Source organism: Bombyx mori, chromosome 22 (genome assembly GCF_030269925.1).
Source record: "Bombyx mori chromosome 22, ASM3026992v2".
In the NCBI taxonomy this organism is placed as follows: Eukaryota; Metazoa; Arthropoda; class Insecta; order Lepidoptera; family Bombycidae; genus Bombyx; species Bombyx mori.
Genome location: NC_085128.1, coordinates 11,283,366 through 11,355,454, shown reverse-complemented (window position 1 = coordinate 11,355,454; position 72,089 = coordinate 11,283,366). Strand labels below are relative to the sequence as shown.

The 72,089-nt window shown below is 38.4% G+C and overlaps 1 protein-coding gene across 1 annotated transcript; it reads left to right on the top strand.

Moving 5' to 3' along the window:
• Nucleotides 1–13,536: 13,536 nt before the first annotated feature.
• On the top strand, nucleotides 13,537–51,351 carry LOC101740367 (uncharacterized). Its single transcript, XM_004927355.5, has 6 exons — nucleotides 13,537–13,770; nucleotides 29,773–29,978; nucleotides 35,103–35,238; nucleotides 36,583–36,716; nucleotides 44,501–44,705; nucleotides 49,767–51,351. Exons 1-6 carry the CDS (start codon nucleotides 13,725–13,727, stop codon nucleotides 49,859–49,861), a joined length of 822 nt encoding a protein of 273 aa, XP_004927412.1. The 5' UTR covers nucleotides 13,537–13,724; the 3' UTR covers nucleotides 49,862–51,351.
• Nucleotides 51,352–72,089: the final 20,738 nt, after the last annotated feature.

The following is a 72,089-nucleotide window of genomic DNA, read 5'->3' as shown; positions in this document are numbered from 1 at the left end:
ATAGAAATTGGCTCGGTTTGAATTTCTGTCTACTCTAGGTTTCTTGCCTTAAAAATTATAGGCAGCATAGTTTGTGAGCCCCACATTTTTTGACTGCTTAGATGGATGTACGAGCTCACAGCCCACCTGGTGTTAAGTGGTAACTGGAACCCATAGACACCTACAACGCAAATGCGCCAACCACCTTGATATATAAGTTCTAAGGTCTCAGTATAGTTACACATTACATTACATACAGTTACATAGGTATTGCTACAAATTAATTAGGTCATAGCCATTCGAAGCTATGTTCAATTCATGTAATCTTGTTTGGCTTTGTTGCCGGGTACTGAGGAGCAAAATGTCGGCGACTGCACTACAGTTGCTATTCTATCTATAGTGCTGGTCTATAGCATCAATTATGTTATTACGATGCACAATAGAATTTCTAATTACACGTCCAAGTAGAGCCTATAAATATATAAAATATGTATGCTTGTATGTATGTTATGGAATTCAAGAAGATACTAGTAAAATATTAGCAAGTGACTAACTAGTGCTTAATACACCCTAAGCACCGGTCATCGTTCTCGTCGAACCCGTCGGTTGCGACGAAGGGCTCAGCGAGTAAATTAACCCACAGACACAACTGAGTTTCTTGCCGGATCTTCTCAGTGGGTCGCGTTTCCGATCCGGTGGTAGATTCTGCGAAGCACGACTCTTGCTAGGGTTCGTGTTAGCAACGTCGTCAGGTTTGAGCCGCGTGAGCTCACCTAATAGTTAAGGTTACGCTGAAATAGCCTCTCCAGGCTCCCAGCTTAGGTAGGAAAAAAAAGCTTAATACAAGAACTCAAGGGCGGATCCAGGGGGGGGGTCATGGGGGTCATGACCCCCCCCTGAGCTGGTCCCTAGGTGGACCACATATTGAACATAATGATTTTAGGACACAATATATTGTTGCTCCTTATATTGCTCCTTAATTAATTTAATATAATATAATAACTTTGTATGATGGCAAATGTTTGGGAACGAACGCATCGAAAATTGGAATTTTACCGCGCCACACTCGCACGCGCTTGTCGACTGCGTAACGTCTAGGTCTTTCTCTACGTTGCGCAGACTTAAATCGTGGCTAAGATCTTCAATGGTTGAAGATCGCCTAACCGGACTGGCACTTCTCCACGTTCATAAAAACGTACCCATTGACGTAAATGACGTAATAACGCGTTTTGGGAGAAGACGTAAAAGAAAAATTGATTTTGTTATTTAAATATATGTATTTTGTCTGTTTCTGTTTTGTTTGTTGGAAACCCTTGTCGTACCACTTTTGCGGAGTTTTGCGTCATACCCCTCGACATACCTCTAGCTGTTATGACAAACCGTTCACCACGGTTATGGAATATAAATAAGCTGCTTCATTCCGGGCGTGATCATTTACTATAGGAGGGCCCTGCACTGCGTCCCTCTCGATACTCCCTAGCTCTTACATATCGAGGCGTCAGTGTGCCGCATCGCGCTGACGGGACACCAGTCGATCGTCATCGCATCCGTCTATCTCCCCCCTGACAAACCCCTCCTGAGCAGTGACCTCGAGACGCTGCTCGGTATGGGGGACGCGGTCATTCTGGCAGGCGATTTAAATTGCCACCACACTAGGTGGAACTGCCATCGTACGAATGTGAACGGTAGGCGTCTCGACGTGTTCATAGACGACCTCACATTCGAAATATTCAGCCCCCCGACCCCCACGTGCTATCCCTACAACGCCGCGCGTCGTCCGAGCACAATAGATCTGGCACTGCTGAGGAACGTAACTCTGCGCTTGCGCTCCATCGAGGCAATGTAAGAACTCGACTCAGACCACCGACCTGTCGTCATGCAGCTCGGTCGCCCACTTAACCGCGAACCAGATACGAGGACCATGGTGGATTGGAAGAAGCTGGGCACGTGCTTAGCTGACACCGCTCCACCAATCCTCCCCTGCGGCCCGGATTCAACTCCATCCCCCGAGGACACAGTCGAATCCATAAACATCTTCACTGATCACGTCTCGACCGCGATCATAAGATCTTCTAAACAAGTCGATGTGGAGGACTGCTTCCACCGCATCAGACTTTCCCCCGAGCTTAGGGATCTCTTAAGAGTCAGGAACGCGGCAATCCGGGCCCACGATCGATATCCCACGGATTCAAACCGGGCTCGGATGCGTCGCCTACAGCGGGAGGTCAAATCCCGCCTAAGCGACGCCTGAAATGAAAATTGGGATAGTTACTTAGAAGAACTCGCGCCCACTCACCAAGCATACCTGCGACTAGCTAGGACCCTCAAGTCCGAAACTATCGTCACTATGCCGCCTCTTGTACGCCCCTCAGGCCAACCAACGGCTTACGATGACGATGACAAGGCAGAGTTGCTGGCCGATGCACTGCAAGAGCAGTGCACCACCAGCGCTCAACACGCGGACCCCGATCACACCGAGTTAGTCGACAGGGAGGTCGAGCTTCCCTGCCGCCCTCGGACGTGTTACCCCCCATTACCACTTCCGAGGTTAAGGAGGCGATCGATAACCTGCAACCACGGAAAGCTCCCGGATCCGACGGCATCCGCAACCGCGCGCTTAAATTGTTACCAGCCCAACTAATAACGATGTTGGCCACCATTTTAAATGCTGCTATGACGAACTGCATCTTTCCCGCGGCGTGGAAAGAAGCTGACGTTATCGGCATACACAAGCCGGGCAAACCGAAGAACGAAACCGCGAGTTACCGCCCCATCAGTCTCCTCCCGGCCATAGGCAAACTATACGAACGGCTCCTTCGTAAACGCCTCTGGGACTTCGTCGCGTCCAACAAAATATTGATCGACGAGCAGTTTGGGTTCCGCGCCAGACACTCGTGCGTCCATCAAGTGCACCGCCTCACGGAGCACATCTTACTAGGGCTGAATAGGCGGAAACCCATCCCGACAGGAGCCCTCTTCTTCGATATAGCGAAGACGTTCGACAAAGTCTGGCACAACGGTTTGATATACAAACTGTATAACATGGGAGTGCCAGACAGACTCGTGCTCATCATACGAGACTACTTGTCGAACCGTTCGTTCCGATATCGAGTCGAGGGAACGCGTTCCCGCCCCCGTCACATCACAGCCGGAGTCCCGCAAGGCTCCGCCCTCTCCCCGTTACTATTCAGTTTACATATCAATGATATACCCCGGTCTCCGGAGACCCATCTGGCGCTCTTCGCCGATGACACCGCCATCTACTACTCGTGTAGGAAGAAGGCGTTGCTTCATCGACGACTTCAGACCGCAGCTACCACCATGGGACAGTGGTTCCGGAAGTGGCGCATCGACATCAACCCCACGAAAAGCACAGCTGTGCTCTTCAAAAGGGGGCGCCCTCCGAACACCACGTTGAGCATCCCTCTTCCGTCTAGGCGCGTCGACACCTCCGCCTCCGCCATTCGCCCAATCACGATGTTCGACCAGCCCATACCGTGGGCCCCGAAGGTCAAATATTTAGGCGTCACCCTCGACAGAAGGATGACATTCCGCCCCCATATTAAGACGGTACGCGATCGTGCCGCCTTCATTCTAGGCCGTTTCTACCCGAGGATATGCAGGCGAAGTAAAATATCCCTTAGAAATAAGGTGACACTCTACAAAACTTGCACACGCCCAGTCATGACCTATGCAAGTGTAGTGTTCGCTCACGCGGCCCGCACTCACTTAAAATCCTTCCAAATTATTCAATCCCGTTTTTGCAGGATAGCCGTCGGAGCCCCGTGGTTCGTCAGGAACGTCGACCTCCATGACGATCTGAACTTAGAGTCCATCAGTAAGTATCTACAGTCGGCGTCGATGCGCCACTTCGATAAAGCGGCACGACACGAGAACCCTCTCTTCGTGGCCGCCGGTAACTACATTCCCGATCCTGCGGACAGAATGGAAAGCAGTCGAAGTCGCCCAAAACACGTCATCTCGGATCCTCCCGATCCACTAACGGTGCTTCTAGGTACTTCAAGCACCGGTCACCGTCCTCGTCGAACCCGTCGCTTGCGGGGCTCGACGAGTAAATTAACTCTCAGACACAGCCCACTGAGTTTCTCGCCGGATCTTCTCAGTGGGTCGCGATTCCGATCCGGTGGTAGATTCTGCGAAGCACGACTCTTGCTAGGGTTCGTGTTAGCATCGTCGTCAGGTTTGAGCCCCGTGAGCTCACCTACTAGTTACGGTTACGCTGGAATAGCCGCTCCAGGCTACAAGCTGAGGTAGGAAAAAAAAAAACCCTGATAGTTTAGTTTTGTGAGACTCGTTGGATTTTATTTAGAAGGTAATTCATAGTTAATTTGTAAGCTAACTGAAGTTATAACCTCTATTTTTAATTGCTCGTTCCATCTATAAAAAACATATCTTTCGTTTAATTTTTCCATTAATTCCCGTCCTGAAATGCCCCACATTTTGAAGAACGAGTGACTTCGTAAACTATCCGTCGCGAAACTGTAAGCCGAACCAAATACCGTAACAACATGCATACGACATATTCCTGTGGAACCAAGCAAAAATCTTGAAATTAATATTGAAGATCCATATAGTAATCAAGCATAAAATTTTAATAAAACCAAACCTAGGAAACCCGTTCACATAAAAAAAAAATTGTTAATACGAAACTCTTGCATGTTTTGTGTCTTTTATTTTTATTATTTCGCTTCGTGTACATTGTCTTTTACTTGAAAGTAGCCTGAAAGTTCCACTATTGTTATTGTGATATAACTTTTACTGCGTTTCATCTGCAAATTTATCATTTTAGAACACCTTTCAACAAAAACTACCCATAATTTTTTCTAGTCTACACACGAATGATTTTAGCTAGCCACGCAGTCCGTATCTCTGCTCACTACATAAATCATATATAAATAAAGGTCCTCATAAGCTGTCAACGTAATGCCATTCAAGACGGGACTCGGTGCGTAATATCGTCATATAATAAATCACATTAAACTGAAATATGCTTCAATACCCACTGTTGAATGTAAAATCATTCCAGATAGTTCAATACGAAAAGGCCACGTTTTGAGATAAATGGATCATATGGATTTTTGGCACGATTTTGAATTAACCTATTTTCGATGAGATGAAACAAGTCGATTTGATCAGTATTAAAAGCGTAAAAATGGGCGTGTACTGAACGATGAAAAGTTAAATTGAATAAAAGCCGAAAATTTACACTCTATTCGTGATACATTTAAAACTATTATACCCATTTACCGTCATTTTTTTTTTGTGTTTCTAAAAGTTTACTGAAAACGATAAAGTAATAAAATTTAATTATGATAATAATTGCCAATAAAGTCAATAGAAAGTCCGAAATATCCAATGCATACATCGAAATCCGCTCTGATATTCTTAAGAGCGCTTCGTAGACTTCGTGCTATTTACCTAGCGATATTCTCCCTCATGGAAATCTCTTAGATGCGATCATAAATCGCTTGGGTTGACATAATAGCGTAAAGGGAGAGGCCTGGATTTATGCATGTTTGATTTACAGGGAGGTGAGGGTTGTCATTTCACCAATCTTCACACTAAAAATATGGAGCGCACACTTTCTAGAATATTATTTGAAACGAGAAACTTGCGCGCGACCATTTTTGCATAGGCGCTTCGAATATTTCATTCCCCACTCGTACATTTAAATAGGTGCAGGAATTTTCATGAACGTTCTCGAAATATGACACACATGTATGTGTACATATGCATATCATAAAGTGCTTTATGAGAGCAGTGCGTAGACCAAACTGGTCTAAAATTTTTCGATTTCGTAACCCACCCACTACGAACATTCAATAAAAATGTTATGTTCACAAGAATGATTTGAGTTTATTAAAATCGTTCCTCAGAGCGATGATATACTAGGCTCGAGGCTCTCACTGATGATGCATTGTAGGTATGTGATTTGCTGTGACCCTGCACCTGTGGTATGCTGTGACTGGTAGGTAACACCAATCTACCCGATCCTGCCGTGAATGCATACACACGTTTATAGAGCAGGACAACAGGTATATAATGTCAGACTCCGACGTCATGTAACAAGGCAGGTGGCACATTGCCATGTTTACAGCCTCTTGTAATTAGTGAATACAACGGGGCCTATCTAGAGCAACGAAAAAAAAAAATGAAACGAACACACAGAAAACATAAATACATCTTCAACTTGAAACGACTTTCTTTTCAAATTAAGAGTATACTTATGAAGAGTGGAGATGAGAATTATTCAGATCCTATATAATGTTTAAGCTATTGCATAGATTTTATCGCGGGCCTTGAGCGCGGTGACTGAATCAAGAAATTCCGTAACGAAAATAACCTGACACCCCCACTACGCCTACTATGTAGCTCGCGTTCAACACATTCACACGTTGCGCTGGTGTAGTGTCTGTGAATAAGCGCGAGGCGTGACGTCGCACTGCATGAGCATCATGAAAAGTCTGCCCATCTCTCTCTCACGCGGTCTAGCTTATGAGTGTGAAGGGGTCAGTTAATGTTTTGCTTTTGTTAATGTTTATAAATATGGCGTGGTCTTATTTTTATTATTGTTTTAATATTAAATTATTATTGTCTAATTGTAATTGTATAAGTTGATAAAAAATGCTTTGCAATAGCTTTACCGCGGCAGTCCTCGAGTGCCACACGTCTTTTTTTATACGCGTTTAATTTATATGCTATACATATTTTATACACTTACTGGTGAATATAATAATTTTCTCATTGTAAATTAAACTAATGAAAAGTAACATTACTGAGAGATCTTTACTTTGACTTTAAATGATAACAGTTTTTTTTTTTTTGAATCGATTTAACCTGACAGCAGAAAAGAGGGACCGAGTATTGAAATTATTTGAGTGCGGGCATCCGTTTATTGCGACTAAGATTGGGATTGGAATATCCTGACAGAACAGATTAACAATTTTCAAATTCTAAGGGCAGGCTGCGTTCTATATTCGAGACACGATTCAAATTAAGTGATAAAGCGTTCTGAGTGCGCCGCCTGCGCCCGGTTGTCACCGGGTAATACCCGAGGAGGAGACGTGCTCCTTGGTCCATTAACGGCAGTTGCATCCCGGCCAATTTGTCGAAAGAACATTTAGACCCCAAGTAATCTAATTTATAAGTAGACAGCATTGTGACTTAGTTTATTTGTTCCTCAGCGCGTCGTTCTTGCGATTGAGTTAAACAACGTTGTTGGCATTTTAGGAAAATTTTGTGGCATAGCCTCGCTATCTCTTGATAGGTTTTATTTTTTATTTTTTTTATTGCTTAGATTGGTTGACGAGCTCACAGCCCACCCGATGTTAAGTAGTTACTAGAGCACATAGACATCTACAACGTAAATGCACTACCCACCTTGAGATATAAGTTTTAAGGTCTCAGTATAGTTACAACGGCCCGCCCTTCAAACCGAAACGCATTACTGCTTCACGGCAGAGATAGGCGGGGTGGTGGTACCTACGCGTGCGGACTCACAAGAGGTCCTACAACCAGTAAGGGTGACGCGCAGGTGATGTCAGTAATAGTATGTTTTCTATTAAATACTTTTTAATGGTGACAGAGAACATGGCTGTGTTTGACCATAAGACATGTATTAAATAACTTTCTTATTGCTATCGCATATCGCTATAAAATCGAAAATTTGAGGCCGATCTTCTCCCTGACTAAAGATTAGGTTTTCTAAAATTGTATTATAAAGACTGATATGCAGTGCTAGGCAGTCTGCTTGCCATTCATTCAATTTTTTTCTGATTAATACAATCTTTAAACCTCTATAAAAGAAGTATACAATTAAGTCGCTGTCCACCTCTGCCTATTTCTATGCGCACTTTTCCTAAAATACAAAAACTATTATGATACAGTTTTAACAAATAGAAAGAACGATTAGCGAGTAAGGTTTGTGTTTAAGTACCTAAGTTATAAATATTTTACACCAAAGAACTGAACTAGGGCGGTATTATATCAAAAGAATTATTTTCGTACGCTTACAGGATTGACGTTGGGCAAATTCTAAGAAAAAGTGTAGTCCACGTGAGCAGCCCACGCCAGAAGGAAAGCTTATTATCGCTACTAAAAATACAAACAAACAGTACACGAAATTTCAAATATTCCATTAAATATCTTCTTCTTTCGATCATTAATCAAACCTTGACCCGACGAAACAGTTGACAAAGTCACTAATCGCTACATTAATGAGGTAGTCAATTATTAAACCAAGAGAATACCCATGAAAAACAGAACAATAACGAAAAACTTTATTCGAAATCAATTCATTTAGCATCGATCCGTAGCAAATTCATAATGGACAATCACCGCTCAGAAATTCGTGAGGGATAAGAAAACCGGAGGTGTTTATGATTTTACGATGCCTCTTCATTCTCGTATACGACATCGTACAATTACGATAAAGTGTTACGATCCATCCGACGTCTACAAAAAGTGTGTCTTGCTCACGTCTCTTATGAGATACATAAGGCTAATGATATTTCACCTTAATAACGGAGATGCGTAATGTCGTGCCTTAATATGGGAGCAACGAGGCGATTCTCTCGGTAAATTAAAAGACGCTTTTATCCTATGAAGACGTCAATATTTAACGGTACTTGAAAGGGAGTATCGTGAATTTTTTCGTTCATGCAAAATGAATGCCAAACAAGGGAATTCTGATAGAAAAATTTCCGATTTCCGGTCCGTCTCAGCGCTTGGTATTTTTATAGAAATTGGCTCGGTTTGAATTTCTGTCTACTCTAGGTTTCTTGCCTTAAAAATTATAGGCAGCATAGTTTGTGAGCCCCACATTTTTTGACTGCTTAGATGGATGTACGAGCTCACAGCCCACCTGGTGTTAAGTGGTAACTGGAACCCATAGACACCTACAACGCAAATGCGCCAACCACCTTGATATATAAGTTCTAAGGTCTCAGTATAGTTACACATTACATTACATACAGTTACATAGGTATTGCTACAAATTAATTAGGTCATAGCCATTCGAAGCTATGTTCAATTCATGTAATCTTGTTTGGCTTTGTTGCCGGGTACTGAGGAGCAAAATGTCGGCGACTGCACTACAGTTGCTATTCTATCTATAGTGCTGGTCTATAGCATCAATTATGTTATTACGATGCACAATAGAATTTCTAATTACACGTCCAAGTAGAGCCTATAAATATATAAAATATGTATGCTTGTATGTATGTTATGGAATTCAAGAAGATACTAGTAAAATATTAGCAAGTGACTAACTAGTGCTTAATACACCCTAAGCACCGGTCATCGTTCTCGTCGAACCCGTCGGTTGCGACGAAGGGCTCAGCGAGTAAATTAACCCACAGACACAACTGAGTTTCTTGCCGGATCTTCTCAGTGGGTCGCGTTTCCGATCCGGTGGTAGATTCTGCGAAGCACGACTCTTGCTAGGGTTCGTGTTAGCAACGTCGTCAGGTTTGAGCCGCGTGAGCTCACCTAATAGTTAAGGTTACGCTGAAATAGCCTCTCCAGGCTCCCAGCTTAGGTAGGAAAAAAAAGCTTAATACAAGAACTCAAGGGCGGATCCAGGGGGGGGGTCATGGGGGTCATGACCCCCCCCTGAGCTGGTCCCTAGGTGGACCACATATTGAACATAATGATTTTAGGACACAATATATTGTTGCTCCTTATATTGCTCCTTAATTAATTTAATATAATATAATAACTTTGTATGATGGCAAATGTTTGGGAACGAACGCATCGAAAATTGGAATTTTACCGCGCCACACTCGCACGCGCTTGTCGACTGCGTAACGTCTAGGTCTTTCTCTACGTTGCGCAGACTTAAATCGTGGCTAAGATCTTCAATGGTTGAAGATCGCCTAACCGGACTGGCACTTCTCCACGTTCATAAAAACGTACCCATTGACGTAAATGACGTAATAACGCGTTTTGGGAGAAGACGTAAAAGAAAAATTGATTTTGTTATTTAAATATATGTATTTTGTCTGTTTCTGTTTTGTTTGTTGGAAACCCTTGTCGTACCACTTTTGCGGAGTTTTGCGTCATACCCCTCGACATACCTCTAGCTGTTATGACAAACCGTTCACCACGGTTATGGAATATAAATAAGCTGCTTCATTCCGGGCGTGATCATTTACTATAGGAGGGCCCTGCACTGCGTCCCTCTCGATACTCCCTAGCTCTTACATATCGAGGCGTCAGTGTGCCGCATCGCGCTGACGGGACACCAGTCGATCGTCATCGCATCCGTCTATCTCCCCCCTGACAAACCCCTCCTGAGCAGTGACCTCGAGACGCTGCTCGGTATGGGGGACGCGGTCATTCTGGCAGGCGATTTAAATTGCCACCACACTAGGTGGAACTGCCATCGTACGAATGTGAACGGTAGGCGTCTCGACGTGTTCATAGACGACCTCACATTCGAAATATTCAGCCCCCCGACCCCCACGTGCTATCCCTACAACGCCGCGCGTCGTCCGAGCACAATAGATCTGGCACTGCTGAGGAACGTAACTCTGCGCTTGCGCTCCATCGAGGCAATGTAAGAACTCGACTCAGACCACCGACCTGTCGTCATGCAGCTCGGTCGCCCACTTAACCGCGAACCAGATACGAGGACCATGGTGGATTGGAAGAAGCTGGGCACGTGCTTAGCTGACACCGCTCCACCAATCCTCCCCTGCGGCCCGGATTCAACTCCATCCCCCGAGGACACAGTCGAATCCATAAACATCTTCACTGATCACGTCTCGACCGCGATCATAAGATCTTCTAAACAAGTCGATGTGGAGGACTGCTTCCACCGCATCAGACTTTCCCCCGAGCTTAGGGATCTCTTAAGAGTCAGGAACGCGGCAATCCGGGCCCACGATCGATATCCCACGGATTCAAACCGGGCTCGGATGCGTCGCCTACAGCGGGAGGTCAAATCCCGCCTAAGCGACGCCTGAAATGAAAATTGGGATAGTTACTTAGAAGAACTCGCGCCCACTCACCAAGCATACCTGCGACTAGCTAGGACCCTCAAGTCCGAAACTATCGTCACTATGCCGCCTCTTGTACGCCCCTCAGGCCAACCAACGGCTTACGATGACGATGACAAGGCAGAGTTGCTGGCCGATGCACTGCAAGAGCAGTGCACCACCAGCGCTCAACACGCGGACCCCGATCACACCGAGTTAGTCGACAGGGAGGTCGAGCTTCCCTGCCGCCCTCGGACGTGTTACCCCCCATTACCACTTCCGAGGTTAAGGAGGCGATCGATAACCTGCAACCACGGAAAGCTCCCGGATCCGACGGCATCCGCAACCGCGCGCTTAAATTGTTACCAGCCCAACTAATAACGATGTTGGCCACCATTTTAAATGCTGCTATGACGAACTGCATCTTTCCCGCGGCGTGGAAAGAAGCTGACGTTATCGGCATACACAAGCCGGGCAAACCGAAGAACGAAACCGCGAGTTACCGCCCCATCAGTCTCCTCCCGGCCATAGGCAAACTATACGAACGGCTCCTTCGTAAACGCCTCTGGGACTTCGTCGCGTCCAACAAAATATTGATCGACGAGCAGTTTGGGTTCCGCGCCAGACACTCGTGCGTCCATCAAGTGCACCGCCTCACGGAGCACATCTTACTAGGGCTGAATAGGCGGAAACCCATCCCGACAGGAGCCCTCTTCTTCGATATAGCGAAGACGTTCGACAAAGTCTGGCACAACGGTTTGATATACAAACTGTATAACATGGGAGTGCCAGACAGACTCGTGCTCATCATACGAGACTACTTGTCGAACCGTTCGTTCCGATATCGAGTCGAGGGAACGCGTTCCCGCCCCCGTCACATCACAGCCGGAGTCCCGCAAGGCTCCGCCCTCTCCCCGTTACTATTCAGTTTACATATCAATGATATACCCCGGTCTCCGGAGACCCATCTGGCGCTCTTCGCCGATGACACCGCCATCTACTACTCGTGTAGGAAGAAGGCGTTGCTTCATCGACGACTTCAGACCGCAGCTACCACCATGGGACAGTGGTTCCGGAAGTGGCGCATCGACATCAACCCCACGAAAAGCACAGCTGTGCTCTTCAAAAGGGGGCGCCCTCCGAACACCACGTTGAGCATCCCTCTTCCGTCTAGGCGCGTCGACACCTCCGCCTCCGCCATTCGCCCAATCACGATGTTCGACCAGCCCATACCGTGGGCCCCGAAGGTCAAATATTTAGGCGTCACCCTCGACAGAAGGATGACATTCCGCCCCCATATTAAGACGGTACGCGATCGTGCCGCCTTCATTCTAGGCCGTTTCTACCCGAGGATATGCAGGCGAAGTAAAATATCCCTTAGAAATAAGGTGACACTCTACAAAACTTGCACACGCCCAGTCATGACCTATGCAAGTGTAGTGTTCGCTCACGCGGCCCGCACTCACTTAAAATCCTTCCAAATTATTCAATCCCGTTTTTGCAGGATAGCCGTCGGAGCCCCGTGGTTCGTCAGGAACGTCGACCTCCATGACGATCTGAACTTAGAGTCCATCAGTAAGTATCTACAGTCGGCGTCGATGCGCCACTTCGATAAAGCGGCACGACACGAGAACCCTCTCTTCGTGGCCGCCGGTAACTACATTCCCGATCCTGCGGACAGAATGGAAAGCAGTCGAAGTCGCCCAAAACACGTCATCTCGGATCCTCCCGATCCACTAACGGTGCTTCTAGGTACTTCAAGCACCGGTCACCGTCCTCGTCGAACCCGTCGCTTGCGGGGCTCGACGAGTAAATTAACTCTCAGACACAGCCCACTGAGTTTCTCGCCGGATCTTCTCAGTGGGTCGCGATTCCGATCCGGTGGTAGATTCTGCGAAGCACGACTCTTGCTAGGGTTCGTGTTAGCATCGTCGTCAGGTTTGAGCCCCGTGAGCTCACCTACTAGTTACGGTTACGCTGGAATAGCCGCTCCAGGCTACAAGCTGAGGTAGGAAAAAAAAAAACCCTGATAGTGCTTCTCTGGATGTCTTCAAGAGAAGATGACAATATGTACGTGTAAATGTACAAGTTATTATGTTTTTCAAGTGTACAATAAAGAATAAATATTTTTAAGTACAGTACTTACGTACATTAATAAAATACCTACTTTTTACTTGTATCTATTGTTATCAAAATTAAATTATAAGTTCTTGACTTGACCATGACTATGTGACCCCCTCCTGGCACCAAAGCTGGATCCGCCCTTGCAAGAACTTTTCTTACCGTTTATTAAAAAAATATGATCTTTAAAGTATATTTGAAGCATCAAATTCGATTCACAAAAATCCTATTCGATTATAATGGCTCCGGTATGACGTAATGACCTATAATTTGAATAAAGCTAACCTGGTATTAAAGGAGTAATATATCCTATGAATAAAACCCCGATTATCGACTTGTTTTATAAGGTCACGAAAATCGTAAGTGCTACGCCAGATGGGCTCGGGACAAGAGATTGCGAACGCGAACGAACGTTCAGACTTCAGAAGTTCGCTTCAGTCGAGCGTCCACCTCTGTCGGCGTCGGACGTGTTGTCGCGTGTAGACAATACAATTATTACGTCGACAATCGAACCGCCGGTGAACTTAATTTGAAACGTCTGTGTGTGATCGGAAGTGCAAACGAAATCTTTTTAGAAGCAAAAGGCTACTATAATATGTGACGGTAGTTTGGTTTTGAAAGTTAATGAGGATGTATATCTTGTTGGCAGTTATCAGCTTATTAATAAAAGGTATTTCATATCTCATATATATTGTTATAATAAAAAAAGCTTAATGCTAGAACAACGTTGGGCGCTAATATCGCATTTGATTTCGAGTTTAATTAATGTTATCATGTCATAAGCATAATTTAAGTGGCTTTAATTTATCATATTAATCACATTACCTTAATTATATGATGTTTACTAATATCTAAATTCGGAGATTAGCTCTTTTAATAAATACTTTTTTTCTTTATTTCATTACTAGCTGTCCCGGCAGACTTCGTAGTGCCTCAATCGATAAATAAAAGGCCTAACTGTTGTATGAAATAATCTTAATACAAACAAAAGGAATCCATCCGACGGGGGACACATCAAAGGAAAAACAAAATTGTAATTTTTATTTAATTCCGAGCATTTTCAAATTTATTTACCTTTTAAACCTTCTCTGGACTTCCACAAATAATTCAAGACCAATATTAGCCAAATCGGTCCAGCCGTTCTCGAGTTTTAGCGAGACTAACGAACAGCAATTCATTTTTATATATATAGATAGATATAGAAAATTTGTAGTCGTATCTTCTAAAATATTCTCTCAAAATAGAGACCTCGTAATTGCTCAATGAGAAAAAAATTTAATATTTATAAAGAATGTTTATTGTGTATTTTAATACCCATACAATAGAAATAAAGATGTATGTCCAATTATGTGTAAAACTGATTTCAACTGAAGGAATAAGCCCTTCAACCCAACTCAAACTCAAAACCCGAACTATTTTGTAATTCATTTACGATTTTTATTACTCATATAGCAAAACCTAATTTAACAATTGACATTTCGTAAAACTGGAATAGAATATTCAAACGAACTTTCCGCTTTATTATTTTTTTCACGTCAAAACTGTAACTCGAAATCGACTCAAAGCTACTCATGGCCCAACACAAGTTTTTGCAAGTTCAGATAGTTAAGCTTTGAAAGCCCCAAGTTCTTGAAAGCACAAAGTCTTTATAATATCAGCAACGTTTCAAACTTACTTGCTGGGCATTCGACTTATTGACTTTAGGTGAATAAGTTACAGCCTTGCGGAATAGATTGATATTATTTAAATTCAGTTAGTGAAAACTAATTTTGACATTTCAATTGTGATAAAATTGTAAGGAGTGAAGTGGAAATTTTTCTTTGTCTAGATAGCGTAGGCAATCTTAGGCTAGACATATGTTTAAGTGTATTACTGAGTAATTAATACGTGAAGCAAAAACTTTGTATCCCTTTTTACGAAAATTGCGCGGACAGAGGAGTATGAAATTTTCCACACTTATAGAGAATATAGAGAAGAAGTGCACAATGCTAATATTTTTTTCAAATAATGCATAAAAGATACGTTAAATCAATAAAGCAAAACTTACACACACTACATACCATGTATTTGACGCACACACGCATGCATACTATTTATTTTCAAACTTTTGTTTTTGGCGTCTGTTGTCAAATTGAGAATAGATTAAATATTGCCTTTGTTAATATTTTTTATAGTGTAGTTTTGGCGAAATTTGTAATTATAGAAATATAAAATACAATCATAATAGTGTACAAACTTACAATTCCAATTAATTATAGTCGAATTTCGACTACTGCGGGACCTCTAGTTACTGAGTAATTTCTCTGTCGAGTTAATATTAAATCGCAATAAAAGAACCGTAGTTATCCATTATTATATAATGTGATGTATTTTAGCTCTAGAACACAAAACAAGAATCACTTCAATTGAACCATATAGAGTGTAATTCAATTCAATTTATTTATTTATCAGATAACAATAATCTATGTTTCAGATACACATTTAAATAAAAATTAAATTATAATAAGTACATATAGAAAACATAATAAATAAACAATAATAAAATAATATAAAATTATAATAAACAAGTAGGCCTTCTCAACTAACATTATAATATTATTTGAAATGTTAAAAAATCAATAACAAAATCTTTAATACAGTAAAAATGTTAATTTATAAACATTTAATACGCATTTTGTGGTTATATTTACAACAAGACAGAATACAAAAAGTATGCATTAACTCAATCTTTTAAACACCGAATAAATACATCATATCACTACATCACACATGCTGAAGGTTTTGTCGAAGTCAGTGACCTATTTTAAAAAAGCATACTATTAAGCTTCCCCATCCAAGCTCTCGTTCGATTTCTAACTAATTTACTTTATTTAAAGAAAAAGCAAATATTTTCAAAATCAGCAAATTAATAACTCTAATAATAAATTTACATTTACTATATTTACTTTTACTAATATTATAAAGAGGAAAGATTTGTTTGTATTGAATAGGCTCCGAAACTCCGTAGTAAACCGATTTGAAAAATTCTTGCACTGTTTGGAAGCTACACTATTCCCGAGTGACATGAATATAATCCTTTTTGAAAAAAATTAGGGATTCTTACTAAAAGTCCAATAACGTAACCCAAGGCGTAAAAAAATTACCTAAAATATTCTTTACATCGCGTGCCCTGCGAAAACTATTGATGATAGAAGAAAATTTTACAAAAAGTGTCGCGACAGCATATGTATAACTATTATGGTTATGCCTCAATAAGTTTTATTTTATTGAAAAAAATAAAACAACGTCAAATATCGTTGAAATTTTTGTTAAAGACCCGAGCGGAGCCGGAGCGGGCCGCTAGTATATAATAAAAATAATCAATAAAAAAATTATCGGTGATAGCCAAAAGGGATTATTCCAGCTTCTCTCGGCTGGTAGATGGTTTCACAGGGGCTTGGTCTGAGAGAATTTGCTAACATAATTAGCAAAAGTAGTTCTTTATTGAATCTACCACCTGATCAGAATCGCGACCCACTGAAAAGATTCGACGAGGAGCTCAGTGGGTGGACTTGATTCTTTTAGGCCGTATTTTCATTTAAAACAATACCGTTTTCTAAACTTTGTGTAGTGTGTTCCTAACTGGTATTAACTGGTAATAAGGCTGTAAGCCCACGCGGGTTGGTTCCTGTATTCTTAAGTGAAGCATCCGTGCCTTCCTGTTTGTTGGTTGAGAAGGTCGTTATGCTACACGACTGAGACTTCAACTTTATGTATATATAGTATCATATGGTATCAGATAGTATCAGATGGTATCATATGGTATCATGCAAGTTGTGATGTCTGGTAACTATTTGATATGAAATGAGGCGAGAGCTCGTTCGTCCGCTTACATAAAAAGGCAAACATGGTCCTCAACTTTGGGCTCGTTTTTAAAATTAGAATGTATATATCATTTTATACGAGAACAGTTTCTGTCCGCCGATCACTAGCGGAAATTCAATCTTGTTCTAGTAATTCTTGGCACGTAGCGATGTGTTGACAGTATAGAAGACTAACGATGGTGACTTTGGTGTATTTTCATCCCCTTTTTTTTATTGCTTAGATGTGTGGACGAGCTCACAGCCCACCTGGTGTTAAGTGGTTACTGGAGCCCATAGACATCTACAACGTAAATGCGCCACACACCTTGAGATATAGTTCTAAGGTCTCAGTATTGTCACAACGGCTGCCCCACCCTTCAAACCGAAACGCATTACTGCTTCACGGCAGAAATAGGCGGGGCGGTGGTACCTACCCGTGCGGACTCACAAGAGTTCCTACCACCAGTAATTACGCAAATTATAATTTTGCCCTTCCACATAGACTGGCTTTATTTACGATTTTACATTATCGGCATCGAATATTTATGATTGAAGGATTACTGGTGGCTTCCAAGCCACTCCAGTTTCTCCAGGACAGGTAGGCAAGCAAAGGCTCAGCTAGGAGGGGTGGAATTTGCTAACAACTGCCCGAGCGCCTCCGAAGGAGACCTAACAACTCAAGAGCAGCTGCTTCGCGAACAAATTTACTACCAGATCGAAATCGCAACCCGTTCAGAAGATCCGGCGAGAAACTCAATGAATATATGAATTAGGTTGCACGTCAAACTCTTTGTCGAGTTCGACGAGTACGGTTACTAGGGTCTCTAGGCCTGCTCCTAGTGTTAGAGCTGAAGGCGTCTAATGCAAAGGTTATTGGATCTGATGGATCCGTAAGGACGTGACCATTGAATATCTCTTATCACCATCAAAAGCAAATGAGCTACGGCTTGTCTTGACTTCAACAATAACATATACCAATGTGACAATAGATCTTCAAATGTAACAATAGATTTCTTATAAATAACAAGAATGTTCTTATAAAATTGAATTTCCTTGAAGTACCAAAACATTTTTCTACTAATAATACATTCGTTTTTAGATTTTCCAGTACCTCGGATTCTGCATGAAACCATTGCAGATTATTTATATTTAAATTCATATATTTTAATATGTATGTCACTGTTCATTTTTCTTTTTAGAGTTTTATTTAAGACTAAGAAAAATACTAATGACATTTTTGATGGACGTGTATCTAGTCATATTAAAAACGTTATTTAATCTAAACCAAGCTTTGATATGAAGCAGTAATTTATTATTATTATTCCTTTTTATAACGAGGTTTGAAAATCTTGGCTGTGTCTCTTAACATATCCGCAAGCGACGATAACCCCTCACCATAAGATGGCTTGTAAGCTGGTCTGCGTATGAGGTAATAAAGAAAAAGACTCACTTATATTAAAGTGTTAACAGAGACTATAGACATGACAACAAAAATGCCGCTACCTACTTTATAACATCTATAATGCATGATTACTTCGTAGTAGCAATGGACAGAACAGTGCTTCCTATATGTGACGACCTACAAATCGCGGTACGGAAAAGTAAAAGGGCAGTAGCATGTAGGTATTAGGGAGTAGGGAATGAGGCGTTCGCTCCTGGCCTTTTCATTTTTCATTATTATTATTTTTTTAATTGTATTTTATGATTTGTTTTTTCTTTTATTGTAACTATTTTTATTAATTTAAAAAAAGAAGAAAATATTTGAGAAAAAACAAAAAAGAAAAAGCCCGCTGAGTTTGTTTCGCCGGTTCTTCTCGGGACTGTGGCTTTTTTTTGAACCGGTGGTAGAGTTAACATTGTTATTTATATTTTGACATTCAACAAGTGTGTCATACTGACATCTAAGTTGAAATAAATGATTTTGAATTTTGAATTTGAATTTTGGTATTTTACATTATTTTGGTACACAATCAAGCAATATCTGACCGTTACCAACCCGTTCATCACTTCAATCGATAAATAGAAAAAAAGAACACTGTGATACTTAGACAATCTTAGCGAGTAAGTTTGTTGCCAAAGCCACTTTGATTCCAATTGCATTATGTTATGGCTTCTGTGAGAACGAAAAACGCGGTAAATAATAAGTAAAGATGGTTTTGCCGAGTTGAACACAAATGAAATATTATGACAATCTTTGTATTCAAGGAAAAGAAGGCGACTCTAAAAAATATACAGAAAATTATTCACTCCACGTTTTTTTCGGATGAAGGGCAGGTCAGTCGACTCAAAGAAGGAGGTAACTCAGTTTATTGTATCTTAGAGTCAACATTTTTCAAATGAAAATAGAAACGGGTATTCTATTCTAGAAAATCATTTTTTCTGTTTACTATACTCGATATAGCCTATCACTAGCGGTGTACAGGATTGGTTAACGAGGTTACGGCTCACCTGATGATAAGGGGCTACTGCACCTCACAGAAGTCACAACATGAATGCTACCACCTATACTGATTGCTTAGGTCGAAAAAATATATAATATAACAGCTTTGTTGCGATTCCTGTAGTCCGTAGACATCAAAACATCAATTTGTCCATCCACGCAGAGACAAGATACATTTCTCTACTGCATTGGCGTAGACATTACTGCGGGACACAAATAACCAGGACAGTGATTGCTATTCTAGACCATAACACCTCCATTACTCAATATGTGAAATATATGACCGTGGTAGCAACTTCTCGCCTATTCTACTTATCGTGTAACATCTTCTGAAAAGAAGATTTTACACAAAATAATTCGGAGAACGTTCGTAACATATATAACATATTAAAGTGTTCTGGGCGCACCCAAAATACTCAATAGAAGTGATAAATCAAAGTGCTCTTACTAAATACGCGCCTAATACGATTTCATGAACCACTAATGTTATCAGAAATATGTATTAAAGCCTTATTACTTTTTGTACGTCACACTTTTTTTTTTTTTTTTATGATTGAAAGTTTACTGGTGGCCCGAAGGCCTTTCCAGTTTCACCAGGACAGGTGGGCGAGCAAAGGCTCAGCCAAGAGGGGTGGGATTTGCTAACAACTGCCCGAGCGCCTCCGAAGGAGACCTAACAACTCAAGAGCAATTGTTTCGCGAATGAATCTACTACCGGATCGGAATCGCGACCCGCTGAGAAGATCCGGCGAGAAACTCAGCGGGCTGATGCATGGGTTAGGTTGCACGTCGACCTCTTTGTCGAGTTCGACGAGTACGGTTACCGGGGTCCCTAAGCCTGCCCCTAGTATTAGAGCTGAAGGCATCTAATGCAAAGGTTATTGGATCTGATGGATCCGTAAGGACGTGTCTAGGGCGTCGACGGTGACTGGCTCCTGCATGATCAGGATTCGGGGAGTAGTCAGCGGCGGCAACGATAAGGCGATTATCATGACGCATAGCCTTATCGAAGTATCGTTCCGACGCTGACTTCATGTATTTCCGAATTGATTCGAGGCCCAGGTCGTCGTGTAGGTCAACGTTCCTCACGAACCACGGAGCCCCGACAGCTAACCTGCAAAAGCGGGATTGTAGGGATTGGAGGGTGTCTATGTGTGTGCGGGCCGCGTGAGCGAACACCACACTCGCGTAAGTCATGACGGGCCTTATGCAAGTTTTGTAAAGTGTCACCTTGTTCCGAAGGGACATTTTACTCCGCTTACAGATCATGGGGTAGAGTCTACCGAGAATAAACGCGGCACGGTCACGGACTGATTTTATATGCGGGCGGAATGTCATCGATGCATCCAGGGTAACGCCCAGGTACTTGACCTTCCTGGCCCAGGGTATGGGTTGTCTAAAGAGAGTAATCGGGGGTGTGAGATTCCTCCTCCTAATCCGGGAGGAAATCCGTGTGGAGCTTCCCCTCTGAAATAGCACCGCAGTACTTTTCGCTGGGTTGATGTCTATGCGCCATTTTCGGAACCACTGTCCTAGGGCTAGGGCTGCGCTCTGAAGCTTCTTCGCGATTAGGGACTTATTTCTACTAGAATAGTAAACAGTCGTGTCGTCGGCGAATAAAGCTAAATGGGTCGGCGGCGACCGGGGAATATCGTTGACGAATAAGCTAAATAGGAGGGGTGAGAGGACAGAGCCTTGCGGGACTCCAGCTGTGAGAGGTCGTGGGGAGGAGCGGGTTCCCTCGACTCGATATCGAAAAGAGCGGTTCGACAAGAAGTCCCGTATGATGAGCACGAGACTATCCGGCACGCCCATGTTGAATAGTTTGAAAATCAAACCATTGTGCCAGACTTTGTCGAACGCTTTTGCGACGTCGAAGAAGAGAGCTCCCGTGTATAACGGTTTTGGTCGATTAAGCCCCACAAGAATGTGCTCCGTGAGCCGGTGCACCTGTTGAACGCATGAGTGATTTGTACGGAATCCGAATTGTTCATCGATAAGAATGCCCTTGGATGAGACGAAGTCTCTGAGGCGTTTGTAGAGCAGACGCTCATACAGTTTGCCTAGAGACATGAGGAGGCTAATCGGGCGGTAGCTCGTCGGATGATTTTTTGGTTTACCGGGTTTATGTATGCCGATAACGTCCGCTTCTTTCCACACCGCGGGAAAGATACAGTTCGCCATAGCGGCATTGAAAATAGATGCCAACATCACGATGAGTTGGACGGGTAGAAGTTTAATAACGCGGTTGGATATACCGTCGGAACCGGGAGCCTTGCGAGGACGTAGGTCTTTGATCAAGTCTTTAACTTCCATCGGGGTGACGGGTGGTAACGCATCAGAGGGTGGCAAGGAGGCTCTGCGTTCTACCTCACTGTCTACTAATTCTACATGAACAGGGTCCACGGATTGAGTGCTGGGCGTGCACTGGGTTTGCAATGTATCGGCCAGCAGCTCTGCTTTTTCGTCATCATCGAACGCCGCGAGTCGGCCTGAGGGGCCTACGAGGGGGGGCATAGTTACTACCGTATCCGATTTGAGAGTACGAGCTAAGCGGTAGTAAGACCTTTGAGAGGGCGCGAGTCCTTCTAAGAAATCAGACCATCTGGCATCTCGGACTTCGGTGATGCGAGACTTTACGTCGCGTTGTAGGGCACGCATTCGAATACGATGTTCCGCGGTAGGATACCTATCGTACGCACGGATCGAGGCGTTCTTAGCTCTAAGGAGTTCCCTAATATCGTCGGGCAATTTGAAGCGGTGAAGGAAGTCCTCCGCTACAACTTGCTTCGATGACCTATCTAATGTCGAGGTGATGTGTGACGTTACGATGTCTATGGCTTCAGCGGTATCCTGAGGAGACGGGATAGAGTCCGGACTAAACGGAAGCGATGGTGGATCAGATTCAGCCAGGCTGATGCCCAGCGTGTGCCAATCCACCACAGTCCTCGTGACGGGAACGGAATCGGGAGCGCGACCGAGCTTCATAACGACGGGACGGTGGTCTGAATCTAACTCTGAAACTACTTCGATCGAGTGTAAGCGCAGAGTTACGTTTTTTAATAACGCTATGTCGAGTATATCCGGGCGATGCGCGATATTTAGCGGGTAGTGAGTCGGGGTTAGCGGAGCGACGATATCGAAGGCGAGATCATCGACTAACGCGTCAAGCCGCCTGCCATTCGGGGTTGTGGTGTGTGAGTTCCACCTGATGTGTTTACAATTTAGGTCGCCCGCCAGAATGACAGAGCTCCCCATACCGAGCAGCGCCTCGATATCACTGCTTAGAACGATCTTATCCGGTGGAAGATAAACGGACGCGATAACGATCGGCGCGTGTCCCGTCAGTGAGATTCGGCACACTGATGCTTCGATATTAGCGAGCGCGGGAGGATCGAGCGGGACGCAATGCAGGGCTCTTCTATAGTAAATGACGGTACCACCACCACGGGCAGAGAGCCTGTCGTTCCTGACCATGTTATAGTTCGCGATTTTAGGGTCACGGCGCGCGGGCTTAAGTAGGGTCTCCTGCACTAAAAAGATATCAATTTGGTGGTCACGCAAAAAGTCAGAAACCTGATCACGTTGATTTGCGAGACCGTAAGCGTTAAAAAATCCTATCGTTACGGATAGGGGCTTTATTCTACTTATATACGCCATTGATTACCGGCGGAGTGAGGGGAGGACGTACGTATTTAATGACGCGTATACGTCGGCGTATTCCTGCACAACGGCGATAAAGTGTTGTGCAGTGGAGGCAGCGCGAATGGCGTCGCCCAAAGCGTTAACGCGCTCAAAGTTGATCGACTGAAAGAAGTCGATCGCTAAAGCGAGATTGTCGGACGCGGTCGGAGGGCAAGTCGCGGGAGAGGGACGAGTCGCGGGGGCGGGACGAATCGCGGAGGAGGGAGTTGTAGCCGTGTTCGTGTACGGCAGCGGTTTTGCCCAGGCCGAGACACTGGGCACCGCCGCCGGAACGAACGCTGGCTTAGCCTGCGTCGCAGAGGGTGCCGAGGCTTTGATGTCTGGGCCGGAAGCTCGGAGGCGGTTTTGGCGGGCGACGCGGCGATTTATTTTAGGGGCTCGGGGGCAACCACGGTAATTCGCGGGGTGACCCTGTGTTCGACACAGGACGCAGCTAGGCGGTTCCGTCGCGGTTTTTTGGTCGCGAGCGCAGAGGGCCGTGGCGTGATCGCCCAAACACTTAACACATCGGGGGCGCGCGTGACAGTTACGGGAAGAGTGCCCGTACAATTGACAGTTATGGCACTGGCTAGGAGTGCCTTTTTTATGGGGGGCTTCGACAGCGATACCAGAGAGCCTACAGACGGTCTGTGTGTTAAAGATTTTCTTACCCTCGGGGGTAGGCTGGAGAGCGACTAGAACCATATTATATGGCTCCCTACCGCGACCGGTGTGCATACGGTGCACAGAATTCACTGGTAGGCCTTGTTCTAACAGGTCGGCTTTTACGAGCTCTACATCTAACTCTTTAGGGATTCCGCGTATTACAACGCGGAGTTCGCGCTCCTCCTGGAGCGTATACGTATGGAAACTTATACGCTCCTTACGGAGGTAAGAAGAGAGGGCCCTATGGTCGTCGGGTGTTTGAACCTTAATTTGAATGCCGTTCGCGAGGTTACGGGCATTCGTGAAATTTATATTTTTGGCCTTAAGGGCCAGGCAAACTCGATCCCAAGCTGCCTTCTCCTGAAGGATAACCGGGGGAGGGGTCTGGGTTTTATTTTGTGCCACCGGACGCGGCGACGGAGTGGCACGGGCTGGGGGCGCAACGGGAGTCTGAGGGCGGGGGCGCGACGCGTTCACGGCTTTGCTAATTTTAGCGGCCGCGGGAGCTCGAGACTCCGCGGCACGCTTCTTACCCTTTTGTACCAGGGTGAATCCATCCGTCGATGAGGCGGGGGCGAGGTCGACCTCCATGTCCGAGTCAGAGTCGGAGCACGAGGAGGCGGGTGCAGGCGACCTACGAGCAAGTGTAGGTGTTTTAGAGGGCGCGACGGAGGCCGCGGATGATCGCTCAGCTGAAACGATGGTCACGGCGGACGACGCAGCAGCTTTTCTCGCCAGTATAGGCGACACGGGAGCGGCAGGCACGACAGAGGCTGCGGTGCTCAATGCAGAAGCTCTGCACGCAGGTACAGGCGACGCAGGAGCAGCGAGCGCGGCGGAGTCCTCGAGAGGGCTCGCAGTGTGATTGGCCTTGAAGGCCAAAAACTCCGAGGCGAGCTGTGGGTGGCGAAGTCGGAGGAATTCCGCGAATACAGCGTCCATGATCGCTGAGTACCCAGGTGGGGCGGCCCCGGGTCTTGAAAACACTCGCCTTGCGGCGAGGCCCCAATTTCTCGGACCTGAGCGGTTCTATTGAACACAGGTGGCAATGCGGCGCGATTACTACAGGACAAAGAAAAAGCACAACAAAATAGAAATTACGAAAAGAAACAAAACAAATAAATACTTGCAGGAAACCACTTTGTCGGCAGATGTACCACAAACACAGAAACAACAAAAGGAAACAAAACAAATAAAAACTTCCAGAAAGAGCACTTAGTCGGCAGATGTACCACAAACACAGGCCGCGCGAACAATGGCCGGGCTAACAAAAGCCGGGCGAACAAAGACCGGGCGATCGAGTGGACGATGAGCACGTCCGCACGTGACGGGTGCCTCTATCGGAATGACGTCACACTCTGCCGCCTACGTGGGTATCTACTAACATCTCGTCTATTTATATCGCGACACAATGGACTTTCCGCTTTGACCACGTGTCTCAAGCTGGGCTGTGAAATTCACGTTGTGATGTCGGTAACGATTAACGACGTGAACAAAAAAAAAACCGTTTAAAAATATCTACTCTGACCTATACTACAAATTGAAACTACCTACATAATATTATTGTTACGCGTTGGAGTTCGGGATAAATAAAAATTCTACCGAATTACAAGCTAATACTGTATTCATCACTTTAAACACTTCACAAACACTTTAAAATTCTGAATTCGCTTCTTCCGCTCCGCTTCAGGTGATCCGTTCGCTCTTTCGCTTCAAGTAGTTCCGAAAACTAACTGACTGCGTGCCATCTCTGCAACGCTTTTATAGTCGAGACGAAATCCGTAGAATCGTCGAGAATATTGAACAAAAATCTAGTATTGTGTGTTTCCGCTATCTGACAATAGATGGCGTTGTACTTCTCGAGCGTTCTAGATGTGACTAGATAATTCGATATTCGTTCGACTATTCGGCGATAGATGGTGTTACTCTTACCGACGTAAAAATACGTACATAGATAAGCAAACGATAGTCGATTTAAAACTTCTAATGATTGGTTTTAACGTAATATGAAAACAGATTACATTATCAGTATTATTTTCTTAAACGAATACGTTTCGTTTTTCAATTGGATAATCTGATATTTTTTTAGGTTTTTTTTATTTATTTCATTTAATTTAATTTATTAATTTTAATAAACGCTTTAAGGAACTAATAACGAGATTTTAATAAGATTTTCCGTTTATTCATATATCATACGTCGTATATGGACACGATATCGCTATGTTGCGGTTCGTATCTTGCTGACAATTTTCAATTTTTCAATTCGTGAACACAGTTGGAAGGGATAACACCGTGCAATAAAATTAACATTAATAATTACGAACGGAACGGAAACAGCAGTTATACAGTTGTGGCTTCGACTTAAGATATGATTAAGTAAGAGCGACATTCATGTCGTGATATCATAGGCTCAGGACTCAGAAAACCATTAAACACCAGGTGAGACACGAGCTCATTTACCCAGATAGTGCTGAAATAATTAAAAGTACATCTTTGGCTAATAAACAAATAAAAAAAGCCAAATTAGAAAAAAATCAAAATAAACAACTGTTTAACTATTGATTGACCTTTGTTCGTAAGCAAGTGTTCTAATAAGACTCAAAATGATTGAATGTCAGAGAAGTCATAATCGGAAGCCCTTGGGCTAAAATATTATAATTTCAACGACAAAAGAAAGGTCCGCTTCGCAAACATTATTTCCATCTGTATATTTCCCTTGAGGTGTGCCACTGGACTTAACAAGTACGATCCGAGGGAGCCTTGTTTAGTAACTTACTTGCAGTGCTAACTTCGAAACCATGCCATCGTTCAATTTATTTCATAAATGTTAATTTTTATCCATATATAAAACTTATCCACAAATTCATAAGAATACCTAGTAATTATTTCCTAGCTAGAATGATAGATGATATCTCAGCGTAAGTGAAGCACAGCTGCCATCTATCGTAAGACATGACTTCGAAATTTTAAAAATACTGTCTGAGTGGAAAAAATCATGACAACGATTCGATTGATTATTCTTATTTTTGCTGACCTTATCCATTTTTATTTTTATTTTACCGTAACTCATAGTCATCAAAGAGTACCCTGAGGTGACTACCTCAATTATATTGTATAGTGGCTATCCCACCTTTCAAATAGGCGGGAAAGTGGCTAGACCGGAGTTCAGTTTACTTGTTTTGAAAATAAATACAAATTTTACTTATTATAAAAATCAAACATTTTTTTCCTCGTAGTTTCCTCAATTATATATACATCGCGGACGTGGACATGAATGGCGGGCGATCATGAATGGCAATGGGTATCAAAGGGCTGAAGATAAATAAAAATATATCACGGCGCTATCTTTTCACTATCATTTCTAACTGTAAGAACTAGGATCACGCAAGGTTCCGTACTTTCAAATAAGCTTGCGTTAAAAGATATCATATTCTTCAATATACTTGCATGGAACAATATGTAATATAATTATTGTATTATATATTTTTTAAATAAAAGATACAATACTCACTGTGTCTATATTGTAAATAGGATACTATTACTGATAGGTTGACATTAAATACTCAATTAGTATGTTCTAATATGTGCATAATATATATGATGAGTTTTCTTAGCCCACGCGGGTCCGTATTACACCTTGTCTATTTCCGTATCAAGGATTATGTAATGCGATTGAAGCTTGGTACAGTCATAAAAAAACAATTCGTCGAACCCATGTCTACAGGTGGGTGACAGCATTAATAATGTGATTTTTATTGGGTCCGATAATCACTAAACACCCGTGTGCTTATTGCGAGTAGTTTAACGTTCTCGATAGCGTAAAAGTTAACTCAAATTTGTATGAAGTTGGAACAGCTTCCCTTCCTTTGCTAGGGGCGCTGTTCCAACATCATACAAATTTGAGTTAACTTTTACGTTATTGAAAGCTTTTAAAAAATTGCATTAAGCACACAGGTAGCTAAGAGCAGGTTCGTCCATGTTTGCAAATTAAAAATGTACATAACTAATTTTAAAAACCCTTTTTTCGCAAAAGAAATTAATGAAATCAGCTTACAAAACTGAAAAAAGTGCTTCTCAGTTACCAATAACGTCATTTATACATTATTATTCTTGACTATATGTACAGTACATAATATTATTATTTTGTGAATACATTAATCCTCCAACGGCAGGGATTTCAAAGCAGTTTGCGCTAAATTAGTTGTAACTTTAAACGTGTTGCAGGTAACTTGGCTAAGTTGCCTGTGTTGTAAATCGTAACTACGTTGTACTGTGGTAGAAGTTTATGTTTGGTACAATTACACATCCAAACTTTTTTAAGTTGTTGCTTTAATTCCAAAACGTGACAATTGCAATATTAATATATTAATTAGCTCGTAAGAAATATATAATAAGTTGTAGGGTCTTTGTAGTCTCACTTGTATTTTTTTTGTGTGTGTTTTTATTATTATATTTCAATCTGTATTTTTTCTAGTTTTAGTAATTATTAAGGGACATATTTGATAAAAATGCTGTTTGTTAGTCACGCTAAAACTCGAGAACGGCTGGACCGATTTGGCTAATTTTGGTCTTGAATTATTTGTGGAAGTCCAGGGAAGGTTTAAGAGGTCAGAAAATATAGAAAAAGCTCGGAATTATATAAAAACAAACAATTTAGTTTTTCCTTTGATGTGTCCCCTTGATGTGTCTTTTATTTATCGATTGAGGCACTACGAAGTCTGCCGGGTCAGCTAGTTTTTTGATAAAAATGTCGTACTTGATGTGACATATGAATAAGTTCACTAAATTTCAGGCGTGTTACTCTTTGGAATAAAACAATTGATATATAAATTCTAGAGTTCGAGGCTTTGAGGTAGCTTCACATTAAGATTCTATTGCTATCAAGTCCCATTCGGGTACAATATTTCATTTGAAGACTGAACTGATTATTTTGTTTCACGGTGTAAATATCGTTGCGATTTCAAAAAGCTTTGATAGCCGCTAGAAAACCAAGTCCATCGTAAGCTAATACTAAAAATTTTCAACATATCGAAACATATGAAAGTACAATAGACAAATATATGAAATGTTACGATGTTATGAAGGCTTACCCAATACGCTGTATATTATCTCAGAAAAGGCGTTTGTAATTGTCGTGGCGGCAACCTCTTTGACAGAGCATATCACCTACAACGACTAGACATAGACCAAGACAGAGACTTGACAAGAATTCCAAAATAAAGAGAGAAATGGAACGAGGGCGGACGTGATTAGCGGCAGGCAGTACTTTTAATTATAGATTATACACTTAATATTTGACTTTTAATGCCTTCCTAAAAGACGCACGCGAACCAAACGACAAGGAACCATTCTCATATATACACAAAATAGACGACAAAAGAACGAACCGACCATTCAGCAATATTTAAAAAAAAATAGTTTAAAAAAACTAACAAAATACGCTTTTACAGAAAATCCAACAAAAAAATAAAAAATAAATTTGAATTAAAAATAGTGTAAGAAAAAATTATTTTATTGTAAAAAAGCGTGGGGTGCTTTTCAGGATTTTATCAAAATAACCCACCCTTCTACTCATATCTGTTCATAAAATATTTATAACTACTGATACCATGTACCCCACGCTTTTTTTACAATAAAATCATATTTTCTTACACTATTTTTAATTCAAATTTATTAAAATTGATTTTCTACTTTTTAGTTGGATCTTCTATAAAAGCGTATTTTGTTAGTTTTTTTAAACTATTATTAATTTTTCATTTTTTAATTTGATTTTAATTTTTTCAATATATATTTTTTAAATTTTTTAATATTGAATTGTCATCGGTCCTTAATAAGTATACCAAATTTCGAGTTAAGCGACGTTTTAAGCGACGCTTTTAAGGGAGTCAAAATCATGTTCAAAGATTTCGTTACAAACACACATACTAACATACATACGTCTGAAGCTAATAAAAGCGTATTAAAAAGAGAGGTGCTTCGAATCTCGATCTCATAGCAATTAATACATATGTGGTTAGTGCATTAATTTGTATTGTTGCAGAATCTCTACTACTGAGGATAGTTCGAGTGCACGTTCCTTCGTACCGAGTAAGAGGACAGCCGGCACAGCTCGAGTGTGACTATGAACTTGGAACCGACACGCTGTACTCCGTCAAGTGGTACAGGGACAATGAGGAGTTCTACAAATTCATGCCACAATACGACCCACCGAATCGAGCTTACAAATTGGAGGGTATCAAAGTTGACGTGAGTGCTCTTTTAGTTTACAAATTTAAGAGTTGCAAAGGATGGAAGTGTTTTAGTCCCATATGCGTGCATATTTTAGTGCCAATCATTAAAATACTCCAGTGGGCACTAAAACGTCAATTTCTTCGAATATCTCGTGGCACTAAGTCACAAAGGCAATATTTTGCATGCTCATCTCTAATTTGGATGGCATCCACGATTGCTCATGTTTGGTGGTAACCAGCTGTGATAATCGCCAAACTTGATTTCAACGATAATTTCGTGAGATTGTTTTATAGTTTATTTAACCGAGTTTGAATGGCTAAATTCTGCTCCAAAAAAAAATCATCCTTTTAAGGATGATGTTTTAAGGATGATTTTAAGGATGATTATTTTAGTTATTTATTTCATTATGTTATCCTTATCCTTAAAAGGATGATTTTTTTAAATTACAATTATACTTTGTAGACGACTATTTTACAATTCACTTGAGACTTCAATCTAATATATCAAGGTGAGAGGGGCGGCATACACGGTATGATGTATCTGGAGATCCAAGTGACCCAAAAGGCCCAAGTTAAGACTAGATGAATTTTTAGTTCATAATAATATGTCTTTCTAGAACAATTATATCCATGGATAATGCTTACTAAGCTAAGATTTTTATGTTTTACACTATTTTTTATCGTTTCTTATATATATTTTTATATTTTACATATTTTTTTTGTAATAAAAATTTTCATTTTATGTATTATTTTTAAGGGGGGAAAGATGTAGTGGGCTTGGCTTAGTCTGTGTCGAGTTGTCGTACAATAAACAGATTGCAAACTTTTTTTTTTATTGCCTTTGTAGGCATACGAGCATACGGCCCACCTGATGGTGAGTGGTTACCGTCGCCCATGGCCTTCAGCAATGCCAAGGGCAGACCCAAGCCGCTGCCTACCGCTTAATACTCTCCACAAGCCTCGTTTGAAGAAGGACATGTCATAGCGCTCGGGAAACACCGTGGAGGGGAGCTCATTCCATAGCCGGATGGTACGTGGCAAAAAAGATCTCTGGAAACGCACTGTGGATGACCACAGTGGCTCCAGGTAGTATGGATGAACTCTACTCCGGTGGCGGGCGGTGCGATGGTAAAAACGAGACGTTGGTATCATCTCGAACAATTCCTCAGAGCACTCCCCATGGAACATGCGGTACAAAATACAGAGGGAACCGAAGTCCCTCCGCAGACCCAGAGGCTCCAAACGATCCGTGAGAATGGGATTATCGACAATCCGAACGGCTCTCTTCTGTATGGAGTCAAATGGAAGAAGCTGGTATTTGGGAGCCCCGGCCCAGAGATGGGAGCAGTACTCCACGCGAGTCCGGACTTGTGCTTTATAGAGCAAAAGTCTTTGTCCAGGTGTGAAGTACCGCTTGGCTCTGTTGAGGACTCCCAGCATTTTGGACGCCAACTTGGCTTTGCCTTCCAAATGACTCCGAAACTGGACATCGCTCGAAATGTCGACCCCAAGTATCCCAATACTCTCGGAAGGTTGCAGGGATACTCCTTGGAATTGCGGCGCCATGACAAAGGGGTCCTTCTTCGCAAACTGCCGTGTCTTGTGAATAATTATCACCTGAGTATATAAAAGAACAAGAGGGTATATAAGAAACAATTCCATATAACAGAATTATGAATAATTTAATATAAGATATGCTTTGAGCGAAATACAGATTGGATACAGTGAAATATCTTCAGAGGAAAATTACAGAGTATAATTTAAAAGGTTTTTCGTAGAATCTCGTTTTACAAAGAGGTAACGTAGTTCGGTTATCTACTCCGAACACAATGGGATATCGAGAAACACTGTACAATAGATACCGAGGTTGTTAGAATCGAACTGAAAGCTTACAATCCATGTGAGAATACTTTGGAGTATATTCAATAGTGGGTGGCTTCGTAAATTATAAATGGAGAAAAAGAGTGACCAGTACATAATAAGCGTATTCCCATTACTTGGTATCATGAAGTGGGCTTGAGCTCTAGCTAAAAAGAAAATTAATTGAACTCTGAATAATACGTTGAAATTATTAACGTTGATTTTTTTTTCCTGCCTATGCTGATAGCCTTGAGAGGCTATTTCAGCTTCGCCCTAACGTTTGTAGGTAAGCTCGCGGGGCTCAACCGGAGAGTTGCTAACACTGACCCTAGTAAGAGCAGTGCTTCGCAGAATCTACCACCGGATCGGAAACGCGACCCACTGAGAAGATCCGGCGAGAAACTCAGTGGGCTGTGTCTATGGATTAGTTCGCTCGTCGAGCCCTTCGTCGCAAGCGACGGGTTCGATGAGGACGGTGACCGGTGCTTGTGGTGCCTAAAAGCACCGTTAATGGATCAGGACCGGGGTATATCATTAATATACAAACTAAATAATAACGGGGAGAGCGCGGAGCCCTGCGGGACTCCGGCAGTCAGTTGACGGGGACGAGAACGAGTTCCCTCTACTCGATATCGAAACGAACGGTTCGACAAGAAGTCTCGTATGATGAGCACGAGTCTGTCTGGCACTCCCATGTTGTACAGTTTGTAAATTAAACCGTTGTGCCAGACTTTGTTGAACGCCTTCGCGATGTCGAAGAAGAAGGCGCCGGTCAGGATTTGTTTACGCCTATTTAGTCCTATCAGGATGTGCTCCGTGAGGCGGTGCACTTGTTGTACGCACGAGTGTTTAGAGCGGAATCCGAACTGTTCGTCTATGAGAATTTTGTTCGTGGTAACAAAGTCCCAGAGGCGTTTCCTAAGGAGCCGTTCGTAATTTTTTCCTATCGTCGGGAGGAGACTAATCGGACGGTAACTAGATGTTTCGTTTGTCGGTTTGTCCGGCTTATGTATACCGATAACGTCCGCTTCTTTCCACACAGCGGAAAAGATGCAGTGCGTCATAGCGGCGTTTAAAATTGTAGCCAACATTGCTATCAGTTGGACTGGTAATGTTGATGTTTCGTTATTAAGTAACAAGAATACACAATTATTGGAATCGTTGACTCGTCTTTTAAATTCCAACCAGATTTTTCACTTACATAGTTGAATATTCACTTCTAATTGAGAGTTTCCACGGATATTTTTTATTACTGCAATTCACATTGTACTAGGTTTTTAACAACACAAGTAATGTTTATATGACTTTATATTTTGGACGCGTTTTTATTTTTATTTTCCTTGTGGGCGGGCTAGCATACTGCATACGGCCCATCTAATGGTGGGTGGTTACCGTCGCTAATAAATGCTAACAAAGTTTGAAGTCGTCGTGGCCTAAAGAATGAGACGTCCGGTCCATTCGTATCGAGCGATGCACCGGTGTTTGAATCTCAGGCGGGTACCAATTTTTCTAATGAAATACGCACTTAACAAATGTTGACGATTGACTTCCACGGTGAAGGAATAACATCGTGTAATAGAAATCAAACCCGCAAAATTATAATTTGCGTAATTACTGGTGATAGGACTTCTTGTGAGTCCGCACGAGTAGGTACCACCACCACGCCTATTTCTGTCGTAAAGCAGTAATGCGTTTCGGTTTGAAGGGTAGGGCAGCCGTTGTAACTATACTGAAACCTTACAACTGATATATCAAGGTGGGTGGCGCATTTACGTCGTAGATGTCTATGGGCTCCAGTAACCACTTAATACCAGGCGGGCTGTGAGCTCGTCCATCCATCTAAGCAATAAAATAAAAAAAAGTGACAGGGGCATAGCCAAATCGTTGCCTACCGCTGAGTTCTCTCCATAAACCTCGTTTGAAGAAAGAAATGTGATAGCGCTCAAGAAAAATGTAATCGTAAACTACATATCATGAAAAAGAAATTAATTAATAACAAGAACATAATAAAAATACATATATAATAATATACACAAAAAATATAAATCAATTTATTGGTTGAATATCTCGAGTTTTTTTTTCCTTTTAGTAATTTCTCCAGTTAGGCCAATGTGTTTTCATGTAGTTCATTCGTCTCACAAAAAAATACATAGCCAATACTTTAACACGAAAATTTTCAACCACACATTATTATTAATGCTCATTTATAATATTTGCGTCATACGGGAAGCCTTACCAATGACTTTCTACTGCCGTATAAGTATAAGTTTTTTTTTTTGTGTTATAGATTTATAATCATAATAAAAAAACAGTTTAACAATAACAAGAAGGTTTCATAAAATTATCAAAAACATGAACTTTTGTCAAACAATTTTATTATAAGCGGCGCCAAAAAAAGCCAATCTTTACAATGTGAATGACATTGTCGTCCTCTTCGAAAACTTATTTATATTTTATGATAAAAGTTGAATGAAAACGAAATTTATGTAATTTTTTATAGCGATCGTCTCTTGAAGCAAAAAGTCTTGTTTTTAGTTAGTTTGTTTCTACGTTAAACAGACAGACGATTTAACTTTCAAAAGAGTGTTTTTTTTTTTTCAGAGAAACACTACTGGCTTTTGTTATCGAATGAATCGTTCAAGGAAATTGAATTAATATCAGTTTTTCAAGAGATTTTTGGCTTTATATAATTTTACTTATATACACAGCGTTATTTCTGCCTATTCGTAATACTTATTAAAATAATACATCATAATTAAAAGAGATGCCTTAAAGCATATAATTAATTATCTTTTATGTAAATAATAAATTATTGTGCTGTAATAAGATTTCGCTTACACGTCTAAAATTATACGACGGTATTTATTTAGTGATAGAATCTGATAAGTACTTAAGAATGGCTGATACGTGATCTCGTGAATAATAGTAATAAAAGAATATTACTGGTGGTAGGACCTCTTGTGAGTCCGCACGGGTAGGTACCACCGCCTTGCCTATTTCTGCCGTGAAGCAGTAATGCGTTTCGGTTTGAAGGGTGGGGCAGCTGTTGTAACTATACTTGAGACCTTAGAACTTACATCTCAAGGTGGGTAGCGCATTTACGTTGCAGATGTCCATGGGCTTCAGTAACCATTTAACACCAGGTGGGCTGTGAGCTAGTCGACCCATCTAAGCAATAAAAGAAATATTTACCTTTTTTTGCCCAAGTGAGGCTTCGTGATGATAGATTTGGCTAAAACTTCGTCAAAGTATTGCTGATAATTAAAAAATTACTTGACAGTTACAAAAATCAGACGACAGAAAAGTCACGCTGCACCAGGTGACGCTTAAGTCTTCGGGTTTGTATCGCTGCGAGGTGTCTGCGGAAGCGCCTAGCTTCGCGTCTGCAGCCGGCGAGGGCAGAATGGAAGTTATATGTAAGTTTCACTACCTACGCTTAAAATTTATAATTAAGGACACCTGAGCTTCGTGTGGTACACAATTTTGTTTTTTATATTTAATTCATTTAAATTGAAATTGAATTGCATTAGCATGTGTAACAAATAATTCCTTATGAACATAAGGAATTATGTATTTTTGTTTTTACTAGTGGTAGGAGCTCTTGTGAGTCCGCACGGGTAGGTACCACCACCCCGCCTATTTCTGCCCTGAAGCAGTAATGCGTTTCGGTTTGAAGGGTGGGGAAGCCGTTGGAACTATACTGAGACCTTAGAACTTATATCTCAAGATGGGTGGCGCATTTACGTTGTACATGTATATGGGCTCCAGTAACCACTTAACACCGGGTCGGCTGTGAGCTCGTCCACCCACCTAAGCAATAAAAAAAGATATTTAATTTAAACTGAATACGTTTTAGAGACAAACAACGAAAGAATTGGACCTTTTAAAAATTCACCTTAAGCTCAAACAAATTCCTCATTTGGAGTTTCATTTTGAGAAAGAAAAATCCATTTGTTTTCCTTTGATCATACGAACGTGCTCAACAAGGAAACCATTTCAATTTAGAGTTCTGTTGTACATTTAACCACTGAAACTGGCTGTAGAAGTTCATAAATTACTCATATTATTTTAAATTAATGCGTAAATGCTTCCTTTTAAACTGCAAATGAAGAATAGTACTTAAATGAAATATAAATTTAATATAATTGCCTTGAAAGTCAGACGAGCCTGCTCCTACTCAATTGTGAGTGTATGGTGTCACTCATGGCTTACCTAATCAATGTCCACGGCAGCAAATTCCCTTGAAAAAATATTGTTATATCGTTCGAAAAACACCTGGACGGGTTCATTCCAGAGATGGTAAAAATAACCACTTTAAACACAATGACACAAGTGATTTCAGTTAAGATGCTGCTCTGTCTTAAAGCGGCTACAATAATAATATTAAGATGCATCTCGAAAAACTTCTCAAAGCACTCTCCTCGGAACCCACAGAACAATATAGATGATTCAATTACTTCGTGGTAGTTGATATACTACAACAGAGCTTTAGCGTTTGTTGTTTCTCTGCCGCGTTCAAAAACCATAAGAAAATTAAAGGACGGTCGTTATTTTCCAACTTCAAGTTATATTCGTCCTCTTAGTGTGCATTGAACAGAATATGGACAGAGTCTTCTTATTTAAACTGTTTTATCTGAGTTATAAGCTTACCTAGCTGTATCATTCAAAGGAAATAGCAACCAAATAAGCAACTAAATATTATATAGGCGCTTCTTCGATTCGAACTTTTAAGTATTTTTGATCAAATTTGTTTTTGCCAGATCTCCCGAGAGAAGGTCCTAAAATAACAGGTAACCAACAAGAGAACAGAAAAGGTGACTACTTGTTCCTGAACTGTACGTCAGGGAAATCGTACCCAGCTGCCGTACTCAGTTGGGATATTGACGGCGAAAAGGTAATTTAACATTTTATATAAAGTACTTGTACATAGTTACTGGTGGTAGGACCTCTTGGGAGTCCGCGCGGGTAGGTACCACCGCCCTGTCTATTTCTGCCGTGAAGCAGTAATGCGTTTCGGTCGAAGGGTAGGGCAGCCGTTGTAACTATACTGAGATCTTAGTACTTATATCTCAAGGTGGGTGGCGCATTTACGTTTTAGATGTCTATAGGCTCCAGTAACCACTTAGCACTAGGTGGGCTGTGAGCTAGTCCACCCATCGAAGCAATAAAAAAAAGAGTTTTTACTAATGTCAAACAGGCTTGAAATTATTCTCACATAACCAAAAAATACCAGAAAGGAAATGTCATTTGTGTCAAAGTTTGAGTTTCTGCACGTTGGGTTGTAATATATTCCAATATTTTTTGAACTATGCATTGTGGATCAGGACAAACCAACCGATCTAAATGGGGAAGAACTTAGATAGTAGGCCCCCGACACGTGTTTAAGATTCAAGAAGTTTTAAGGTATAATCAATTTGCCAAAAAGGAGAATGGACTAAGACAGATTAATCAGAATAGAAAAACGAGGAGAAAATATAATGAGAACGAGCAATAAGTGCTCAATTTAACACGCAGAGTTAAAACAAAATATTCTAGCAGCACATTCAACAATAATTTGTTGTATTGTAGAGATATATGATAAAAGGAGATCTTCCCAAGCTGGTTAACTATTGCTCGGTAGACCGACGGTCCTAAAGTTGACGTTCCGAACTTGTATATATGCAAGCTTATCTTGAAAATGTCGTAAGCGAGACTCAGGCATTTGTCAAATATCTTGTATTGTATAATGGCTGCCGCCACAGTATCACAAAAGAATGTTCAACCAATTTCTATGTATAATATAAAACCGACCAGTTAATAATATTTAATTCTTCACGGCCCAAAAAGGGTATTAACTTAAAATTAATTTGATGATAAAAGAAAATAATAAGGTGATACCCGATAATATTGTAATCTTTATCAAATATGAAAAGCAACCCAGGATAGTTTGAGTTGACGCAGAAAATTGAGGAGCTCCGACCTCAAATAATAGCAGTGGATCAAGAAAACCCATTTTGAGACAGGCAGCAGAGTAATGTGATGCCAAAAAAGACCACAGCAATAAAGATTACTATTACGCAAATAAAAAGTTCATTTTGCTCATAACAATATACTTATATACAAGGGTATTATTATTATTAAGGGTATTATTATATATAAGGGTATTATATATACACAGTCCACACAGAGTTGTCATTCTAGTTCTTGTTCAAGGTAGGCTAATGAAAGAATTTGACTTGAATTCAAAATTGGTGAATCATTTACCCTTTCCAAATTGTACCATCTGGTACCTAAACAGACTCTATTCTATCTAAAATCCTTATATCAATTCTCAATGCATTACTGCTGTCCATGAATCACGCTGATCACCAACCATCAGATGGCCTGCTTTCAAAAAAAAAAAAACACCCAGCACTAGCTTTCGTACAACCTAAATTCCTAATTCCAAATTAATTTAAACACACAATTTAAAAACATTTGAGAAGTTGTTGTTGTTGAGAATAAGAGAAATTGTTTTTACTTGAGCTTCAAATAATTAATCTAGATGTACTTTGACATTCACAAAGAGAAACTGTTTGTGAAAGGAACTATTTCTATTTTGTTTCAAGATTTCAGATTTACATTCCAAGCATAAATTTGTCATTTGATATCATCGATTGACCTGAAAATTAAAAGGCTTCGTTTTTTTATAGAAGCACCGTGTAGCTAGTTTCATTCGTTATTCTTTTTGCTTAGATTTATCGAGGGTTTGATAGGAAACTAACTAAAAATAACTCACTTTTTAGTTGATTTGTATCTTACTTTATTAGATGTGTAGGCGATTTTAATTATTTATATTCTTATTAGGCAATCTATTCTTTCAGCGTAATTTAGACTGGTGCTTTTTTCTTTCTAGTCAAGATTACAGACTATAATGTATGTAGTGACTGTCGCTAGAAAAAACACACCTTGAAATATAATAATGCAACGAATCCACAATTTTTTACGATTAAATTCAATTATTTTGATTTCGATATTGTACTTTTTACCTTCCTTAAAATATCTTCTGTACGAGAAATTATTCAATTTAATGATTACATTACTAAATAAATAAATGGTTTTTTTGTCGTTCGTATCGCTTAGTCGTATTTAATAAATAAAAACTTATTAATTTATGTTATATTCAGGAGACCGTGGATACTCATGTCCGGTTTTTTTAAATAAAATTATCCCAAACTTTTTATTAAACGTTATATTAATCATACCGCTGTCTAATAAAGTATTTCATGTTAATCATTTTTGAAATATAGAAATACTCTATTAACCTCCGAGCTTCTACGACTTTTACGAGGTTGTCCAAATTAGTTCATTAAATTGTATTTGTTTCTGTTGAATCCATAAAACTTGGCCCAGTTGCTTGCTTTGCAAAAATTTACTTTATTCTGTTTTAGAAATTTTAATTAGTTTAATAGGCGATGATATAGATGTATTCGTTGATCAAGAATCATAGATTTCAAATTGGAAATTGTTTTTATACGGCAAATATAAAAACAACTCTATTCTAATTCAAAAGCGGTATTCACGGTTTAGTGAACTAATCTAATCACCTAAATGATATTCCTCTTCTTATTCTTCTGAGTCGGTCTCTTCATTTCTCAAGGTCGTGTCTAGTTTGAAGTATTGATCACTCGATCCACTATGCTTCCCCACGTCTTCCTATCTTCGGCAGTCTCTATATCCTCTAACCCCATGTTTACAATAGTTAATTACAAAGTCGTGTAATTAAGTATTCTAAATCCGAAATGATTTGCCGGAATTTCAGCCTTTCGTGCATATAATATGGTTTTTAGTTGTTTAGGTCTGTCGCAGGGCATACAGTTTATTTACAGTTGGTAATTTTAAGCGACCCTAATATAGTGTAATTTGAAGAGCAGTACAGTAATTCGAATACACCTGAAATTTATAAGTAACGAACGTTTGTGGCGGTAGCCATCATAGAACAGAAGATATTTGACAGTTGTTTGGGAGATAATGACAAAGGGATAACCGTCGGTCCACTGACCAATGTCAGCCGAAAACCTTCTCTTTGTCATTAACCTTCCAAGCGTTCACTGGTATTAGGACCCCTAGTGATCCTGTACGGGTAGATGTCATCGCCCTGCCAATATCTATTCTAAGCGATAATGCTTTCTAATTCACGGCCTTTTTTTATTTATTTTTTATTGCTTAGGTGGATGGACGAGCTCACAGCCCACCTGATGTTAAGTGGTTACTGGAGCCCATAGACATCTACAACGTAAATGCGCCAACCACCTTGAGATATAAGTTCTAAGGTCTCAGTATAGTTAAAACGGCTGCCCCACCCTTCAAACCGAAACGCATTACTGCTTCACGGCAGAAATAGGCAGGGCGGTGGTACCTACCCGCGCGGACTCACAAGAGGTCCTACCACCAGTAAAATGTTAGCGATTGCTATTAAGATGTTAGCGACATCTGTGTGACCACTCACCTTGGGAGGTGAACCTCAAATTTTTGTTGTACTATATGACTGCTATCCCACCCTTCGAACCGAAAATAATTAACCCCCAGATGGCCCATGCGCCCGTGAACTGATTAACATCAGTAAAAAAGGGACCGAAAGAAACTCGTACCTAAACGTGGAATTAAGACGCAACGGTTCATCCAAGTGTTTGTTTGCTTTGAATTTGCGGAAAACTATTCATAGATTACCCCCATGTTTACAATAGTTAATTACGAAGTCGTGTAATTGAACATTCTAAATCTGAAATTATTTGCAGGAATTTGAACCTTGTGTGCATGTAATATGTACATATTTTAGTTGTTTAGGTCTGTCTCGTGACGTACAGTTTATTTACAGTTGGTACTTTGATGAAGTGATTGTTTGTAAGGAATAAAATTACGTGTATATACGTAGTTTGATTCGGGATGGGATAGGCTTTCATTTGAAATTAAATTTTCATTTAAATCACATAGGTATAATCTGCTGGGTGATGATGAAACACGATTCTATATTGCTTCTTACGAAGACATGAATATTATTAAAGTTCCAATTTAACAAAGTGTTAATAATTTTTTTTTTAAATACTTTACTTACCGCCCACTAAATTAAGGTAAAGGCAGAAGCATGTCAGTCAGCACATAGTGGAGGGTTCTGTAATCAGTATTAGTGTATATTTCTAATAATTAATAAACAGTTTGTAACAGAAAGTATATAAAAACAACATTAAATTTGTACAGTTAGTTTACAGAGCAATGTCACCCCTCGATGGAATATCTTCCCTTTGTAAACGTTACGTAACGCGTTTTATGACCCTGGCATATAATAATAAACAAACGTGACCTTTAAATACAGCTACGTAGAGATTAATCTTAGTTTTTTTATTTATTGCTTAGATGTGTGGACGAACTCACAGCTTACCTGGAGTTAAGTGGTTACTGGAGCCCATACAAATCTACAACGTAAATGCGCCATACACCTTGAGATATAAGTTCTAAGGTCTCAAGTATAGTTATAACGGCTGCCCCACTCTTCAAACTGAAACGCATTACTGCTTCACGGCAGAAATAGGCAGGGCGGTGGTACCTACCCGTGCGAACTCACAAGAGGTCCTACCACCAGTACAAAACTTGCACTATTTACATTAAAATTACAAATCTCCGATCTTTTAACAATGGCGTTGTAGACGAAATCGAAAAATCGAATGAAATGAAATACTTTTACTTACTGTCAACTTATATTAATAAATCTCGGTCTTGTAAAAGTGACATGAAGACGAAATTTACATTATTATGTGCTTTCAAAGGGAAAAACTCCATTGCTGAAGGTGCCCCCAACAGCAAAGTTCTCTTTTAGCCATTCCGCTTTTTGGATGACAGCTAAGAGAAGATCTTCCAGCGAAAAGGTGTAATTGCTCGATAGATCGACGGTTCGAACATCATTGTTCGGGACTTGTACTTGGGCAAACTTATCTTTAAGATATCGTTAGCGACATTCAGGCATCTGTCAAATATCTTGTGTTCTATGTTAACTACCAGCCATATATGGTAACTATAGAAACACAAATTATGAACTATTGATGAAAAAATAAAACTTACGTAGTCACATTATGTTAAAAGATAGTAGTCGTCGTGGCCTAAAGGTTAAGACGCCGAATGCATTCGTATTTAGTAATACGACTTTACCGTGTTCAAATCCCGCAGGCAGGTACCAATTTTTGTGATGAAATAAATACTTAAAGCATGTTCACAAATGTCTTCCTTCTGTCAAATGGTGAAGGAATAACTTCGTTTAATAAAAATCAACCCCGAAAAAAATTTAAATTGCGTATTTACTGGTGGTAGGGCGCCTTGTACTTTTTGTTTTTTTCTTGCCCTTACAGAGGCATACGGGCATACGACCCATTTGATGATGAGTGTTTATCGTCGCCCATGGACGTCAGTAACGCCAGGGGAGAGCCAAGCTGCCTACCGTTAAGTACTCTCCACAAGCCTCGTTTGAAGAAGGACATGTCATAGCGCTCGGGAGGAGTTCATTTCAAATCCAGATAGTACGTGGAAAAAAAGATCTCGGAAGCACACTGTGGATGATCGCAGTGGTTCTAGGTAGTATGGATCAACTCTACCCCGCTGGCAGGCGGGGTGGTGATAAAAATGAGATGATGCGATCATCTCAAACAATTCCAATTGTGAGGCCGCACCTGTAGATATTAACAATATAATGATATGTATATAAGTATGCCTATTTCTGCTGTAATGTAGTAATGCGTTTCGGCTTGTAGGGTGGAGAGTAGCTATCGTACTGTAAAAACTGCGACCTTAGAACTCATATCTCAAGGTCGGTCGTGCATTTACGTTGTTGATGTCTATGGGCTCCGGCAATCACTCAACACTAGGAAAGTCGTGAGCTCGTCTACCTATCTAAGCAATAAACAAACACGTACACACGTTTTTAGTAGTACAATTTTATTTCATCTGTCAGTTTAGTAATTTCATGTACATATAATTTCATTCATAATATTAATACGTGAAGCAAAAATGTTGTATCCCTTTTTACGAAAATTGCGCGGACGGAAAAGTATGAAATTTTCCACACTTATAGAGAATATAGAGAAGAAGTGCACAATGCTCATTTTTTTTTTAAATAATGCATAAAAGATACATTAAATCAATAAAGAAAACATTACACACACTACATACCATGTATTTGACGCACACACGCATACTATTTATTGTCAAACTTTTGTTCTTGACGTCTGTTGTCAAATTGAGAATAGATTAAATATTGTTTGTCTTTGTTAATATTTTTTATAGTGTAGTCTTGGCGAAATTTGTGATTATAGAAGTATAAAATACAATCATAATAGTGTACAAACTTACAATTCCAAATTAATTATATTCGAATTTCGACTACTGCGGGACCTCTAGTTCATATAATTTCAATGAGACCTATGTAGCAATTGATAAAACATAATATAGGGGTTTGCCTGCAAACTTCATCTACATAACATGCAGTGCCAATAGCATAGTATGGAATAGCAGACAAACGTACAAAATTGTTCAGCTTTAATTCCATTATACTACCGAATTCTACAAATAGATCGATCGTTCGAAATACAATTATATTATGTATATGTACCTTTAGGGATTGAGTTGAAACTTTGTACATTGTAGGTACTCAAATTAAGTTAGAGAGTGAGTGGTTTAAAAAAAAACAATGTTTGGATTTTTTTTTATTACTTAGATGGGTGGTCGAGCTCACAGCCCACCTGGTGTTAAATGGTTACTGGAGCTCATAGACATCTACAACGTAAATGCGCCACCCACCTTGAGATATAAGTTCTAAGGTCTCAAGTATAGTTCAATGATTTTCTCTTTCAATGAATTAACTCTGGTCACCCGATATCAAAAATAAATGCCTTTATTTTTCCAAAACAATTACTTTTGATAATATTTCAAAATTATATACTGGAGCTATCTTTAAATAATACGCACTCCAAAAATCTTATTAAAACAAGCATCTCACTCGTATATTTTAAGAAGCAACGTCACTCAAACAGATCAAACAAGGTTCTGTATATAATCTACATAATACGTTATGATGTGACGGTGAAATTAATCCGACCTACCTTAGTTGGAACGTACGCAGTATTTAATGAAAATTAAACATGATATTAAACGTGATCTTCAAATAATAAAACCTTCGTTCGCGCATCGTTACAACAATTTCGCGACGTGACGGATTTTAATAACTCGTTTGATGATCATCAGAAATATGCCTCGAAGAATGCTAATTTATTAAGTACCCAGATTCTTCGGTATAATGAGAAAACAAAAGAAGGAAATTGTGGATGTAATAAAATTGTGTTTAGGAAAATCTTTCGAAAATTACCTTGTTGAATGGCCTTAAGCGACAGTGACCGCGTAGTATCAGATGAGCCGCATCTTTCTTTATCCGCGATACAATAAATAATACGTCTCGTTGTTTTTTTTATAACTATCACATATAGCTATATAGTTTATTGTTTATTTTGAAATTGGCCGTAGTTTACACATATCTGAATTCCATATGCAAATTGATAAAAAAAATGACAATCAATAAATTCAGAGTAACAATGGAAAATCCAAGTTAAAAGTGATTTTACAAATAAATTTTTCATTATCAAATACAATTAGTTATTTAATCAATTATAATCTGACCAGGTGACTGATCCATCTCTGTTGGTGGAATATCCGCCGACACAGTACGCCCATGGACTACTTTCGGCCGCCTTAGGTCTTCGGGTGCCTATGGGCAGGTCTATGGAAGTAAGATGCACAGCAAGAGTAGCACCGGCGTGGCGGGAAGGAAGCGAGTTTGTTGTGGGCAACAGCCAACTAGCTGATAGCAAACAAGCTATGTTGATTGGTAAGCAAGCAATGAAGTATCAATAATAATAAATAAATCAATAACCATAGCCATAGTACACGGTTTTATGTTTTTGCAATGATAAGCTTAATAAATTAATGTTCACGATTGATTTCCACGGTGAAGGAATAACATCGTGTAATAAAAATCAAACTCGCAAAATTATAACTTGTGTAATTACTAGTGGTAGGACGCCTTGCTAATCCGCACGGGTAGGTACCACCACCCCGCCTATTTCTGCCGTGAAGCAGTAATGCGTTTCGGTTTGAAGGGCGGGGCAGCCGTAGTTAAAAGTGAAATCTTAGAACTCATGTCTCAAAGTGGGTGGCTGTATTTACGTTGTAGATGTCTATGGACTCCGGTAACCATTTAACACCAATGTGAGCCATTGGCAACCTGAGAGTTTCTTCTTCGGGAAGACCTTGTCTGCCTACATACCTAAAAAACATGATAAAACATTATTATTGTTATTTAAGTGCTAATTTTGCATTAAAATGAATTACACCTAAGCGTTGTCTGATGATAAGTTGACTATCAAATTTCGTAATTTAAATCAACAAACAAATCATACAAGAAAGAGAAGACTTATAATCAAACCACAAAAAGGTTAAGCGTCATACAAATCAGATACCTATCCCGTAACAATTTGTGAACAGGAAATAGATCGAAGCAACTAATAGAGGTCTCTTGCTATATAATCGCATTACCCTTATTTATTACATAATATAGTTTCAGATGACATTATATTGATATTATAATTGATATTTTTTTTAGAAATTTAAAAACGAACGTTTTTCAAAGCCTACGTTAATAATAATTATGTAGATTCACTCGATGTGCCAACATATTTTTTAAATAATAATTTCTTTTAACTTCTTGTAACTTTTTTAAGTGCGGTAAGTTATCCTTCCCAAAGAACAAAAGTTTTTTTTTTATTGCCTAGATGTGTGGACGAGCTCACAGCCCATCTGGTGTTAAGTGGTTACTGGAGCCCATAGACATTTACAAAGTAATACTGAGACCTTACAACTTATATCTCTATAGTTACAACATCAAGTAATACTGAGACCTTACAACTTATATCTCTATAGTTACAACGGCTACCCCACCCTTCAAACCGAAACGGATCACTGCTTCACGGCAGAAAATAGGCAGGGTGTTGGTACCCACCCGTGGACTCACAAGAGGTCCTACCACCAGTATTTACGCAAATTATAATTTTTCGGGTTTGATTTTTATTACACGATGTTATTCCTTCATCGTGGAAGTCAATCGTGAACATTTGTTAAGTACGTATTTCATTAGAAAAATTGGTACCTGCTTGCGGGATTCGAACACCAGTGCATATCGTTCAACACGAATGCACCGGACGTCTCATCCTTTAGGCCACGACGACTTAATTATATAAGTACTATAAGTAGTAATAAAAAGACGCATAGTAAACATGTACGCGTACATATAACAACCAACTTGCATATTTTGACGCGAAGCAAGTATTTCAGATTGATGTATTGGAATCGAAGCATTGAAATTTAAACTTATATTACAATATGAACATTGAAAATTGTGAAATCTATTTGTTCCAATAATAGCTGACATAAATTTTGTCTCCTGTCTAGCTTATCTTTTTTTTTTTCAATTCTAAAACAAGTGCTGAAACATTGCACCTAAATTATTACGTACAACAACAACAACAACAACATTATTAAAGGCAGAGCGATTTTATAAGCGTTTAAAACAATGTTACCGAAAAATCGATGGACGAATTAATAGTTAGGGGTGGAGTTAAAACTCCATTTGGCATTTACATAACTAAGCTTTCAGGCAAAGCTAACACGCTCGGCCGACTTACTATGAAAAATCAATAACATCCTTATAATTCTATGTTTCAAGGAATCGTGAAAGTAAGTACTTATAATTGGCTCCTCGCTCTTATTCTAAACATAGCTTTCTCTGATTTTGAGGAAAAAGGTTTTAAGAGTAAAAACACTTGCTCAGGGTTTGAAGTTTATATACAAGAAATTCCACGGTTTCATTTCGCGATTATTTTAATTGCTACCCTATGTCTTGAACCACTTCACGTATCTATTTAACTGGCTTAAAATTACCATAACATGACTGCAATGGTCACCATAAGAAAGTATATTTAATTTTTCCATTACCCATGCGACTGCGTTTAGGAGAGCCAAAACTCTACTACCATTGACAGCAATAAAATAATTTAAGGTCTCAGCTAGAGTTCGGCTTTTTCGATAGGAACAAATGATTGATTCGTGGTAAAAATAGCCAAAATGGTGGTACCAATCCTGAGTTGACAGTAGTTATGGGTCATGAAAAATGAGACGATTCATTCATTTGACTGTTTCTGACGATTACAGGACAAAAAAATATATAATCATCGCCGACTAAGTTATATAAACGGGTTTTGTTTTACATCAAACGTAAAATAAAGCAATCATAGGTTTCAACTTAAAGAGAACCGGCCGTACAATTGGGTAATATAAATTATTATTGCAAGAATCACTAAAAGCAATGATTAATTCAAAACTATACAGTCATGTACAATACAAGAGTATTTCTCAGAATCGATCGTACGTTTTATTAGCCTACCTCATGATTAACTAGATCTAATTTTAGATTAAACTCTATGTTCATGCATAAAGATTCTAAGAAAAGGGTGAGGTTGATGATATTATAACTATAAAAGTTTTCTTAGAATAGCTTTTCAACGCTGGAGCACTTGCAATGAGTCTCGAGTTGCAAGGCAACTAATGCATTACAGGAGCCGATATATGCCTCAATATGAATTGTTGAGTTCAGAGTCTTAATTGCATTAGAAATATAGTTAAAGCCCCTATTAGGGATGTACATACATCCAAATATTTTGATAAACAGCTTCCACAGTATACACAAAGTCCAGCCTCCACTATCCCGCCTGTTTCTGAAACGGGGCAGATATTTAGGCTTGAACCTAGTTCCTCAGTGTAGACTTCATTCTCATTGTTATGTCTATAGGCTCCTGTAATCAATTAGCACCAGATGGACCATGATCTCTTTCACCCATGGATTTGGATTTTCCATCATGTTTTTTACTACAATTGACAGTTGTGTCCAAAAACCATTTACTAAGTAGTTACTAGAACCCATTACCATTAAAAAGTTCTTGCTACCAGTCACCTTGAGGCATGAGTTTTTAGTCTAGTTTCATAATACTGTCCCACCCTTCAGATCCAAACGCATTACTACTTAGATCGAGTTCAAATTAATAATCTACTATTGTTCATTACATCATTTTGTCCGTCTTATTATTGTTAGTTGAAGATTAGGGACAAAGCCGTCGATTGAATGATAAGAAAATGTTTAAAAATCTTAGTTTTTTTTTATTTCCCTTATATTATTAACATTTTTATTATTATTCGACTTATTTACAGTTTCTCGAATCGGCATGTTAACCAAAATATTAAGAGAGAATGTTTTATGTATGACATAACGAATTTCCCGACTGGAATGACGTCTCCTCTAATGTGTTTCTGATCGGTGCCGAATTGATAAGAGTTTGTCATTGTGTGAACAGAAACGTTATTCGTACAAAAAGGTTGTTAACCAAATCTATTAATACAAATTGGCTTGCCCATGACTTTAGCTTTGTCCGACAACTAACTTGTAACTATACTTGAGACCTTAGAACTTATATCTCAAGGTGGGTGGCGCATTTACGTTGTGGATGTCTATGTAAGCACTTAATAAAAAAAAACAACCTCAAACGGCATAATTAATAAAATACGTACGGTGTTGACTAAAGACTAAAGACAGCAAGCTTCATACTTTCAGAACACAGTCTTCATTTTACGCCGACAAAAACAATTTCTTTATCTTTAAAGAAATTCTGTAATACCAAATATTTTTCTGCATTTTCTGCTCTAGTTGAGTACAGCATAAAGATCACGATTTTGGATTTACTCAGTACAGTCAGTCAGTACTTACATAGTTTTGTCAAAAGTCAATCACTAAGAGCATGCCGTTCGTCCAGCCATTCCCAAATATAACAAAATGCTGCCTATGGTAATACAAAAACATATTGTGCCCGGAAATACACTATCTTAAATCGCAACCATAATTTAATACCGTCGACCTATAACTACTTGCTTTCGTAACAATGTTATAAACGGACGTTGATCGAGATATCTCGGACCATTAACTTGGGAATAGCAATGGCTACCTAGCGTGTCTGTTCAGAAGTTATGTAGCTATCAGTTGCGATTTTAATTACTTTTAGGGGCGTATCCGATACCTTATTAGAGCGGAATTTCGGCTATTACGAGTCTCTGGAAATCAGGAATTTTCAATACGACATGAGATCAAAGTTTCATTGGTATTGCATAACGACTGTACTGCCCTTCAAACTGGAACGAGTGATTGCTTAGTGGCAGTGACGACTGGATTTCAAAAGCAACGTTCAGCGATAAACACCAGTTTTTTGTAATTGCATTGCCATTCGAATGTATTATAATTAACTATTTATCACTTTTATAGTCGTCCGTGACCACGAAAACTGTAAAATATTTAAAAGGTCGGAAATGATATAATGACAATGACAAAATATGTAAAAAAGTTAATTTAAACCGTAAAAGTAGTTTTATTGTATCTACGATTCGCGGAAGCCGAAAAAAAATCGGTGTGCTTAGTGCGAGTTTTCTAACGTTCTCGATAGCGTAAAAGTTAACCCAGCTTTGTATGCAGTTGGAACAGCGCCCCTAGCGACAAACGCAGGCAAACGATCCCATTCCATATAAATAAGAGTTAACTTTTACGTTATCGAGAACGTTAAAAAGCTCGCAATAAGCACACTGTACAGTTACTTATACAAATTGATTTGTACATATATTATTAAGTGTTAATTCAATAAATCGACTTTATCATTAAATAAGTGAGTTCAGCAATGTCCAATCAGAGAGCGCCTTGACTTCCATGTCTGTTCTCAAAGGATGAAGGGGAAACAAAACGGATTTCCTTCAAGTGGCTTATCAAAAAACACGGTATAACTCAGATTATTTGTTTCAGTGAGGAGTGGCGTCGGGACGTCTGCATTAAGTGTAATGCTGTTAACACTTTCTCTCGTCCTGTTTCTCAAATCCCTAACGCAATCAGAAACGTGATAAATTATCTCCCATCTTTTATTAACGTAACGTGATTTAGATGCGAGCGCGAGATTTGGATCGTATGCCTCACGTACGAGGCGCTACAAACAAACAATTATGTAGTTAAGTCAGTTATAGTATTTTCTTTAAGGAAAGTTTATTTACGTATAAGAACTAGTTTGTGATCGTACGTGTTTTATTTTCTTAGTTGTAAAGGTTACATACCTGCGTGTATGTTGGATGATGTTGTTTTTGTATAATCTCGAAGGGAAAGATTACGACTAGATGCGGCTTTTCGTTGGCTTTTCTCGAAATTAGTTGTCGGTTCGTTAGAAATTCTGGTTTTTGTGTAATTTCGAGAGACAGCTGACGACAAATACGAATTGAAGTTTTTTGTGGACGCTACCAGCAATGATTAAATTTCAAAGAAATATTTTTACAGTACATAATATTTATTTTAGTTATTTTATTTTTATCACATTAATATAAGGTAAGGTTATGTAAATATCGTTTAGGAACGCCTTCTTAGATTATATCTTAAACTGATGTAAAAATTAAAAATAACATTAGGGTGTTTTTTTAAGAGAGAATTTTAATTGAAAGTTGTAATTTGATTTAAATAAAATATAGGCGAAATTTATTTCATTAGTAAATTGTTCACAATATTTATCATCGTAAAATGTAAATAAATTTGTTCTCTGATTCAATCCTAATGATATTATACATAAGATCGAAAATTCTACAAATCATGATGGAAAAATGAATTGAAATTTTCACAAAAAATATTTTTGGAAAATCATAAATTTAGATCGAGGAAGCTACATATCAACATGACAAACAAAACGTTAACTTAATTAGTAGTAAATTTTATAGATCGTTATTTTCTTATTAAATTATTTTTCAGTTTTCTGAATATTTGTTGCAATGTTATAATGATGTTGACGTGATTATGCAAAATTGTCGCAACAATCTATCCCTGATTAAACATTTTTAAATATGATACCGCGAAGAAGTTGCATCCATAAAAATACAACAATTATTATTCTCATAATCCTCTCGCAGGTCTGCTGAAAGAGATTTCTTAAAGAAATAAGCAGTGCCTTTGTACATAATTTTCCTATTACTCTGTAGTATGTCTTCTTTTTTGTGTGTACATAAATAAATAAATAAAATAAAAAACGATTGACGATATAAATACAATATACATAAAAATAGTACGTTACCAAAACACGAAAATTTAATAAGTTGTCAGGATCCGAAATAATTACTGAAGTAAATTTACATATTATTAGATGTGGTATTTTCAAGTACGTGAATAATGTTCAAATGATCGTTTGCTTGAGACATTTCTGCATGATCGCATCCATTAGTATCGTAAACATATCCCCTCGGCATATTCTCTTGTAAATATGGAAACAATTTTGCTTTTGTTGTCAATGTGTATTATAATTAGTCATTTATTGGCATGATTCTGTTGAAATAAAGAAACAAATTTGTTGATAAATTAATAGGTTATTTTATTTATCCTTAACCGATTTTTCAGGCATCTTAGATCGACCACAGCATAATATCTTTTTCCTGAAGCCGTAGACATTTTTTTTTTAAAACGTACCCGCATGCTATAATTTTAACATGCGCTATGGGTACCAGAAAAAAACACAAACACACACGCACGAGATACCCAGATTTCGAAAACTAAACATCTTTGATCACGAATCGGCAGACATACTATCATAGTACCAATCCCGTCAGCACTGCAACAGGACAACAACAACAATAGGATACATCACTAAAATTCCAGAATGTCCAAGGCCTTGTTCTTATTTTATATACAAGAGGAATATTTATAAGTTTGTTTGTAGATATCTTTGAACACATTCTGCGTTCGCGCGTCACGTCGCTTATCCAATAAATTTGAAACTTATTACAATACCTATTTTTTATTGCTTAGATGGGTGGACTAGCTCACAGCCCACCTGGTGTTAAGTCGTTACTGGAGCCCATAGACATCTACGACGTAAATGCGCCACCCACCTTGAGATATAAGTTCTAAGATCTCAGTATAGTTACGACGGCTGATCCACCCTTCAAACCGAAACGCATTACTGCTTCACGGCAGAAATAGGCAGAGTGGTGGTATCTACCCGTGCGGACTCACAAGAGGTCCTACCGCCAATAATTACGCAAATTATAATTTTGCGGGTTCGACTTTTATTACACGATGTTATTCCTTCACCGTGGAAGTCAATCGTGAACATTTGCTAAGTACGTATTTCATTAGAAAAATTTGTACCCGCCTGCGAGATTCGAACAACGGTGCATCAATAACTGTATTCAAAAACTCAGTGTATTGTTTTATATTACTTGAAAATCATAGCGCAACCGTTGGATTGTTCATTAATATCCTATAAAAACCCTACCACTACAAGAGAGCGCACTCATTCGAACTTGAGATATGATGTCTCTTTGTCTCTGTAGTTTTAGCCACTATAGCGTCATCCTTCAAGAGTTCAGGTCTTAGACAGAATGGTATTAAATAACCGCATCGTCTACCAATTACCAATTATATAAATTTGCGCATAAAGCTTGATTTTTAACACTCTAAACTATTTCTTCATCATGTACCCAATCAACACCTTGACTAACGCAAAAATAAAAATAGTATTTTAGCCTAATTAACAAACAATTTACAGTTTTAAGGCTTACACGAGTCGTACACATAAATGTAAGTTGTGGCTATGTCAATATTGAGTTCACCGACAAATAATACCTTGACCACGTGACCACGAAAACTGTAAAAGGATTCGTAACTTCAGCATATAACATGACAATGACAATAAAAAACGCAAAATCAAACCGTGAATGTAATTGTAATGAAATTAGTTAACTCCTAGAAATTCTCCAAACAATACACGACTTTAAGAGCCAACCGAACATGATGCTTAAAATGTATATTATGTATTTCATTCATTCAATAAAAATAATGTGTCGTACACAATGAAATCTAAACGAGATGTAAATTCACATAAAGGACAAGCGTCTTACCCAAAAATGCATTTCCAGTCTTATTACTTCGAAAACTCGTCGAGTTAAAAGGGTAAATCCCTCTTCGGGGTCCACAAAGCATTTCATCCTGACCATCTTGTACAAATCGTTTGGGCTCGTATCTTTCCCTTTTGTCAGCTTTCTTATACTGTGTACCAGACTTTTATTATATTTAGGAAAGTAAATTGATCTTCTCAAATATATTGTGGATGTTATTGAGATAAGCAATGGGTTATGTGAAGTCTTTGTTTTCGTTAATGGAATCTCGAATAATATGAGAAAGTAGTTTTGATTATTTGTCTTATCGTGTTTTCTTTACCAAGATACATAACATAAATTTAATATTAAATGAAGCATTCTTTTGGGTTTGACGTTATTATAATTTTTTGCCTAAATAGGCATGCGAGTGCTCAATCAAAATAGTCAGCACCTTCCAATAGTACTTATCGGAAAAAGGCATAATTGTGTATGTTGCTGCTAAATAAAACCAAAATCTCCATAAACCTCAATTGAAGAAACCGCCTTAGTGCTTAGGAACTGTCTCACAACTCAATCTCAACGGACTAGAGAGAAATATCCTAAGCCCTGCATTGTGCAAATGATTAAATAATAAGTATTTTATTGTTAAATATGTAAGTTGAAGGGAATGATTTAAAATTAAAAGTCTACTAAAAACTGAAAGTAAACAAAAGTCAATTCTAACAAATTTCAGACATCAAAGCACGTAATATGACAATAATTAGTTCCATACTAAAGAACAATCTTAATAACTTTATAACTGACAATTCGAGTTCAAAGAATATCGCTCATTTAACATTCCGAAGCCCGGATAAAATTAATACAACAATGGCTTATGATTTTCCGTCAACTGAGAAGAAGACATCACTTTAATGAAAACGTCACTGAGACTCCGACGTTGTGGAATTTCGCTCGTCAAACAAAGTATTGTTGACAGCGGAAATCCATTTATACGGAAAGCTTGCAAACTTTCGTCACAAAAATGGAAAACATTAACAATAAAACAAGAAGTTCTGAAATAGATGAAATTAACGCGCAGTGTTCTAAATATTTCATTATGAAAGCCAGCTAGCTCTACGCTTTCCATATCATTCAAAGAAGCCTTAGAAATAAAGTCACTATGAATTGACTTCATTGTAAAATCCATCATGTCTCCAGCGAACCGAAAGCTAAAGCCCTCAAAAATTGGCAATTGTGTTGAAACAATTTATACAGAGTGTTTTACAAAGCCAGTAAAATACCAAACATATCAGGCCGCTTCGACGAAACAATAACATTTTAACGTTCCGTGTTATTCTTTCTTTTATTTGAAATTGGCTCTGGCTCTGATCTATTGATGCGTAAAAAGTGCCTACACGCTTCGAATGGAGCTTTGATAAAATCGGGGCCGATTAGGGCGCCCTTACACTACACTTTTTATTCGTACTTTATTCAAATTGACACGAGGGAACCGACAGGGCGTAAAAGCTGATAGGCTGGTAGTTTAGTGTCTGCCAGCACTTGATAGTGACCAGTTTGGCCTGGACGGCGGCGAAATGGCCAGATAATCTGATTACAGCGCAGTGTGTATTGTCACGCAATATTGCCTAGAGATAAGTTTTAACGGGATAGTTGGCTTTTATACTGGAACCCTTGTCACTGTTACAGCTTATCTACCTTACAATACAACATTACTCAAGGGACGTAATCAAGAATCCCACCGAAGTGCTCACTTATCAGCCAGTCAGTTTAACAAATGACAAACTATGACACAACTAATTTACGTAATTCGTCCAATGTTACAGGTTTATTGTTAGACGAACGGAGAAATACTCCTATTATATGACAGCAATGACAGTGTTATGTAACATAGGTTGTCAGAGCATTGGTTGCCCTAGTACCGTTTGACTCTGATGGCTGTACCATGCGGTCCAGATTCGAATTCCGATTTGAGTCCATTTCGTACATTTGGTATTCAAAGTTTGTCTGTATTTGTTCTGGTATCTTTTTAGTACTCATATTTAATACTGAAAAAATTAATTACAGTTTGAAGCAGCTGAATATGTAATGTCTATTTACCGAACAAGATTCAACTGAACATACATAAGGCTCTTTCAGAATTGCATGCATAAAGGATGATGTTTCAATTTTTTTCTGAAAATATTCTAACCTCTTTTGGTGGAATTACGGACACGATATTAGAGCATTGATTCACAATGTCATTATAGATATGATTCAAAAGATTTCAACACTACAGACATTAATTTAGATTTAAAATTCGTTGAAGTTTATAACACCTTGAACAAGAAATTGTCAATTTCCATTCTCTCGACATGCTCCTCTCGGCACGATATTAGTCCACAAATAACCTAATTCGTCGCATCTGGTGCTCTGACAAAGAAGTGGATATAGTAGAAGAACAGCGCTGAATATGGCCGAAATTAAAATATGTTAACTTCCTAGCCGTTTGATAATGTACTATGAATATTATTTTCTTCTCGATGGGTTTTTTTTTTGTGAATGTCATAGTAAAATGATTTTATAGATCATAATATTTTTTTATAGAACTAGCTTACATACAAAATTTGCATTGTGAAATGCTATAGTATTTTTGTTATTCTATCATTCTATTCATCTATTATATGCTTTACTATGACCATCGTCAGACGATTTAGTCGCCGTGGCCTCACTACATAGTATAAAACAAAGTCGCTTTGTCTGTCCCTACATATGCTTAAATCTTTAAAACTACGCAACGGATTTTGATGAGGTTTTTTTAATAGATAGAGTGATTGAAGAGGAAGGTTTATATGTATAATAAAATCCATTAAATAGTGGAGAAATCAATAATAAATTACAGTTTTCGAATCGAAGCGAGGGCGGGTCGCTAGTAAAGTATAAGACGTTCGGTGCATTCGTATCTAGCGATCTAGCGCTGTTCGAATCCCGCTGGCAAGTACCAATTTTTCTAATGAAATACAAAATAAATACTTAACAAATCTTCTCGATTGACTTTCACGGTGAAGGAATAATAACATCGTGTAATAAAAATCAAACCTGCAAAATTATAATTTGCATAATTACTGGATGTCTTGTGAGTATGCACACATAGATACTACTTACTACCCTGCCTATTTCTGTCATGAAGCAATAATGCATTTCAGTTTGAAGGGCGGGGCAGCCGTTGTACTGTACTGAAACCTTAGAACTCATATCTCAAGGTCTTTGGCGGCATTTACGTTGTGGATGTCTATGGGCTCCGGTAACCACTTAACACCATCTGGGCCGTGAGTTTGTCCACACATCTAAGACATAAAAAAAACACGGTCAGCCAAGCTAGCGACTACTCTTTAATTAAATTTCCACCAGGAGTAAATACAATTACTAAGTTTCATGACGATGCAACAATTAGATGTTTATAGAACTTTCTGGACCATGTCTAACTGCAACCGTTCTAAATAAAGTTGAGACTTCTCCTAACTTTAATTATTATTGTTATTGAATAGAAAGGTCACTAAGGAAGCTAAAACGATGATTTTTTGACTGAAGTCATTAAGGCTTAAGGCAAACATTCGTGCCATGAAGAGGTTTCATTGCTCTCTGTCTGGGTGTGTATTATTTATAAATGTATAGGTTTGAACATATTATACATACTAGTGGTCCCTCTGTAGTCGAAATCGACTATAATTAATTGAAATTATAAGTTTTTTTTATTGCCCTTGTAGGTAGACGAGCATACGGCCCACCTGATGGTGAGTGGTTACCGTCGCCCATGGACTTCAGCAATGCCAGGGGCAGAGCCAAGCCGCTGCCTACCGCATAATACTCATTGAACATTACTATGGTTATGGAACATTATTATGGTTCTATTGTCAAAGACTATTGTACTTCTATAGTCACAGATTCCGCCAAGACTACACTATAGACAAATAATATTAAAGACAAACAATATTAATCAATTCTCAATTTGACCACAGATTTTAACAATAAACATACATGCGTGTGTGTGTCAAATACATGGTAGTAGTGTGTGTAACGTTTTCTTTATTGATTTAATGACTTTTTTATGCATAATTTAAAAAATATTAGTATTCTGCACTCCTTCTCTATATTCCTTATCAGTGTGAGAAATTTAATTCTCCTCCGTCCGCGCAATTTTCGTAAAAAGGGGTACAAAATTTCTGCTTCACGTATTAATATATAACTAGTCAGGTCATAAGTATTGTCACAGAGTAAAAACTTTTCTTTTAGAATGCTGGCCACAAAAAAGTTTATTAAATTCGAATTTCGAATTGTTCATGAAAATAAAAATGTATACTTTTAGAACTTTACTCATTTTTAAATATGGAGTGGACGCTTAAAGAAGACCGTGTTGCAGTTATTGCGTTGCATCGTTGCGGTTACGCGCCAATTCAAATTTTTAACATACTGAAAAATTGGAATATAACCAAAAGATTCGTTTATCGTACCATCAAACGATACAATGAAGACTCTAGTGTAGATGACAGGTCAAGAAGTGGTCGCCCTCGGTCTGTTAGGACTCCAGTAGTGATAAAAGCTGTGAAGGCGCGAATTCAAAGAAATCCCAAACGTAAGCAGAAACTGTTGGCCCTTCAGATGGGGTTAAGCAGAACCACGGTGAAAAGGGTGTTAAATGAAGACTTAGGGCTTCGGGCATATCGAAGAAAAACAGGACATCGTTTGAATGCTCGTCTAATGGACCTGAGACTGAAGAGATGCCGCGCTTTGTTGAAGCGGTACGCGGGAAAAAAATATCGGGAAATTCTTTTTTCAGATGAAAAAATTTTTACCGTAGAAGAGAGCTACAACAAACAAAATGATAAGGTGTACGCACACAGTAGTGAAGAAGCGAGCAACCGTATTCCGCGTGTCCAACGAGGTCATTTTCCATCCTCGCTCATGGTAGGGTTGGGAGTTTCTTATTGGGGCTTAACAGAGGTACATTTTTGTGAGCAAGGTGTAAAAACGAATGCAGTTGTGTATCAAAATACAGTCCTGACGAACCTTGTGGAACCTGTTTCTCATACCATGTTCAATAACAGGCACTGGGTATTCCAACAAGATTCGGCGCCAGCTCATAGAGCGAAGAGCACACAAGACTGGCTGGCGGCGCGTGAAATCGACTTCATCCGGCACGAAGACTGGCCCTCCTCCAGTCCAGATTAGAATCCGTTAGATTACAAGATATGGCAACATTTGGAGGAAAAGGCGTGCTCAAAGCCTCATCCCAATTTGGAGTCACTCAAGACATCCTTGATTAAGGCAGCTGCCGATATTGACATGGACCTCGTTCGTGCTGCGATAGACGACTGGCCGCGCAGATTAAAGGCCTGTATTCAAAATCACGGAGGTCATTTTGAATAGACTTTAGTGTCATAAGAATCTATGTTTTGTTAAGTTCATTTTGGTATATGAATGAATTTATGACCTGACTAGGTATGTATGTCAGTCTCTGGTACCTATAACACAAAAAATCTTGTTTGGGGCTGAATGACCGTCCGAAAGTTGTTCCCAGTTGTTTCTTATTATTTATTTTAGTATCATTCGCTTTGTTTTTTCACGTACATCTCTTTAGCTACTGAAGGTTTGACAGAGATAGATATTACCTTTAAACAAAATATGTATGTATAAGCTTTGTTTGGCACGGAAACACATACAAATTTTCAAGTTAATTAGACATTTCGAAGTTCTTGAAAATCACGTAAAAAGATTTTTTTACAAAAATAAATGGATAGATAGAAAACAAATATATTTAAATTAATTAATACGTGTCAAAAATACCCTGCCTCTTTATAACTAACCGCTAAAACAAACAATATCATCATTTCATAGAATAAAAAAGAGTAGCTACATTTTATTTCGGCTTTAGTTGAACTCACATTCGACGCTTTGAGACTTTAGTACGCGTTCACGTATCTGTCCAATTGAGGTGTAAATCTCTAAGTTTATTTTGAGCACTGCAGACACGCCTTTCGGCTCAGTATCATCAATGTACGACAGGCAGAGATTGAACCGTTTCAGCAAATAGGACGGTTTAGAACAATAAACGATAGTCGTAGTGAAGTATGGCAGGGCTTGACTAGTGGCCTGTAATAAGAACTCGGCACTACAATACAGCTTTTTTTTCCTACCTATGCTGATAGCCTTGAGAGGCCATTTGAGCTTCGCCCTAACATGTAGGTGCGCTCACGGGGCTCAAACCAGAGTGTTGGTAACACTGGCCCTAGGGCCAGCGAAGCACTGCCCTGGCTAGCCAATACTTCACAGAATCTACCACCGGATCGGAAACGCGATCCACTGAGAAGATCCAGCGAGAAACTCAGTGGGTTGATTCGCTCGTCGAGCCCTTCGTCGCAAACGACTGGTTCGACGAGGACGGTGACCGGTGCTTGTGGCACCTAAAAGCACTGTAAATGGATCGGGAGGAACCGTAATGACGTGGGCAACAAAAATACTATTTGTCATATATTATTATATAAGAACTTTAAACGTAATTTGCATTTGTAATAGCGATAAAGTTACTTGTATGAAAATGTAAGCATTCACACGAAAGCATTTAGCGTACACATTTTTACGTTTGAAAATATTTATGTTCATCTTATTTATTAAATATAGCGGCCCGCTCCGGCTCCGCTCGGGTCTTTAACAAAAATTTCAACGATATTTGATGCTGTTTTATTTTTTAAAATAAAAGAACACTTATTGCGGCATAACTGTAATAGTTAGGCATATGCTGTCACGACACTTTATGTAAATAATAATGTGTTCTACAAAGTCGTAGTGATTATTTTATTCTATCATCAATAGTTTTCGCAGGGCACGCGATGTTAAGATTTTTTTAGGTAATTTTTTTACACCTTGGGTTACATTACTGGAGTTATAGTAAGAATCCCTATTATTTTTTTTCAAAAAAGATATGTCACTCGGGAATAGTGTAGCTTTCAAACAGCGAAATATTTTTTCAAATCGGTTCAGTAGTTTCGGAGCCTATTCAATACAAACAAACAAACAAATCTTTCCTCTTTATAATATTAGTATAGAAAAATAAGCAAATTTAATCCATCCATCCATTATAGAAATCCATTATAGAAATCATTTTGTAAATGGACATGAACTTCGCAGGTAAAAATCCGATAAAATAAATTTAAATAAGTTTACCCGCGTTGTACGCCCTCGTCGTATATAAGCTGAAACACCATTCAACCGACACAACATGACTGTATTCACTCCGTTCTCATTAAAAATATCAACGGCACAAAGCGAGTGAAAGTACTGTGTGTAGTCATTAGCCAGTAATCGCGTCAACAGATTGTATAGTTCTTTGTTTGCAACAACAGCGAGCGTTCGTTAAAGATCTGAGTATTCGTGTCGGCTCACTATTGCACGTTTTGCGTTATTTTTTCAACACAAGCGCGATATATAGTCGATCTTCTGATGTCGCATACTAAAGGCCACTGCTCAAATTCATTTTCCATAAATATTTTAAGACTTAGCTTTGGAAAATTATCGAAAAACTCAATTTCAACCATTTAGTAAAAAAAAAGGGTATGGAAAATTTTGTGAAAGCCGTACATACATTACACGTATTTTAGCATTCATATTATCTAGGGTCGTCCAAAAAATTTACTGTATTAAACGCAGTCTGCATTTAAAAAAGTTTATATTTAGTTATATTTAAATGTAGTTTTAAGACATAAAACACACCGTAAAAGATTTAAAAAAAAAAACATTTTTATTTACATGGTCGTGACCTTGGCCGAAAGTATCGATCCTTGGAACCTGTGCAATTTTTGGGACTTCAGTAGACCTCTTAAAGTTGGAGATAACGATTTTAAAAGATTTTGTTTCAGACGAAACATATCAAATAAGTAATACTATAAAAAAATAAAAAAATATGCTTTAAGCGAAAATCCAACTGAAAAATAGAAAATAAATTTAATGTTGAAAAATTCGATCTCACATGATAATATTGTTTAAAATATTAATTCAAATAAAGATATTAAGGGCTCTAATGTTATATTTTGTTAAATGTAAGTATTTAATATAGTTTTAATTTTATATTTCAGTAAAATCGTATTTATATTACACAGTATAAACGCAGTTAAGTCTTTCATTTTCTGGAGGGTATGATATCATAATATGTACATGAAGTTACTTGATATCGTTTTTTCAGGAGTTAAGAATACATTTACAATGAAAAAAATGCAATATATATTGACAAAATTGAAAGATGTGAGATAAATAGTCATATTCCTTAATTGCTTTGATTTAGCAATTTGAATTTAAGCACTGTATAAAGTGCAGTAGTTGGATAGTTAATATCTAGACGGCAAATAAAATAGAATTTAATAGACAAACAAATAATCGATCAAAAAATGCAATATACGAGGTATCAAATACAAAAAAGGGTATCAACAAAAAAAACAGCAATCTTATATAAAATCAAAATCCACTTCATTTGTTAAAAAGGTTCAACAACTAAATAAAACAAACATTCAAAGGGTTGGCCCTTCAAAATGAAAGCTTCGTGTTGCAGTTGAAATTCTATAGCCCTTTTATTTAATAATAAATGGAGAGGCTTTGTAAAACGATAAGGCGTATTTTAATCGTACTTTTTTTTATCGAAGTAATTAATTAAACCGTGCTGACGTCGAAAGTGGGGCTTCCGCTAATCAAAAGACACGGATGAGTTCCTTGACCTTTCCGGATATCTTATTCTTAACAAGGAATCGATGAAGCCTGTAACCGATACCGTAATCTTGACGTATTGGTTATTTAATTTACGAACGTTTTGCTTACGTTGCCACAATACACGTTACTTGAAATGTGCTTAAATTTTATCATATAGCGCTTATGAGTAAAGCCTGTATCAGACAAATTAGAGAGAGAGAGAGAGAGAGAGAGAGAGTATTCTTTATTGTACACCAAAAAACAAATAAACAGTGCGATACATTAAAAACAAAACAGTACAATAGGCGGTCTTATCGCTGAGAGCGATCTCTTCCAGACAACCATCAGGTGGACAAGAATCATTTGGAAACGAACTACGCGCGGTGTACCATTCCAGTGAAATACATATACATATATGTACACATACATATACACATACATATCTCCGTAAATATACATACAATTAATACGAACTATTATAATATAATAATAATTATTAAAAATAAAAATAAAAATTAATTTTAAATTTTGCTTCTTTACACATAAATAAGAATAAGCAATTTACATATAAAATTAGATTGTAATTGTGACTTTTAGCTTTAAGAATAGCCTCATAAACGTGGCTTCTGTAACTCGATAGCCATTCGCGTGACTCAGGAAAAAGTCTATATGGGTATAACTAGCAGTTAGTAGCAGTTATGGTAGATATGAAATCGATAACGTACAATCTGGGGAGAGAATTTCGAGTTTCTTGATAATATGCATGCGGATCTTGAAATGTATTACATTCTTCGTAATTTCTCGACCTCAAATTTACTTACCAGAACGTGGCATATACCGTGACCACGCGATTGTAATGAAGAAACCATACACTGATTTGTAGTGGTAAGTGACATGGTCACTACACAAGGAGGTCTCGGGTACGAATCCCGCTAAGGGAAGATATTTGTATGATAAATATAAATGTCTTTTCCAGGGTTATGGATGTCTATTAAATATATGTATGTGTATAATAAAAATCTTACATTTATATCCGTTATCTGGTACCTGTAACACAAGTTCTTTACGAACTTATCACGGGACCAGTTAACGTGGCGTGATTGTTAGTAAATATTTATTTATTTATTATTATTATAATGTGACAACTGTTATAAAATATAATTTGTAACTTGTCTGTGGCGGATGGTGTTATCCACGCTGTAATGTTTGAAGAATAATGTCTAACACCAGATCATAAGCGATAAAAATTCTGGTGTTTTTTTTTCCATTTTTGTATCTAACTTATATGTACATTTATAAGCTCGAATCGTTTGAGTGCTTAAGATTTACATAGCACTTAAGAATAAAGGTTGCTCGACCACTGAACCATCAGTTTTGACTAAATTAATATTCTCTTTCTCTATAGACCATCCGCCTAAAATTAGTCAATACATAATATAGATATTATCTTATATTTTGTGTATCTTTAGACATACTATATTCTATATATCGAAAAAGAACGTTTTCTCAGTTATTTTGTATATTCGAATCGTGAATTTAAATTTTCAAGGAATTACTTAATTAATTCGGGACTTTTTTTATTTAGAATTTTGGATTTATTTCAATTTCCTAGAATCTGGACATAAAACAAAATCTTCCAAGTATTTTACGTTCTCTTTATAAATTGATACTCGTACTTGTTCCCTCCATTTATTGCTTGTATTTTCTAAGAACAAAAGCTTTACTTAGTGAAGCTTAAAGATTAATTGGTTTCCGTTCTTACTGTCTAGCTTAAGAATTTTCCGAAGTCTAATCTTTTTAGTACGTATCCAACATTATATGTGTGGGACATTTGAAAACGCTACTGGATTAAGCAGTTTGGAATTGATAAATTTTTGAAACGTGTGATGTATGTGTGACCTTTAAATTCATACATGAAGTAAAAGTCCAACCGAATCGTATCTCACTTCAGTTCAGGCACTCTTACATAATTCAAACACGCGTACTTAATTCAGTCCGGAATCCGGAGCGAACGCGGATCACATGATCATTAAGATATCCAAGGATCATCAAAACAGTGCTTACTCCACCACTCTTTTGTGATCTTCATAATTAATAGGCTTAATATTTCATACACTTCCTGAGTATTCTCGTTAATTTTCACCCCCTCTCCTGCCCCCCTCTGTGTCTCCCCTGCTCGTAGTGCTACGTAGATTAAGGCTTTTATCCGGCATAGGATCCATCAGTCAAGATTAAGAAGTGAAAACGACTATTCCATTTAAAACCCTCACCTTATTTCTTTCTTATATTCCTACACTAATGTAACTTCTCTCATTAAAGAGTACAAACCAGCAAATTCAAGTGTCATACGATAATGATGTGTGCGCTTTTTTTTTTGTTTAGTGTATGACGTCATGGTTTTTTTATTTCCCGAACGAATAAAGTGCGTTGATTTATTAGGAATATTTGATCTGCAAATGGAAGAAAAAGAGTTGAAACCATTCCTAAATTTATCAGAAATACATAGAGCATGTGTGAGATAGAAAACCGAACTGAATAATAAAGTGAGTTCATAATTTAAGGCAAACACTCATAGGTAGTTAAAATGAGAACAATATAAACATTTTAAAATTCAAAGCAAAGAAGCAGAAACATCACTGTTGAGAAGAGAAGCGTCACTAGCTAAAACGTTTCGAAATGGTTTTATTGATTTTTAAACATTTATCGCGATTAAATTACAAAGCTACAAGAGACACTTTGAAGTCATAGGCTGTAAAATAATTTCAGTTTATGGAAAAAAAAATACGATATAAAATATTTGGTAGCGATTTGGTTGTGGCTCTGGCATTGGCGATGCTCTTCTTCTTCTTCTTCTTATCAGCCCACAGACGTCCACTGCTGGACATAGGCCTCCCCCAAGCTTCGCCACAAAGACCGGTCCTGCGCTGCCTGCATCCAGCGGATCCCCGCGAACCTCAATAAGCGATGCTCACGTATGATAAAATGTTACAGGGTCCCATAAGCGCATCAACCCGAATCGAATATATTAGAACGATTTAACCTCGTTATTTTTTGGTTACTTCGGAAGCTTCGAATACTTTACGGTTTTCGTGGTCACGTACTGGTAAATTATTATTCATCCACATTTGAATATAACGTTAACTACGGTCTATTTTTCTGTAAATAAACAAGTGATTATTGCAATGTATATTAAAGGTATGCTCATCGTGTTCGTGTGGCTATCGTAGCCTTAGTTGATTACAAACAAAGGTATAGTAAAATAGGTATTAGTAGGTACTATACAAGGTATAGTAAAAAAAAAGGTATAGTAAAGCTAGCAACTCAATTTATTTTCGCATTTTTAGCATTGTTAGCTATTATTTCGCCAATCAAGCTTGCAGTTCGGTTTTAATTGAAGAATAATTGCGTTTCATAGCAATACAGATTTCACTGTTATGTTTATAGTGGGACAGCAGCGCTCACGTTTTGATTATTATTATTACTATTATTATTATTATTTCATTATTTTTGTTAGTCAGGATTACTTATAATCTTTGTTAGTAACTTAAAAAAAATAATCTTACACATACATTTTATATCATTACATTTGTTCCGCGGGCCCAAGGAATTTTAGGGCCCTACCTACTAAACGACTCCCCTGCACTCTTCGCCCAAGCGTCCGATCCCCTCCGAGGTAGCGAAGGTCTAAGCACGGGGTCCCTTTTTTCCCTTACCTATTCGTTGGTAGCCTATGAGGCTAATCCAGCTACGCCCCGACGGGTAGCGGAAACATAGACTTGCACATAAACGCTAAAAACACAAATAGAAGAAGCTAACTAAACACAAGTCGAAAAACAAACACACAGCGATACATCATAATTAGCAGGTCGTTGCGAGCGTGCGTAGTTAATTAATTTCAATCAAAACGCACGACTGGTATTAGCTCCGGACACCGAGCCAGCGTTTCATTTTTGTAAAGCAGTTATCAAAAAGTGAATGACACTTTAATTGGCTTTTACTGGAAAGATGGCTTCATTCCATATCCAGTTGTTTGATTAGCGAATGGATCGTTTACAATTTTGTTAACTTAACACGCTATTTTAGCGTCATATGTGTTTATATTTAGTTGATCATGGTATCGATAGGTTTTTTTTACCAGTGCCCTGCCTATTTTTGCCGCGAGGCTGTCATGCGTTCCAATTTGAAGACTATGACAGCTGCTATACAATACATTTAAACTGTAATTTTTTTAATGAGTGACAAGATGAGTGAATAGCCTCACGGCCCATTTCGTGTTAAATGCTTAACGAATCCCGAAGACATCAATCCTTAAATGTTACCCACATTCAGCCTTTTCGAAGTTTCAATTTTAAAATATAACGGCTATCCCACTCTTCAAACTGGATTACTGCTCCGCCAAAGAAATAGGTGTGATTTCCATGCGTGTAGTATTCACGTTATGATGTCTTTCTGGTTGAGCCTTTATAACCAGGCAGACCGAGAAGTCAAGATAAAAAAGATAATATTCAATTTCTATTTTTCATTGTGTTTCAAATTTTTTACATTACTATACTGAGACCCTACAACTTATATCTCAAGGTGTGTGGCGCATTTACGTTGGAGGTGTCTATGGGCTTCAGTAACCACTTAACACCATGTAGGCTGTGAGCTCGTCCACACGTCTAAGCAATAAAAAAAATTATTTTTTACAAACACGTTTGTACACGTGTATTACTCTTTCAAATTCAGACCAGGGAACTAAATCTGCAACATATTAATAACTAACAAAACCCTAGTAGCGAAGTATAGATTTCCAGCAGAGCTTTCTATTTATGCGATACCGGAGCAATAAAATGGACTTATGCATGTGACGTCACAGCATAATGCAACTATCATACCTAGGCTGTGTTCTCATTTCTTGTACATTATTAATTTCCTGTCGGTCACGTATTTTTCGAGAGGCTTGAGTCCGCTTTTCTCTTATGAATAAATGAGCTAACTTACGTAACGATTCAGGTAGCTTCACGCAAGAGTTTCCTGTAAAATTCACGTTGGACGTATCGGTGGCTCGATTTCAAACTCGCAAACGTTCGAGAACGATTCTGTTGGATTGTGTGTCTGTTTAGAAATCGAAGGCCAATGTACTGTTTACTTGTGAACGTCAATTGAAAGTATTCGATGATTGTGATGATGAACAAAAATAAATCGATGCCTCCAATGAACACTACGCTAACTCCAAACTCGTAGATTTACAGGAGGAGCATTTAAACGAAAAAAGTTGATAAAATCTTTATTATTGCAGATATATTTATGGTTTTTTTGTGTAGCTAGCTGATTTACCCTTGCTTTGAACCCCATCAATAATGATTAATTGTAATACTTTTAACATAGTGAAGCGATTTGCGTGAAAAATGAAAATTTCAAAAATTTGAGTTAGAGTGTTCATTGGAGGCATCGAAATGGTTTTCTAATTTCAAATGTTTCTCGCATTCCTTTAACTGGCTCCAAACTTTCGCAGAGACACACAATTTTGCTGTTTCAAAAAAAATCGTTGATGTAATCAAAGATTGCTGGCTTGTAAAGATTTCGAACCTTTACACTTTATTCATTCATTCATTCATTCAAAGAAAATGGCTGCTATTCGTAGATGTTACCTGAAAAAAGTGTACTTTTCAATGGAATAATATTTTGTGCTGATTTATAGTGGAAAAAAATCTATTTCTGTTACATATTATGTCAATTTATTATAATTATTATATTATTATGAGTATTTATGACTTTGTACGGTGAAGAGAAAAATACACTTTTTTCAATTGTTTGTTTTTATGCTGATGCTTGCAAACAAAAAGTCATTATCCTCAATAAAAACTCATTCAACTAATCACAACGATTTTCCATTAAAAATATGTTTAAATTAAATTTTATGTTTGTAAACATTTTATAGCAAGCATAAAATAGAATAGATTGAAACATTCTTTTTATTAGCCTCATGAAACCGGAGATGTATTTTTATTACGACTTTGAAATATGCCCAGAATTTTGTTGAAATTTCTTAAAACAGAGCATCTTTCCACTTTGATTAATAATTGCATCATTATTTTCGTTAACTATACATTTTTTTTTTTTTTTTAAAGGTGCAGCAAATTTAATTTACAATATAATTTAAATGTATTATGACAAAAAGTGTTCCCATTAAGCTATTACTTAGATTATTTCTACTATAACGAAACGAAATATTTTACGCATTTATATCTGACGCAATTCTGTTATTTTATTCCAATTTCAGAAAAAGCATAGTTGTTTCTTCAATGTATATGTAACAAATTGACGAAAAATTCTTTTTTTTTTTGTAAAAAAGTTTTTTTCTCAAATCAATTAACTGTGTCTTGATTAATCATTATTCTAATTATCTTATATCATATTCGAGGAAATTTCGGTTTTATATACGAAATAAATAAATAAATATAATCTTTAAAAAACCAAAGTATGTACGTGTATCACAATAACATTTCAAATTTAACCTCACCATCGTTAATTAGACTTTAAAATCCCGGAGAATGTGTTCCCGTCCGACTCAACAAGGTACAAACCCCCATTATTCCAGTTTGAAACTCATTTGAAACTCCCGAATTACAGATACTCCACAGCGTTCCAAATAGCCCGTTACGAAAGCCTTCTCAGTTCTGTATAAAACGACTGTCTAAAAGGCCATCAATCATCCTCGCCGCGATCCCACGAGGTACCGCTGTAGTTGTTAGATATACTAGGTAATAACAATCGGAAGCCCGTAGACTGTTGAATTACTGGGGCGGGCGAGCCTCTATTGCCTCCCGAGCAAACAAAGATGCAATAAACCCAGCCAAGACGACTGTAACGCTCCTACTATCTTAATAGTGCTTTTATCCATCGGGCTGGGTTACACATGTCGCTTTGTGAACGTTCCCAGACCTGCTCGACTGAGTTTTATTTAGGGCTCGTGTGTTTCGGGATATTGAGAATGTCCGTACAATGCCCGGATTGTTTGCTGTCCTATTGTAATCTCGAGTGGGGATGTGTGCGGTATTTTGATGCGTATCTTACGTCGATATTGTTGGATAATGGCTAAGTGCTTTCTTCGATTCGTCTTGTATCTAAGCAAGTTTTATAAAACTAAAACATAATTCGAATTTTCTTGAAATCGAAATACCATTCGTTAAGCACAAAGAAAACTCGATATTTGAACGTAACATCAGAACTCTAACACGGTAGGAAAAGAACCATTTCGTGTCCAGCTTTGCGACTGGAAAAAGGATCCCGGTAGCGGAAAATTTACTCTCCCTGCTTCCCGTATCTTATTTGCTTTTGAATCTACTCACAATGTGTTCTTAAAGTCTTACAGAACTTTTACCAGTATCGAATTACTTTGGAATTTATTTGAATTCGCAAACATAGATAAAATTCGAGTTTTATTCGGAGAAAGTTCTTTTTCGCCGTAAGGCAAATCTTTGTTTTATAAAGTTCTGATAAGAATAATTAAGTTTTTGAAGGTCAATGTGAAGATCCAAAAATTCAATTACTGAAATTACTTACTTATTATTTTCGATAGTTGAAATACAACTAGGTAGTGAAACTTGAAAACTAGAGTACTTTAATCCATATCCGAGTTATATTGTCTATTTTATTATTGTAATATTATTATAACCAACAATATTGTAAGGTCTCCAAAATATTAGGCTGAATAAATAAAAACTGATACATACGCAGTGCTGAAGCCAATGACTCAGCGATTAAGGCAATTGGGTTTTAGAAAATTGCAATAATTTTTTTTTATGTAAAAGGAATAAGAAATATTACAAAAAAAAACATGATAACAAAACTCTTACTGGCGATCGTTCAATGCAATTCCTTCAAAAAAATCTCTGCCACCAAGTATATGTACGGGTGGCGCAGACGCCTTTCTTTCTGTATATTAATGAAGTCTAGAACAATCTCGAAAGACATCTAAATAATTTATAGCTCCGCAGGTATAGCCTTGAAAATTTACATAACAAAGCGGATAACGTAATTTATGGCGGTTTGTGTTTTGTTCGTTTAAAAATCGATGAATTACCAGTACTACAGTTACGATTCATTTACATAACTAATTCTTTACATAGATTCCTATTCCTTTAAAATTAAATTACGACATTTTTTCCATAGAAATACATTTAAAATTTTATACAAAACTTATAAAACAGAATTACGTTTTGATTATGTTCATATGTACAATTTTTGAGGTCGTCGTGACCTAAAGTTCAAATCCCTTAGGGGCATGCCAACTTTTGTAATGAAGTACGTACTTTGTACTAAGTTCAGGAGTGACTTTCACGATAATAGAATAACATCGTGTAAAACATTTTAATGCGCAAAAATATATGTTTGGGTAATTACTGGTGGTACATTGTGGCTACGATAGTTATGCGTTCTGACTTCAAAAGATCAAGGTCAAGGCTTCGATGCGCGTTCTGATGTCCTTGAGCTCCAATAATAATTATACACCAATTTTGATCTATCATCCTACCATTCACCATTTCCGATTCACCCAACAACGCAAAAAAAACCCATTAATTTGTTAACTTCCTAACTATCGCATAAGAACATTTTTAAATGTTCTTTCTCCTTTGCAAGTGTTATCCTTTGAAAGTTAGGTACCTTTTATATTATACAATTTCTCTGAATCTAACCCAACTTTGTTTTACTGTTTACGGGTTTTATCCATCGGCCGTTTACAACGTAAAGAACTAAACCCTCAAGTGGACATTACCTTTCCGAGTAGCCATTCTGTAAGAGAACATGGTTGACAAACTGCGGTACACATTCGGTCGTAACTAAAAAGGTAAATCTAAAGTTTGTTTTGTATCGCTTTGTTATTTTTTTATATATCTGTTGTATTCGCTACGAAAATATATATTAATTCTACTTGAAAAATAAAGTAGCGAAGACGTTCTCTTCAAAGAAAAGCCCACATATCAACAAGGAAAAAAATACAAAAATAGCCACATAAAATATAACGTTATTCTGCTAATACTGCTTACAGGTGAAATTATTAATAACAGGACGCGATGAAGAAAGCATCTCTGAGTAGTAATTAATAATCAGGCACAATTTAATGATCAATAGCTTTTCGATATGCAGTAGATTATTCAGTCACATATATTGACTCCTTTTTTTTATGAGTTATGTAGTAAATGTATTTTTTTATCGCCTAGATGGGTGGACGAGCTCACGGCCCTCCTGGTGTTAAGTGATTACTGTAGCCAATAGACATCTACAACGTAAATGCCGCCACCCACCTTGAGACATGATTTCTAAGGTCTCAGTTCAGAAGAACGACTGCCCCACCCTTCAAACCGAAACGCATTACTGCTTCACGGCCGAAATGGGCCAGGTTGGGGGTACCTTCCCGCGCGTACTCACTAGATGTCGTCCTATCACCAGTTGAATCAAATGATCAGTTTGAAATTGACTAAACACCCTATAAAGACTTGATGAAACTAAAACTTAAACGTCACTATCATAATTATATCGTAAAGAAAACAGTAATATACACAAGTTAGTTGGTTAATAATTTAATGGTGTCGTGAAGGTTCCTGGTCGTAACAACGTGTTACGTGTTTCCCCCGGGAAAGACGGATCCTCGTGAAATATGACCCTGTTGACAATTCATTTTATTTTAGGGGCCTATTTTCTCGTAGCCACACAAACTACTTCTCTACTGGTAGCGTTGGTATTTTCTTAGAAAACTTGTGGTGTATTATTTCAAAAATTTACGCGAGTCATATACATGATTGAAAACACTTGTACGATTTACAAGCTTCTCACAGCCATCACTACTATTGCATAATGTTACGCGCTGGGGATCAGAATAAATAAAAATTTCACCAAAATACAACTAAAAACTCTATTCAGCACTTAAAACACTTAAACACTCAACAAACACTTTAAAACTCTCAATTCGCTTGTTCCGCTTCGCTTCAGGTGATCCGTTCTCTGTTTCGCTTCGAGTAGTTCCGATTCCTAGAATTATCGAGAATGTTCCACACAGCTCTAGTCGTAGTTTCCGCTATCTGTCAATAGATGGCGTTGCAATTCTCGAGCATTCTAGATCCTTCGATATTCGTTCGACTATTCGGCGATAGATGGCGGTACTCTTACCGGCGTAACAATAATAATTCAGTGTCGCTTATGGACTACAGCAATACTAGGGACACAAACAAGCTACTGCGTAGTGGCAACCTGGTCTTAAAATAAATAAATGAAGTTTATCGTCGTAAATTAAGTTTATAAAATACATCCATTACCTTTATTTTGCAAATATCTGGATTAATCCTCAAACTTGCTGACCTTTCCGCTGATTTCTGCCAAGCAAACTCCATGCACTCCGTTTTAAGTGTATAATAGTCGTCATTCCAATAAAGTTAAGGTTTCTTGTCCAAATATATCAGTATTGAGTTAAAGTTTGCCCTGCTAGGTAATAAATTAGGTAGGTCACGAAGCAACAAAAAAGTCAATCACA

Excerpts from the sequence above, each read along its gene's own strand:
- LOC101740367 (XM_004927355.5), top strand. The coding sequence starts at position 13,725 with ATGAGGATGTATATCTTGTTGGCAGTTATCAGCTTATTAATAAAAG. Across the intron at positions 13,771-29,772 it reads TATCAGCTTATTAATAAAAG|AATCTCTACTACTGAGGATA; the intron begins GTATTTCATATC and ends GTATTGTTGCAG. Across the intron at positions 44,706-49,766 it reads CAAACAAGCTATGTTGATTG|TGAGGAGTGGCGTCGGGACG; the intron begins GTAAGCAAGCAA and ends TATTTGTTTCAG.